We start from the raw sequence: 63,371 nt of genomic DNA, 5'->3' as shown, positions 1-63,371 counted from the left end.
CAGTAATCCCACGTCTTGGGCCACCTATATCATTTGGGCTGAATATGCCCACAACACCCTCCAGTCCTCAGCCACCGGATTGTCCCCCTTCGAATGCCAGTTCGGTTACAACCCTCCATTATTTCCAGAGGAAGAGGCGCAAGTTGGTGTTCCTTCGGCCCAGCGCTTTGTCCAACGCTGTAGGCGGACCTGGAAGAAGGCCAGGTGTACCCTCCTTCGGACCTCCCAGAGATACCAAAGTCAGGCTAATCGCCACCGCCGGACGGCCCCTAGTTTCCGAGCTGGTCAGAGAGTTTGGTTGGCCACTAAGAACTTGCCCCTCCGGGTCGAATCCAAGAAGCTTTCCCAGAGATACATCGGCCCTTTCCGCATTGCTAGAAAGGTTAACCCTGTTTCGTATCGTTTAGTTCTGCCTCGCTCCCTTAGAGTTAACCCCACTTTTCATGTTTCACTCCTTAAACCTGTCTTGTCTTCTCCTTTTGCCCCCCACACAGACCCCCGCCACCTCCCAGGATCATAGACGGCCAGCCAGCCTACACAGTCCGCCGGATACTGGACTCCCGGAGGGTCCAGAACTCTCTGCAGTATCTGGTGGACTGGGAGGGCTACGGGCCAGAGGAGCGCTCCTGGGTTCCAGCCAGGGACATCCTGGACCCAGGGTTGATCCGAGATTTTCGCACCCTGGGGCCAGGGTGTTCTGGAAGGAACGTCAGGAGTCGTTCCTAGAGGAGGGGGTCCTGTCAGCTTCCTGCTTCCCCTGTTTGTCTCCTGGCCTCTAGAGGTCAGCTGTGTTCCCCCTTTGCCTTAGTTCTTCCTCATGTGTCCTAATTAGCTTATCCAGGTCACCTGTGCCTTGTTTCCCCTTGTGTATTTTAGCTGTGTGTTTTCCCCTTGTTTGTCACTTGGTTATTGCGTCCTGACTGTGTGTCTCCTGCTTTGTCTCACCGTGTCTGTCCTAGTAAGTTTTTGAAGTTATCTTTAGTTTGTTTTTCTCCCCTCGTGGAGTTGTTTTGTTTTGCCTCCTGTTTTGTGAACATTAAATCTACTTGCCTGGAGTATTGCCTTGGGTGTTTCATTTGGGTCCTACAACATCTCCTCTGTGGCTAAGGGGTAGTACCCCCAGCTCTACACTTCTGAGACCGGAGTTCTAACCCGGATTGTGACAAACGGTTCAGGCGACGTGACAGGGGGTTCCCGATGGAACGAAGCCTGCATAATGTCCGAGGAAACAACTTGGGGTGCATCAAACTGGGGGTCAGAGAGAGATGGAGAACTGATAACAGACAATTTAGAGACTTGTGTAGTTAACTGAGTCACCTGGTTCAGCAGTTGATGATTATCTTCCAAAAGAGTCCGAATCAATTGGTCATGCTGTCCTAGCAACGTTCCTTGAGCCTGGATAGCTTGTTGGAAGCTGTCTTCGTTTGCCCGTGCTGTTTCTCTGTTGGGTCCATGGCCAGATCGTTCTGTTAAGCTATGGTTAAACCCAGCACTCAGAGAAACAAAACACGACTAAGGGAGTGGAAGAAACAAAAATTATTTTAATAAAAGTTCAATTTGTCTTAGTCCAAAAACAACTGAAGAAAAGGAACAGAGTGGGCTAGTCGGCTCCGGAGGAAGGAGAGGCTGAGGCAGGCAGGCAGGCAGGCAGGCTGGAAGGCAGGCAGGCAGGTTGGGAGGTATGTCTGAACTGAAGACAAAACAAACGACAGGTTAAGGAGAGTAAAGAGCCAGGCTGAAGACAGAGACAATTTACTCTACTGGTGAGCCAAGTTACCGCTCTAGTAAGAACAACGATCTGGCGCCGGTGGAGAGCCATGCCCAGGAATTAGTAGTGCAGGTTGATGAGAGAATAGGATGCAGCTGCGTAGGCAGGAATCACTGGAAACAACCCGCAGCTGCACAGGAGAGGCAGATCCTGAGCACGCCCCCCGATCCACTCCAGACACACCCACATAATGGGGACAAACACACATACAGATACAACAGACAAAGAGGGGACAAAACAAGGAGGAAGGGAAACAGAAAAGGGAGAGACAAGCTGCCCACATAACAGATGCCTGATATCAAAGTCTGATATGTGCTTGTAATAATCAAATGAATGAATTTATTTTACCAATAAAAAGACCAGGTTGCCTGATATGTTTTCTTACTGTTACTGTTACATAGGTACAAACTAGAAATTATATAACTTATACATACAGTGCCCTCTGTAATTATTGGGACAGTGAAGCATTTTTTAAAATCAGAAAATGACTACGAGGTTAAAGTGCAGACTGTCAGCTTTAATTTGAGGGTATTTTCATCTATAAAGTTACGGACGCAAAAATATCATAACACCCAAAAATGCTAACCTCCCCTGTTATTGTAATGGTGAGAGGTTAGCATATCTTGGGAGTATGATATTTGTGCGACTGCAACTTTCTCACTCATCATTATTCACAATTCATTCAGGATTATCCATAATCATGGTAGCATCCACATTAATATAGAAGTGTTTAGAAACATATTATATTCTTATTTACAATAAAAGTGACTCCAAAATGACACAATACATTAGTTACCATTAATTTCTATTGGGCACAAAATAATCTGAAACAAACAGAAAATGCATCCAACGAAATTGTAGAGTGAATATGGGACCAAGTACTTAACTTTTTACTACTTTAATACACATATAAGTGAATTTGTCCTAATACCTTTGGTTCCCTAAAATAGGGGGACTATGTACAAAAAGTGCTGTAATTTCTAAATGGTTCACCTGATATGGATGTAAATACCCTGATTTAACCTGTAAATACCCTGATTTCAAATCCAGACTTTTGGAGTATAGAGCCAAAATAAGAAAAAATGCTTATTTGTCCCAATAATTACAGAGGGCACTGTAGGTATAATAACACCAATTAAATTGGATCAAAAACATTCTGTAAGACATGCTCAAAAATAACACTGTATGTTATCAATGACCTGATTCAAAGAATGCTGTGCATGCAAATGTGTTATTCATTCTTACTGAGACTGGAGTTTCAGTGTGACTCTGGGTCTCAAAGAGTTGCTGTTGCAGTCGACCTCTGTCTTCACCTTGATGCTGAGCGTTGTGCTGTCAGTAGGAGTAGGGATGTTGTAGTGGAGCGCCATCTGGGAAAGAGGGAAGAAGAAGTCAGGGAAACAATGTGGTCTAAAAATATACATTTTAAAAGATAGAAAAAAAGAAACATTTCATAAACTAGATATCAAGCCAGACGAAGCTTCTTAAATGTTTGAACTTCACAGTAATGTATAAATCAGATCTTGCAACATAGGATTGTGAGAAGTGTCTTCACTGACCTGCACTGAGGCACAAGCTCTGCCCTTCACTTCCACACTGTACTTTCCTACTGTATCCTGCATCGCCCTCTCCTGGTAGAGAAACACCAACAGACCACAGAAAAATCTGTTCAAAATTAAAGAAAATACCCAATTTTACAGAAAGTGTATTTTTACATTGGTCAGCTCCAAGAGTGACTATTTCCCATTTCTATTCATTATGATTTCTTGCCTCCATTTCAGTGGAAGTTAGTTTTGCCAGGCTTGACATGACAAGAAACACATACATGCCTGTGGTGAAGTCAAGGTAATAATGCCTCATTACTAGTGCACAGCACAGGGTGCCATTTCGGACCAGAGGTGTTTTGGAAGTATACCTGTGTGGAGGAGAAGCCTCCGTAGGCGTTCTGCTGCCTCACCAGCCACCTGACGATGCGGGAGGCGTAGCCCAGGTCAGTGGTAGACAGAGGGGAGGCATTGAGGGAAGCCAGCAGAACGTAGGAGCTGATCTCCACTGCCAGGGACGCTGAGGTCTCTGAGGAGGTCTGAGTCCAGTGCAGGAGACCCCCTGAGGAATGAGGAACACACACATACACAGAGAGAGAGCAAGAGAGAGAGAGAGAGAGAGAGAGAGAGAGAGAGAGAGAGAGAGAGAGAGAGAGAGAGAGAGAGAGAGAGAGAGAGAGAGAGAGAGAGAGAGAGAGAGACAGAGAGAGAGAGAGAGAGAGAGAGAGAGAGAGAGAGAGAGAGAGAGAGAGAGAGAGAGAGAGAGAGAGAGAGAGGACTAGTTTATTCAACATTATACAGAATACAAAGTTCTTCTCTGATCTCCCTAATTAATTTTGACAGACACCGGAGTTCTTTGAATTACTAATTTAATTGAGACTATCTAGAGTGCCAGACGTGCGGAGGGTTTGCACTTTTGTGATTACTCCATTGGCGCCATTGCCCAGGTAGGGTCAATCAAGACAAGACAGCACAAACCTCTCTGGATTACAACCAAATTATGATAAGTGTACTATATTACGTATTGGATATCAAAGAAATACAACTTTTACATTATCGTGTAGTTTACCAATAACATAGTCTGACGGTGATGTGGACATACTCGGTATACATATCCCGAAAGAAATAAATTATCTCAATCCAATACATTTTAATAGAAAGGTAGCAAAAATAGATAAGATCTTGCTACCATGGAAAGGAAAATACCTGTCTATTTGTGGAAAAATCACCCTGATTAACTCTTTAGTCACATCCTAATTTACCTATTTGCTTATGGTCTTGCCTACACCTAGCGACCTGTTTTTTAAATTATATGAGCAAAAAACATTCCATTTTATTTGGAATTGCAAGCCAGACAAAATGAAAAACACCTAATTATATAATGATTATGAATTCAGAGGGTAGAAATTATTAAATATTAAAGCATTAGACCTCTCACTAAAGGCGTCAGTCATACAAAAGTTATACTTACAGTTGAAGTCGGAAGTTTAAATACACTTAGGTTGGAGTCATTAAAACTCGTTTTTCAACCACTCCACAAATTCCAACAATTGTTTACAGACATATTATTTAACTTATAATTCACTGTATCACAACTCCAGTGGGTCAGAAGTTTACATACACTAAGTTGACTGTGCCTTTAAACAGCTTGGAAAATTCCAGAACATGATGTCATGGCTTTAGAAGCTTCTGATATGCTAATTGGACCATTTGAGTCAATTGGAGGTGTACCTGTGGATTTATTTCAAGGCCTACCTTCAAACTCAGTGCCTCTTTGCTTGACATCATGGGAAAATCAAAAGAAATCAGCCAAGACCTCAGAAAACAAATTGTAGACCTCCACAAGTCTGGTTCATCCTTGGGAGCAATTTCCAAACGCCTGAAGGTACCACGTTCATCTGTACAAACAATAGTACGCAAGTATAAAAAGCATGGGACCACGCAGCCGTCATATCGCTCAGGAAGGAGATGCGTTCTGTCTCCTGGAGATGAACGTACTTTGGTGCGAAAAGTGCAAATCAATCCCAGAACAACAGCAAAGGACCTTGTGAAGATGCTGGAGGAAACAGGTACAAAAGTATCTATATCCACAGTAAAACGAGTCCTATATCGACATAACCTGAAAGACCGCTCAGCAAGGAAGAAGCCACTGCTCCAAAACCGCCATAAAAAAGCAAGTCTACGGTTTGCAACTGCACATGGGGACAAAGATTCTTTTTGTTGGAGAAATGTCCTCTGGTCTGATGAAACAAAAATATAACTGTTTGGCCATAATGACCATCGTTATGTTTGGAGGAAAAAGGGGGGGCTTGCAAGCTGAAGAACACCATCCCAACCGTGAAGCACGGGGGTGGCAGCATCATGCTGTGGGGGTGCTCTGCTGCAGGAGGGACTGGTGCACTTCACAAAATAGATGGCGTCATGAGGAAGGAAAATTATGTGGATATATTGAAGCAACATCTCAAGACATCAGTCAGGAAGTTAAAGCTTGGTCGCAAATGGGTCTTCCAAATGGACAATGACCCCAAGCATACTTCCAAAGTTGTGGCAAAATGGCTTAAGGACAACAAAGTCAAGGTATTGGAGTGGCCATCACAAAGCCCTGACCTCAATCCTATTGAAAATGTGTGGGCAGAACTGAAAAAGCGTGTGTGAGCAAGGAGGCCTACAAACCTGACTCAGTTACACCAGCTCTGTCAGGAGGAATGGGCCAAAATTCACCCAATTTATTGTTGGAAGCTTGTGGAAGGCTACCCAAAACGTTTGACCCAAGTTAAACAATTTAAAGGCAATGCTAACAAATACTAATTGAGTGTATGTAAACTTCTGACCCACTTGTGATGAAAGAAATTAGAGCTGAAATAAATAATTATCTCTACTATTATTCTGACATTTCACTTTCTTAAAATGAAGTGGTGATCCTAACTGACCTAAGACAGGGAATATTTACTAGGATTAAATGTCAGGAATTGTGAAAAACTGAGTTTAAATGTATTTGGCTAAGGTGTATGTAAACTTCCGACTTCAACTGTAAATCCGAACTGGTTCTCTAGCAAATTAGTAAGAATGTCTCACCCCATGTTCAAGAATGGCCTTTTTCCATTTATTCAGATTACAACCTCTCACTTTCAGTTATTTGAAAACGAAATCATCTCCAAAATATCGCTATTTTTAAAACAAGCCATACAAAGTTGGTTGCAATTTCAGTATAATCCACCAGAAAAGACAGAACAAATAATACAACAAATATTGTGGTTAAACTCAAATATAGTAATTGATTAAAAAAAACATGATTTAAAAAAAGGTATCATCTTTGTAAATTATATCATAAATAGGACTGGTGGAGTTATGTCACACATGCAGCTAACAAAAATATATGGAAATGTCTGCTCTACCCAAAATTACAACCAACAAATTGCAGCAATACCGCAAAAATGGAAGAGGCAAGGAACTTGTTTGTCGGCCCTGCATTAAAGACTAAAATTGGTTAAAGAAAATTGTGATGAATAGAAAAGTATACCAGTTTCATTTAAGGACCCAATAATTGACAGATGTGCCATATAGATTGCAAAATAGTTAATAACAACTAGGTAACTCCTGTAAAATATACTGCGTCCGTAAAATGTATATAGGTTCAGACCTTTTGTGGAACAGCACAGTTAGAAATATATGGCAAATAGAAATCAAACTGGATGGACATCAGAAAGACAGGACTAAAAACAAACAAAATATAACTTTTGTAAAAAAGATTGTGTCCGTAAAATGTATATAGTATGTATAATCTGGAAGTAGAAGCCTAAGTGTTGTTGTTCATTAGTTTACTCCAATTAGGGGAAGGGTGGTAGGGTTAGTGAAAAATAATATTTAAAAAATATATGTATATATACACTACCAGCCAAAAACTTGGACACACCTCCTCATTCAAGGGTTTGTCTTTACTTTTTACTATTTTTTACATTGTAGAATAATAGTGAAGACATCAAAACTATGAAATAACACATATGGAATCATGTAGAAACCAAACAAGTGTTAAACAAATCAAAATATATTTTATATTTGAGATTCTTCAAATAGCCACCCTTTGCCTTGATGACAGCTTTGCACATTATTGGCATTCTATTAACTAGTTTCAAGAGGTAGTCACCTGGAATGGATTTCAATTAACAGATGTGCCTTCTTAAAAATTAATTTGTGGAATTTCTTTCCTTCTTAATGCATTTGAGCCAATCAGTTGTGTTGTGACAAGGTGGGTGTGGGGATGGGTTAGTCCATCATTACGTTAAGACATGAAGGTCAGTCAATACGGAACATTTCAAAACTTTGAAAGTTTCTTCAAGTGCAGTCGCAAAAACCATCAAGCGCTATGATGAAACTGGCTCTCATGAGGACCACCACAAGAATGGAAGACCCAGATTTACCTCTGCTGCAGAGGATAAGTTCATTAGAGTTACCAGCCTCAGAAATTGCAGCCATATAAATGCTTCAAATAGTTCAAGTAACAGACACATCTCAACATCAACTGTTCAGAGGAGACTGTGTGAATCATGTCTTAATGATCAAATTGCAGCAAAGAAACCATTACTAAAGGACACCAATAAGAAGAAGAGACTTGCTTGGGCCAAGAAACACGAGCAATGGACATTAGAATGGTAGAAATGTGTCCTTTGGTCTGGAGTCCAAATTTGAGATTTTTGGTTCCAACCGCTGTCTCTTTGTGAGACGCGGTGTGGGTGAACGGATGATCTCCGCATGTGTATTTCCCACCATAAAGCATGGAGGAGGAGGTGTTATGGTGTGGGGTGCTTTGCTGGTGACACTGTCTGTGATTTATTTAGAATTCAAGGCACACTTAACCAGCATGGCTACCACAGCATTCTGCAGCGATACGCCATCCCACCTGGTTTGGGCTTAGTGGGACTATCATTTGTTTTTCAACAGGACAATGACCCAACACACCTCCATGCTGTGTAAGGGCTATTTTACCAAGAAGGAGAGTGATGGAGTGCTGCATCAGATGACCTGGCCTCCACAATCCCCCGACCCCAACCCAATTGAGATGGTTTTGGATGAGTCGGACGGCAGAGTGAAGGAAAAGCAGCCAACAAGTACTCCGCATATGTGGGAACTCCTTCAAGACTGTTGGAAAAACATTCCAGGTGAAGCTGGTTGAGAGTGCAATGCTTTCATCAAGGCAAAGGGTGGCTATTTGAAGAATCTCAAATATAAAATGTATTTTGATTTGTTTAACACATTTTTGTTTACTACATGATTCCATATGTGTTATTTCATAGTTTTGATGTCTTCACTATTATTCTACAATGTAATAAATATTTAAAAAGAAAGTAAAACCCTTGAATGAGTAGGTGTGTCCAAACTTTTGACTGGTAGTGTAAATCAAGTATGCCCAGTTTATCATTTATCGACTGTAACAGATTGGTTTCCACCCTTACCATTCCGGAGGGTGAAAAGGATCAATTTTCTGTGGCCGTCGAGGACTGTCGTTTTTGGAGGGGGATTGGTTCTCCATGTTTACTCTCCATCATGTTTTGGTGTTGATTGTTTTGGTGATATTGGTCAATAAATTTCTCTAGCCTTATAATTTGTTTTGTGTTGTTATCCATATTGAAGGTTATTACCCACGAGTATGTGGAGTTAAGCGCTAATATTTAGTCAAACGTACAGATATTGAATATTACGTGTTTATCTTGACGTGATCTGCACCGCTGTGTTCAGTCCGCCATCTTTGAGCCACACCTGATCTTGTCTTATCTTACCGTTGTCGCTGTTGACTGTATTTCAGTGCTGTCTTCAATGTTCACGTCGTTCTAGCTTCAGCAATGCAATACGTACAGTATATGGCAATATAAGAGCCCAGAAATGTGAGAATCACTGTTGTAATCTGGGCAGGGCACAAATGAAGAGAGCAGAAGGAAAAATAAGAGGAGTTGGGAGGGGGGAGGGGGTTTAAAGAGCTACTGTCCAATCAAGTGGGCTTGTGTTGCATCTTCTCTGAGCAAAAAACAGGATGTATTGTATTGACATCTAAAGTGGAGTGTGATTGAATACTCTTACTTGATATCAGATCAGCATGTACACTTGTTAACCCATAACAAGGACGTTTTTAATTTCCCATTGTTAAGTCATGAGGAGTCTTGCTACTCTTCAAAAGTACTGTGTTTCACAGCATACTCATATGTTCATAATTCTCATTATATGTTTTGATATATTTGTTAAAATATTTAGTGAGCTGTGTTGTCAACAACAGGGCTCTATAGTATCTGTTTGTGTTATCTCGATTGTTCTGTTACTCTTTCTCTAAATAGATTTGTGAGATGTTTTTGACTACATCTTTCCATGCCTTGTCCACACCATTAGCTCAATAAATTATTAGGAGATATTCATAATAGAGATTATAGCCACGACTCATTATGGGAATGATCAGGACAGGACGCATCCCATTGTAAGATATTTGTTGATGGGATTTAGAGTCAGTGGATTTCCTGGATCCCATTCCCTGATGAGAAATAAAAGAGAACCACACCTTGATTATTACTACAGGGGCCCATGATGATTACAGATGGAGGAAGAAAAAAGCTGAGAACCAAAAGCTTTGAGCAAAATTGAGACAGAACATTTACACACCTTCGTAAAGTTGGCAAAACCGATTAACAGCACATTGCAGCTCTCTGGAACTGGATTTTATGTTTACTGGACTCCCAATTACATATTGCTCATAAGTCTTCCCAAGTACCCCCTGTTGGATAGGCCATTTACATCCATGGGTACTAGTTTCCCAGGAAGAGACTTACTGTCTTACATAAAGCCTTTCAATATTCCCTTTGTCTCCTGAGCCTACACCTTGGAACTCATTTCTTGCCATAGTGTGACATCAAAACCTACACGCAAAAACGATCTGGAAAAAATGCTCAAGAATAGAGTTTTAATGAAAAACTTTCATTCCAGTAAGTTACATCCTTTACTTGAGATCTTGAAAGATGCCTCAAGGGTTGCATGTGTGACCTCTGTTAATGTCATTTTCTTCTTACATCTGCAGAGCAGCAAATACAATGAATAGGGCCATGTAAATAATTCTCTAATAACAAATTGGCCAGCATTTAGGTAAAATGAATAAAGGAATATTGACCCAGTTAACTAAATCATGTATATCACATATAGTATATGGGTCAGGCCAGCTATATAAAATTACCAATAATTCAACATCACCAATAATTCCAGATAGTTCACCAGCTTGTAACCCCTACTTGCAAGGGAAGACATATTCTGTCTCTGCCTGGTCACCTGAATAAAACCAAAAATACAGGTAAGTCTCAGTAAACGAGCACAGGTTAACCAAATGTTACTAAAAAGAAGAGGGAAAAATACATCTTGGGGAAGGTTAGATATAAACTTACTTGGCTGGTAGTAGTCGTAGATCTTGACCACCGCAGGCTTTAGATTATGTACTGGGAGCTCCTGTATGATGTCCAGGGTGTGGTTGAAAGGTTGGAATAGTGACGGTAACTGTTGGGAGAAAAAAAAAGCATTTTGGTTACAAGTATTTAAACCCTCCAAGCAGAAGTGTAATTTCAACTTTGCTGACTTTGAAGGACATTCCACACAAATTAATTCCATTACATTGAGGTTTATGTGCACTGTTTCAAACTGATGGATGGTTTGGTCTCACCTCTCTCAAGTACATTAACACATGGTCATCTTTAGTATCGACACGATCCACTAGAAGTGAACCTCTCAGCTGTGAAGACAAGCCATTCACTGATCATTCATATTGCATTGACAATGTTGTAACTTTAATGGGTAACAGAGTTAATGTTTACAGTTAATTCATTGAGCTGTATCTAAATATATTTTTATTTTACAGTTATTTACATATTGTATGTACAATAGTAATTGTATTAGAATTCACGTGATGGAGATTGAATGAACTACAGTATGTACATATTTCTGTTGTATTGGTTAGTATTGGATTACGCTATTGACTGCAAATATCAGAATGCCTTGCAACAGGAAGTAACAAAAATGGGAAGGCACCAGTTATGTACAAGTGACAAGTGATTATCCTAACAACTTTCTTTTACTGTTTTTTAGAATCTAACGTGGCAAAATGTAACGTGAACCAGTATTATTACAAAAAATAAGCTTTCATCTTACAACCGACGTCCCGAGTCATTACTTTGAAGATAGTTATTCTATAGACAAAAAAGGTCAGTATCAGAAAGGTTCACAGATGAGAGGCAAGAGCTACATGGAAAAAGGTCATAGGTAACACCATAAACGTATGTCATTTAAAAAACTCACCCTCCCCAAGGACTCTGGGTCTGGGGCAAAACCAGACAGCATTTTCAAATCCACTATAATCATATTGGTGGTCAGCTCCTTTCCATGATATCTGTGAAAGCAAAGAGATGCCTGTGATATCAAAGTTAACTAGTTTGATTATTTTAGCCATAAGAAGACCAGGTTGCCTGATATGTTTTCAAACTGTTACTGATCCAAGCCTAGGTACAAACCAGTGGAGGCTGCTGAGGGGAGGACGGCTCATAATAATGGCTGGAATGGTATTGCATCAAACAGCTAGAAACCATGTGTTTGATGCATTTGATACAATTCCACCAACCTCCTGTGGTAAAAACTAGAAGTTAAAAAACCAATAGGAAACCAAGTAATTTGGGCCAAGTCCATTCTGGAAGACATGCTCCATAATAACACTTTGGAGTGTCATTGATAAACGTATTCAAAGAATGCTTTTGTGAATGCAAATGGCCATTCATTCTTACTGAGATTGAAGTTTTAGCGTGACTCTGGGTCTCAAAGAGTTGCTGTTGCAGTCGACCTCTGGCTTCACCTTGATGCTGAGCGTTGTGCTGTCAGTAGGAGTAGGGATGTTGTAGTGGAGCGCCACCTGGGAAAGAAAAATAGAAAAAGTCAGGAGAGGCTTCTTCAATCAACAGTCTGGGCTCTGGATATCTGTATGATGGTTACTTCAATTCTTCAAATAAAATAAAATAAAATACAATTTTATTGGCCACATGCGCCGAATACAACAGGTGCAGACATTACAATGAAATGCTTACTTACAGCCCTTAACCAACAGTGCATTTATTTTTAATAAAAAAGTAAAATAAAACAACAACAAAAAAGTGTTGAGAAAAAAAGAGCAGAAGTAAAATAAAATAACAGTAGGGAGGCTATATATACAGGGGGGTTCCGGTGCAGAGTCAATGTGCGGGGGCACCGGCTAGTTGAGGTAGTTGAAGTAATATGTACATGTGGGTAGAGTTAAAGTGACTATGCATAAATAATTAACAGAGTAGCAGCAGCGTAAAAAGATGGGCTGGGGGGGCAGTGCAAATAGTCTGGGTAGCCATGATTAGCTGTTCAGGAGTCTTATGGCTTGGGGATAGAAGCTGTTGAGAAGTCTTTTGGACCTAGACTTGGCACTCCGGTACCGCTTTCTGTGCAGTAGCAGAGAGAACAGTCTATGACTATGGTGGCTGGAGTCTTTGACAATTTTGAGGCCCTTCCTCTTCAATTGTAACCATTGAGTCTTGAATAATATAACAATGGTTCTTGAGGAGTTACATTTCCCCAGCCCCATCCCTCAGGTCACAGGAGGTTGGTGGCACCTTAATTGGGGAGGACAGGCTCGTGGTAATGGCTGGAGCGGAATTAGTGGAATGGTAGCAAATACATCAAACACATGGTGTCCATGTGTTTGATGCTATTCCATTTGCTCTGTTCCACCCATTATTATGTGTCGTCCTCCCCTCAGCAGCCTCCACTGTCTCAGCTGTATACCAAATCAAGTGGCACAGGGCTGCTGTTTTGCAGAAAAAACATTCCCAGACTGTATCTTTAGAAATAGATTAAACCGTATTTTGGCAACATAGGATTGGGAGGAGAGATGTGTATTCACTGACCTGCACTGAGGCACAAGCACTGCCCTTCACTTCCACACTGTACTTCCCTTCTGTGTCCTGCATCGCCCTCTCCTGGTAGAGAAGCTTGTTGTTTTGGTTCACTTCGAAAAGGTGCTGTTCCCCACTGGGAGACTGTACTGTCACTGTGCTGGTGCCCTCTCTACTGAACACCCTGGTGGAGTAGAGAGCTAGGGCCTGGAGGGCCACCACTGTGTCCTAAACAGCAATAGAACACAGACAAATCTGTTCAAAATGAATGAAGCTATCCCATTTTACAGAAAGGGTAGAGTTTTACATTGGTCAGTTCCTAGAGTGACTATTTCCCATTTCCATCCATTATGATTTCTAGGCTAGGTGGAAGTTAGACTCATCAGGCTTGACATGACAAGAAGCACACACATGCCTGTGATCTGGTAAAAGTCAAGGTAATAATGCCTCATTACTAGTGCACAGCACAGGGTGCCATTTCGGACCAGAGGTGTTTTGGAAGTATACCTGTGTGGAGGAGAAGCCTCCGTAGGCATTCTGCTGCCTCACCAGCCACCTGACGATGCGGGAGGCGTAGCCCAGGTCAGTGGTAGACAGAGGGGAGGCACTGAGGGAAGCCAGCAGAACGTAGGAGCTGATCTCCACTGCCAGGGAGGCTGAGGTCTCTGAGGAGGTCTGAGTCCAGTGCAGGAGACCCCCTGAGGGACGAGGAGTGCGCGCGCACACACACACACACACACACACACACACACACACACACACACACACACACACACACACAAAACTCACACAAACACACACACACACACAAACACACACAGACACAAACACACACAAACACACAGAGAGAGAAAATAGGGGCTAGCTTATTCATCACTATACAGGATACACAGTTCTTCTCTGACCCCCACAATGAATTTTTGGACAAAAACTGAGTTCAAATTGTATTTGTGTTCTATAAAATGCTTTGGGTGTTTGATTGGGCCTATTTGGAGAGCCAGACGGGCGGAGGGTTTGCACTATTGGGATTACTCCATTGACTAACTCTATTAAGTCAAGATAGCACAAACAGATCTTGGACCAGGATATGTCTCACCCTCTTGTAATGCGATCGTGTCCAGGTGCTGCAGAAGCTGGGCCCGGGTCTCCATGTCCCCTGCCAGGGTAAAGGTGTAGGCCAGCAGAGCAGTAGTGTAGGTGTTGGACAAATCACTGGTGGAGTTCCTCAGGCAAGACAAGCTGCCATACACAACAGGATCCTGGAGCACAGAATAACAGAGCAACACGTTAAGAGACATGTTAGCCTGGTCCCAGATCTGTTTGTACTGGCATGACAATACAAACAGATCTGGGACTAGGCTACAGACATTCATGCTGAAGCACTTCTAGTTTTTCAGTTTACAGTAGTAACTAAGCCTACTCAGTTTTAACAGCACAATACCATTTAGATCTGCTTATGGTAACATATTCTTATACTTATTGCATAGGCTACTTTGAGAGAAAAACATTATTTAACTGTGAATTTTAAATACACAATACACAACTCATTACATTGTAGATGACAGTTGATGTAAGAGGTACACAACAGTCTTCATATAGGAGGCTAATTCAGTTGCCTGTAATGGACATTGTTGTAGTGAGAAACAATGGTTATGTGGAGATGCTACTTACCGACACTGACATGTTGAGCTCCAGCATTGAAGCAGTGATGTAGGCCGTCAGTGTGACTTCATCTGTCACCCCACCCTACAAAACAATGTCAAAATACTAAAATGTGTATAAACTGTATTTAGCCTGATACAATTCTGTTGAAATCATCATTCACAATTTTATGGCTGGTCTGACGAGACATACAACTACATCTTCTTACATCTTCTATCAGTTTATTATCAATATAAATACCTTTATTCTGTTATTAAAGAGATTCCCCAATTTGATGAAACAGCCATGTTTGCCTTGTCGACGTTCTAACCAAGTCTTGGATTGCTCAATTTTTGCCGGGTCAATATAGATGAAAGACTGTGCTTTGCCAAAGGATCTCAAGACAAAAGCAGTCAGCCTGAGGAAAGAGAACTTGATTTGAATGTCCCGTCATAATACCCACATAAGGTTGTCATAAACAATGACAGCTTATTTTAACTTATGTCACATCCATGGTCTCCCTGTCAGAGACAATACCATAATACTTAATTGAAACAGACACAGTTATAATGTGTTTACCAGTAGGTGAAAAACACAATACTCACCAAGTGTTCCCCGAGCCTTGTCCAAATGTGCTGTATGCACCATCAAAATGCTTGTAGTTCAACTGCCTTTGGTAACCTGTCGGTGTGTTTTTAGAGTGAAGAACAAAGAGACCATGTGTTTTTTATAGTCACTGAGCGTGTGCCCCAAATGGCACCCTATTCCCTATAAGGTGTACTAGTTTTGCCAGGAAAAAACATAATACACTGTGTAGGCAATATGGTGCCATTTGGAATCCAGCCTCAATGTTCTATGATCAAACGATTTTAGTGGGAAAACATCTGGAAGTTCCTACATGTGTTGGGTCAGTGATACTCTGTCATTTACGTGATAGCAGGGTCGTAGTCACTAGAGCATACCGTGGTGAAACATTTTTAAATGTTCTTCAATGGAAAATGAAAACAAAGGGCTCATTCTGGACAGATCCAGCCCTGTTTGACAGTTTTCTTCCATTTGGTGCCCAATGAATACGACCCATATTTTGAGGGACTCTCTTACCACTAGTGAGGAACTTGGTGGCCTTGTCTCGGATGGCTGGAGTGAGCTGCTCTGTGTTCCTCAGGTACTCCAGGATGTAGATATTGGGGGCGAGGAGAGCCATATTCTGCTCACCACACCCATACGGCATCTTCAACAGTCCATCCAGGTTCTTGAGGGCCCGACCCAGGATGTCCCCTACAGAGAAACATGGGATTTCTGTAAGACTGTCCTCTTTAGCAAGCAGCAACATTATCACTGGAGAAGGGTTGCTTTGTGGTAAATTGAGCCACGGGACAGGGTAAATTAAGCCATGTACACATTTTGGTACTGAATGAAATATTACCACTATCTTTTTAACCCTCCCGTTGTCCTAGGGTCAAAATGACCCGCCACTGTGTTGAACCAACTTTATTTAATTTTTATATTTTGGGGATCATTTGTGAGAAGGAGGCAGTGAGACTTTAAAGAAAGTATCACTGCCTCCTTCTCACAAATGATCCAAAAAATATAAAAATTAAATAAAGTTGGTTCAACATAGTGGCGGGTCATTTTGACCCTAGGACAACGGGAGGGTTAAAACCATTTCTTTAAAACATGGCTACATTTTCAGGTTACTGTTACTATTAAACGTCTTCATTTGTAATCATAGAAAGCGTGCATGTTCAACATAGCATGCAAAGGTCGTAGGTCTGTGGGAATCTTCACCATTGCTATAATAATCAGTGCAGAATCTGATCACTTGCACTATGTACTTTTAATGTAATCTCAACTGCAATCCAGGTCATTTGGTTTTGCTATTAGACTAAGCATAGTGATAACACATTAAGTTGTCATATAAATACAAAATATCTGACTTTGTATTCCCATTTGAACTATGTTGAGCACTCTGATAACACATTTAGATGACAACTAAACCAAAAATCAGACATCGTTTTTTCATTGGAATTTGGTTGTGCTTTTAGATGGTTGAAGGCATAGTGATAACGTTGGGAATTCAACAAACTTCTGGATGTGCTTTTTGAGTGGGTGGGAAATCTCATTGATCAATGTCAAATCAAATCAAAATCAAATTGTATTTGTCACATGCGCCAAATACAACAGGTGTAGACCTTACCATGAAATGCTTACTTACAAGCCCTTAACCAACAATGCAGTTAAGAAAACAATGAAAAAAGTAATACAATAAAATAACAATAATGAGTTTATATACAGGGGGTACCGGTACTGAGTCAATGTGTGGGGGTACAGGTTAGTCGTCACTATGCATAGATAATAAACAGTGAGTAGCAGAAGTGTAAAAACAAAAGGGGGGCAGTCTTATGGCCTCAACCAAATATTACTCTAATTTTCACTTTGAAATGACGTGGTGTGCCCAGTGGGTAGTTCAAATCCCAGAGCGACAACGTGAAAAATCTGTTGATGTGCCCCTGAGCAAGGCACTTAACCCTAATTGCTCCAGGGTTGCTGTTAATAATGGCAGACCCTGGCCATGACCCCACTCTCCGAGGGTGTCTCAGGGAGAGTGAGATATGCAAAAAACACATTTCCAATTCACACATGGGGGTTAATACTCACTTACACATGTGTGAAATAGGACAAATATAAGCACCCACATACACACTCTCTAAACATTACTATGGTTAACTTTACCCAGGACTGAGAGAGAAATTCGATCAGATCCATCCACCACATTCTTGGGGAGTTGCAGTTCCACCTCCTCTGTCAGAGTTTCTCCTGTGGACACAGATGATAGGATGAATAGAAATGATCAGTTCAATCAAAGTGAACATTCAACGTTCATGCATTACTGACCAGTTGGACACAGCAACCAGTTGTAGGTGTCGGTCTTCTCTGTTCCCTCAGCCTGAGAGAGAGAGAGAGAGGGGGAAGAGAGAGAGAGGGGACGAGAGAGAGAGAGAGAGAGAGAGAGAGAGAGAGAGAGAGAGGGAGAGAGAGAGAGAGAGAGAGAGAGAGAGAGAGAGAGAGAGAGAATGTTCAGTCAGAGGCAGTTACACTATTTCAGCCACACCTTTTGCTGACAGGCATATAAAATCGAACACAAAGCCATGCAATCTCCATAGACAAACATTGGCAGTAGAATGGCCTTACTGAACAGCTGAGTGACTTTCAACGTGGCACCGTCATAGGATGCCACCTTTCCAACAAGTCAGTTTGTCAAATTTCTGCCCTGCTAGAGCTGCCCCGGTTAACTGTAACTGCTGTTATTGTGAAGTGGAAATGTCTAGGAGCAACAACAGCTCAACCGCAAAGTGGTAGGCCACACAAGCTCACAGAATGGGACCGCTGAAGCAGGTAGCAAATAAAAATAACTACAGAGTTCTAAACTGCCTCTCTGGAAGCAACGTCAGCACAATAACTGTTTGTTGGGAGCTTCATGAAATGGGTTTCCATGGTCAAGCAGCCGCACACAAGCCTAAGATTACCATACACAATGCCAAGCGTCGGCTGGAATGGTGTAAAGCTCGCCGCCATTGGACTCTGGAGCAGTGGAAACGCGTTCTCTGGAGTGATGCATCAAGCTTTTCCATCTGGCAGTCCGACGGACAAATCTGGGTTTGGCGGATGCCAGGAGAACGCTACCTGGCAAAATGCATAGAGCCAACTGGAAAGTTTGGTGGAGGAGGAATAATGGTCCAGGGCGGTTTTTCATGGTTCGGGCAAGGCCCCTTAGTTCCAGTGAAGGGAACTAACGCTACAGCATTCTAGACGATTCTGTGCTTCCAACTTTGTGGCAACAGTTTGGGGAAGGCCCTTTCCCGTTTCAGCATGACAATGCCCCCGTGCACAAAGCGAGGACCATACTGAAATGGTTTGTTGAGATCGGTGTGGAAGAACTTGACTGGCCTGCACAGAGCCCTGACCTCAACCCCATCGAACACCTTTGGGATGAATTGGAACGCCGACTGCGAGCCAGGCCTAATCACCCAACATCAGTGCCCGACCTCACTAATGCTCTTGTGGCTTAATGGAAGCAAGTGTTCCAACATCTACGGGAAAGCCTTCCCGGAAGAGTCGAGGCTGTTACAGCAGCAAAGTGGGGGGACCAACTTCATATTAATGCCCATGAGATGTTCGACGAGCAGCTGTCCACATACACTACATGACCAAAAGTATCTGTACAACCTAACAGTACGTTCCATAACAGCAGTAAACTACATACCTTCACCAGCAGGCTCTGTGTGACTGTGTCGATGCGTCCTCTATCCGGTACGTTCACAATCTCATTGTTACAAGCAATGTGGGATTGGACAGCCTCTGCACTAACGGTCACATTCACAACCCCTACACACACATTGACAGACAGAGTGCGGCACAGGTTACACAACATCCAATACGGTGACTGAGAGAACACAACTCAGGTTGACATCCATTCTGCTGTTTGAACAGTTGAATGAAGACTGGCGACTTACCCAAGACAGAGGGTGCTATTGTCCAACTGAAGGTCTTTTGTCCATTGGCACACAAGCATGATGAGTACTGGACATTATTCAGGGATGTGAGAGTGTAGTCTAAAGAGTGAGCTGGAATTACAGAAACCTGCCAAATAGGAACAATTGTAAGAAAAAATGGAAAACCCAAGAATGATAGGCAAACTGCAACAAAACAAAACACAAGAAACTCATGAAACAACTCAAGAAACGATCATGATGCAGTGTCGTACCATGATGCACTTAGACAGGTAGTTGAACACAGAGGCCTTCAGCTCAAAGTGCTCTCCACGGAGGATGGAGTAGGGCAGGGTGAGCTCTAGGAAGAAGGGCTGGAAGACAGTGATCTCCACCGGAGGAGCTAGACCAAAGCCGCCAGGGGCCAGGCAGAAGGCCTCTGTCTCCCAGGTGGTGATGGTGTCTGGGACCGTGAGGAACACGTCTGCTGATCCAGACTCCCTGTAATACAGAGGTCAGAGTTCAAACAGAAAGCAACTAAGTGTCCCATAGAGAACAATGGAGTATGACTTTACAAATTCTTTGAACACTGTTTATTTTTCATAATTTTTTATGTATTTAAGGTTAATCTAAGTCCGAGTCCGATTGAGGTCAGAGGACCTCTTCCCTGAGAGAAATCGGGCATAGGGGAGAGTGGGGCAAGTTGAGCCAAATGGGGTAAGTTTAGCCACTACTGTTTCTTGGAAACCACACACAAAATTAATCATTTGACCAAATAGTTAGGAAGAGGTCATTATTTCATGGAGTCTTTGAAGGAAGAAACCACATGATGCTTGTATCTAAACCAAAGTAGATAATTTAAAGATTGTTCTATACATCAGTTGGGGTCTCTATAAGCTTCAACTTGAGGTCCTAAACCTAGCATGGCATTGCTTCCTTGTAGCTGTATGGGCTAATCTACTCAAAACATATGCCTTGGGGTAAGTTTAGCCAAGGGTTGAGCCAATGGCAAGTTAAGAAAATTGTAGTGTTTTCATTCCAGGTGTAAAGCAAGGCAATGGTAAAAGTGTTTACAAAAGTTTGTCAGGTGTTAAGCGTGTGTTAAAAGATGTTTAACAAAAAAGCCATTGTGATTGTGTTGAATTGTGTTTGGGTAATAAATATAGACATGGTTTTAAAAAGGTAGTGGTACTATTTCATTAACTTACCATGTCCCGGGCTCAACTTACCCCATACCCGGGGTAAGTTGTGCCAAGAGACCACTTATTTTTTGGACAAGCTATGTTTTCAAAACTGTATTGTTTACATGAATTCTGATTATTTCCAGGGATACACAACATCCAGAAATATATGTAAATGTTTGTTAGAAAGAATACTATAATTTCCTTGATGAAGTAATACTGAATGTAAAAAATGGCTCAACTTACCCCAATCTCCCCTACTCTGTAATACACCTTAATTATTAAAGAGGTACAGGTTCCTAATCTACACAACTACTGTATGTGTTGATATTAGGCAAGAGCTAAGAGGGCTTTCACCCGAAGTTAGCCTCACTGTGCAGTGCACTTACCCAACTTCCACAAGATCCCATATCCATGTCTCGGGGAAGAACGTACGGACCGTCTCTATGGGTGGCGGAGGTGGAGCGGCACCAAATCCGACACTGGGTGCTCCATGAAGTCCAGTTTGAGGAAATCCCAGACCCGCTGCACCCGGTCTAAGTCTGGACATTGTCATAGAGTAGGGAGTGTAGCCTACCAATAAAACAAAACATAGTCATTATTCTGGTGTTAGAATGAGCCTGGTCAAACCAAAAGCCATGCATTTCCCAAGATTCACTGAATACTTCTGGCAATGACGAGAGTAAGCAGTGGTAAGGAGGATATCTCACCATAGGGCTGGTAGTACTGTCGCCCCTTGTAACTGAGGCAGAAAGGTACTCTTAATACCAGATTAGTTGCCAACTTCAGTCCCAGTTTCTAGAAATGTTAGATAAAAAACAAGAGAGCTCAATATTAATTTATATCTCTGAGTTCTATGTTTCTATTCTGTATGTATTTTTTAGCCTCAAACAGGGTAGTTTAGCAATTCATAATTTAAGAAGACGTACGCATGGTAACAGTATGGTAACTGATTATTACGAGAGAGGAAAAGAGGTTTCAAGTTAAGAGAAAACAGAAGTTACCTGAAAAACTTCATGAGGATGATTTTTCTCCTCAGATGGTCCATTTGGGAATGGCATTACATATCTCCTTGGTCTTACACGTAAACATGCTACTGGATCTTCAAGCTCGTAGGGAATGTATGTTGTCTCCTTGACTGGTAACAAAGCAAATATCTGGAATGGGATAATGAGGAGACGTGACATGACCTTGTTCATTGGGCACCAAACAGAAGAAAACAGACTGAAACGGGGAGGGATCACTTGGACTTGCTAAACGTCTTTAACCCTCATACTACCGACTGGGGTAATTTTGACCCCAGAGGCATATTTTTTATCTTAGCCCAAATGTGGTTTATTCAATTCTTTAAATGTTTCATGATTTTGACAATCAACTTGTTCTTCATAAATCTAAATTATTGTTTAGTGTTTCTGTATCAATATAGACTTTTGGGTCATTTTGACCCCAGCCCAAAACACCTAATTCTGCCTATAGAAATGAGATCTATAGGACCTTTATTATAATATTTTTCTCTGTAGACATAATAATAAATTATCCATACCACCAGAGGGTGGAGGGAGACCTGTATCAATGATTTTGACAAGATATACAGATCATCTGCAGAGCTATAGTTCCAAATGTACTTGCCTAAGATTGTACTTTTTTACACCACATATTTTATGTATGTGTACAAAACCAAAATTACTTGACTTTTCTGCATATAAAAATCTGCCACTAGTATAAAAAGTCTGCCAATGGTCTAAATACTGGATAGAACTGCAATACTGAATTTAGGTACACTCTGAATCTACACAGAGAGCTGTATAGGTGTGTAATCTCAGAAAAGTTTCTCTGGAGATATAATATTAAGTTATACATATCCTCAGAGGGTGGAGGGGGGACCCGTAGCAGTGATTTTGACAAGATAGACAGAAATGAAGCACCTTATGTGCTCGGCTATGTTTATATCGTTTTTATCACATAAATATGACTAAATTAGTATTTACTTCAAAATTCTAAAATCGAAATAATGCTGTAATCAAATTATGGTAAATTGTCTTTTTAGTACTTATGTGGATTATACGTTGGAAAAAGCAGGAAAAATATATATTTTCGTTTGACAGAATATTACATTTATAAAAAATGTATACATAACATTATTGAAATGTCTAATGATGTTTTGATAGGAATTAAGTTGATATTTTGCTATGATTGTTGTTTTTCCCAATAGTTTCTTCTTGGGGTCAAAATGTCCCCAGTTGGTAATCCATGTAAGTAAAATACAGTGCTTTCGGAGAGTATTCAGACCCCTTGACTTTTTCCACATTTCTTTAGGTTACAGCCCTATTCAATCTACACACAATACCCCATAATGACAAAGCAAAAACAGGTTTTTAGAAATGTTTGCTAATATACACTACCGGTCAAAAGTTTTAGAACACCTATTCATTCAAGGGTTTTTCTTTCTTTTTACTATTTTCTACATTGTAGAATAATAGTGAAGACATCAAAACTATGAAATAACACATATGGAATCATGTAGTAACCAAAAAAGTGTTAAACAAATCAAAATATATTTGAGATTTGAGATTTTTCAAATAGCCACCCTTTGACTTGATGACAGCTTTGCACACTCTTGGCATTCTCTCAACCAGCTTCATGAGGTAGTCACCCCTTGAATGAGCAGGTGTTCCAAAACGTTTGACCGGTAGTGTATAAAATAAAATAAAAAAAGGAAATATTACATTTACATAATTATTCAGACCCTTTACTCAGTACTTTGTTGAAGCACCTTTGTCAGCGATTACAGCCTCGAGTCTTCTTGGGTATGACGCTACAAGCTTGGCACACCTGTATTTGGGGAGTTTCTCCCATTCTTCTCTGCAGATCCTCTCAAGCGCTCTCAGATTTTTTATTTTTATTTTTTTATTTCACCTTTATTTAACCAGGTAAGCCAGTTGAGAACAGGTTCTCATTTACAACTGCGACCTGGCCAAGACAAAGCAAAGTAGTGCAACAAAAACAACACAGAGTTACATATGGGGTAAAAAAAAAAAAAACATAAAGTCAGAAATACAACAGAAAAATATATATACAGTGTGTGCAAATGTAGCAAGTTATGGAGGTAAGGCAATAAATAGGCTATAGTGCAGAATAATTACAATAGTATTAACACTGGAATGCTAGATGTGCAAGAGATTATGTGCAAATAGAGATACTGGGGTGCAAAAGAGCAAATTAAATAACAATATAGGGATGAGGTAGTTGGGTGGGCTAATTTCAGATGGGCTGTGTACAGGTGCAGTGATCGGTAAGGTGCTCTGACAACTGATGCTTAAAGTTATTGAGGGAGATAAGAGTCTCCAGCTTCAGAGATTTTTGCAATTCGTTCCAGTCATTGGCAGCAGAGAACTGGAAGGAATGGCGGCCAAAGGAGGTGTTGGCTTTGGGAATGACCAGTGAGATATACCTGCTGGAGCGCAGACTACGGGTGGGTGCTGCTATGGTGACCAATGAGCTAAGATAAGGCGGGGATTTGCCTAGCAGTGATTTATAGATGGCCTGGAGCCAGTGGGTTTGACGACGAACATGTAGTGAGGACCAGCCAACAAGAGCGTACAGGTCACAGTGGTGGGTAGTGTATGGGGCTTTGGAGACAAAACGGATGGCACTGTGATAGACTACATCCAATTTGCTGAGTAGAGTGTTGGAGGCTATTTTATAAATGACATCGCCGAAGTCAAGGATCGGTAGGATAGTCAGTTTTACGAGGGCATGTTTGGCAGCATGAGTGAAGGAGGCTTTGTTGCGAAATAGGAAGCCGATTCTAGATTTAACTTTGGATTGGAGATTCTTTATGTGAGTCTGGAAGTTGAGTTTACAGTCTAACCAGACACCTAGATATTTGTAGTTGTCCACATACTCTAGGTCAGACCCGTCGAGAGTGGTGATTCTAGTCGGGTGGGCGGGTGCTAGCAGCGTTCGATTGAAAAGCATGCATTTAGTTTTACTAGTGTTTAAGAGCAGTTGAAGGCTACTGAAGGATTGTTGTATGGCATTGAAGCTCGTTTGGAGGTTTGTTAACACAGTGTCCAATGAAGGGCCAGATGTATACAAAATGGTGTCGTCTGCGTAGAGGTGGATCTGAGAGTCACCAGCAGCAAGAGCGACATCATTGATATACACGGAGAAAAGTGTCGGCCCAAGAATTGAACCCTGTGGCACCCCCATAGAGACTGCCATAGGTCCAGACAACAGGCCCTCCGATTTGACACACTGAACTCTATCTGAGAAGTAGTTGGTGAACCAGGCGAGGCAGTCATTTGAGAAACCAAGGCTATTTAGTCTGCCAATAAGAATGCGGTGGTTGACAGAGTCGAAAGCCTTGGCCAGGTCGATGAAGACGGCTGCACAGTACTGTCTATTATCAATCGCGGTTATAATATCGTTTAGGACCTTGAGCGTGGCTGAAGTGCACCCGTGACCAGCTCGGAAACCGGATTGCATAGCGGAGAAGGTACGGTGGTATTCGAAATGGTCGATGATCTGTTTATTAACTTGGCTTTCGAATACTTTCGAAAGGCAGGGCAGGATGGATATAGTTCTGTAGCAGTTTGGATCTAGAGTGTCACCCCCTTTGAAGAGGGGGATGACCGCGGCAGCTTTCCAATCTCTGGGGATCTCAGACGTTATGAAAGAGAGGTTGAACAGACTAGTAATAGGGGTTGCGACAATTTCGGCGGCTAGTTTTAGGAAGAAAGGGTCCAGATTGTCTAGCCCAGCTGATTTGTAGGGGTCCAGATTTTGCAGCGCTTTCAAAACATCAGCTGTCTGAATTTGTGTGAAGGAGAAGCGGGGGGGGCAAGGGCAAGTTGCAGCAGAGGGTGCAGAGTTGGTGGCCGGGTTGGTGGTAGCCAGATGGAAAGCATGGCCAGCTGTAGCAAAATGCTTGTTGAAATTCTCGATTATTGTAGATTTATCGGTGGTGATAGTGTTTCCTAGCCTCAGTGCAGTGGGCAGCTGGGAGGAAGTGCTCTTATTCTCCATGGACTTTACAGTGTCCCAAAACTTTTTGGAGTTAGTGCTACAGGATGCAAATTTCTGTTTGAAAAAGTTAGCCTTTGCTTTCCTGACTGCTTGTGTATATTGGTTCCTAACTTCCCTGAAAAGTTGCATATCGCGGGGGCTATTTGATGCTAATGCTGTACGCCACAGGATGTTTTTGTGCTGGTCAAGGGCAGTCAAGTCTGAGGAGAACCAGGGGCTATATCGGTTCTTAGTTCTGTATTTTTGAATGGGGCATGTTTATTTAAGATTGAGAGGAAATTACTTTTAAGGAACAACCAGGCATCCTCTACTGACGGAATGAGATCTATATCCATCCAGGATACCTGGGCCAGGTCAATTAGGAAGGCCTCCTCGCTAAAGTGTTTTAGGAAGCGTTTGACAGTGATGAGGGGTGGTTGTTTGACCGCGGACCCGTTACGGACGCAGGCAATAAGGCAGTGATCGCTGAGATCCTGGTTGAAGACAGCTGAGGTGTATTTAGAGGGTATGTTAGTCAGGATGATATCTATGAGGGTACCCATGTTTAAGGATTTAGGGTTGTACCTGGTAGGTTCGTTGATAATTTGCGTGAGGTTGAGGGCATCTAGCTTGGATTGTAGGATGGCTGGGGTATTAAGCATATCCCAATTTAGGTCACCAAGCAGTACAAACTCAGAGGATAAATGGGGGCAATCAATTCACATATGGTGTCCAGGGCACAGCTGGGGGCTGAGGGGGTCTGTAGCAAGCGGCAACAGTGAGAGACTTATTTCTGGAAAGGTGGATTTTTAGAAGTAGAAGCTCAAACTGTTTGGGTACAGACCTGGATAGTATGATAGAGCTCTGCAGGCTATCTCTACAGTAGATTGCAACTCCACCCCCTTTGGCAGTTCTATCTAGACGGAAAATGTTATAGTTGGGGATGGAAATTTCAGAATTTTTGGTGGCCTTCCTGAGCCAGGATTCAGACACTGCTAGAACATCAGGGTTGGCAGAGTGTGCTATCGCAGTGAATAACTCAAACTTAGGAAGTAGACTTCTGATATTTATGTGCAAGAAACCAAGACTTTTGCGATTACAGAAGTCAACAAATGATAGCTCCTGGGGAGTAGGAGTGATACTGGGGGCTACAGGGCCTGGGTTAGCCTCTACATCACCAGAGGAACAGAGGAGGACTAGAATAAGGATACGGCTAAAGGCTTTAAGAACTGGTCTTCTAGTGCGTTGGGTACATAGAATAAAGGGGGGCAGATTTCCGGGTGTTATAGAAAAGATTCAGGGCATTATGTACAGACAAGGATATGGAAGGATATGAGTAAAGTGGAGGTAAACCTAAGCGTTGGGTAACACTGAAAGAGATAGTATCTCTAGAGGCATCAATTGATTCGGTCTCTGAGTGTATGGGTGGAGGGACAAAGGAGCTAACTAAGGCAGGTTTAGCTAGGCTGGGGGTCTACAGTGATATAGTACAATTAGAAATAACCGAAACAACAATAAACTAACCATGTTTGGGCTGAGGCTAAACATAAACAGGATGTAGTACCGTAAAAAGGAACAGTCCAGCAGATATCAGCTGTATAGCTGGGTTATCATAAGGTCCGGTGGTGAAGTGCTAGTGAGTAAGAGGCCACGGCTAGCGTGTCCTACGTCCGTTTTGTTGTAGCCAGCTGGTAGCGAAGAATCCGGAGTTAAAGGTCCAGTGATTCCGGCGGAAAAACTGATATGTTCTGGGTCGATAACGCGCAGTGCTGACTGGCCGAATATCCGGTGATCAAAGTCCAGTGATTAAAATTAATCCCGCGGGAAAAAAAATCTAATGTTCTGGGTGAAACACTGCTAGCTGTGGCTAATAGCAAGTAGCTAGTCCAGTAGCTAGTTCAGTTTAGTGAGTAAGCGTGTGCTAACGGGCCAGGGCTAGCAGATGGATGGAATCTTCGTGGTTACGTCGTAACCACATCAGACGATTTCGTCGGCAGACCAGTCGTGTAGGATCGGCGGGGCTCCGTGTCAATACTATGTGGTCCCGTCCGGTTGATAGAGAGGTAGATAGCCGGGAGATGGGCCTAGCTCAGGTTGATTAGCCAGACCACAGCGTCCGTTTTGTTGTAGCCAGCTGGAAGCGATGAATCCGGGAGTTAAAGTTCCAGTGAATCAGTGATTCCGCGGAAAAACTGATATGTTCTGGGTCGATAACGCCTGTGCAGACTGGCCGAATATCCGGTGATCAATGTCCAGTGATTAAAATTAATCCCACGGAAAAAAATCCAATGTTCTGGGTGAAAACACCGCTAGCTGTGGCTAATAGCAAAAAAGCAAGTAGCTAGTTAGCTGGCTAGCTAGTTTCAACTGGAGATTCTAGATTCTAGATAAAGGTAAGTCAATAATAGAATCCGTTCCACATTGAGTGAGGCGGGTTGCAGGAAAGTATATCTTGTAGAAGGATGAAAAGTCTGATAGGGAAATATGTACGAAAAATGTACGAAAATAGGGTATTTACAGGCTATTTACAGACAGACGATAAAAACACAACTGCACTAATTCGCCATCTTGGAATCGTCAGTTTTGGTGGTTCCAAACTTCTTCCATTTAAGACTGATGGAGGTCACTGTGTTCTTGAGGACCTTCAATGCTGCAGACATTTTTGGGTACTCTTCCCCAGATCTGTGTCTCAACACAATCCTGTCTCTGAGCTCTACGGACAATTATTTCGACCTCATGGCTTGGTTTTTGCTTTGACATGCACTGTCAACTGTGGGACCTTATATAGACAGGTGTGTGCCTTTCCAAATCATGTCCAATTAAGTTGTAGAGACATCTCAAGGATGATCAATGGATGCACCTGAGTTCAATTTCAAGTCTCATAGCAAAGGGTCTGAATACTTATGTAAATAAGGCATTTCTGTTGTTTTTTTAATACATTTGAAAAAAATTCTAAAAACCTGTTTACGTTTTGTCATTATGGGGTATTGCGTGTAGATTGCTGAGGATTTGTATTTATTTAATCAGTTTTAGAGTAAGGCTGTAACGTAACAAAATGTGGAAAGAGTCAAGGGGTCTGAATACTTTCCGAAGGCACTGTATGTTAGTAGTTTGAGGGTTAAAATTGCACAAATAAACACAACCCAGACTATTAACTAATTAAGTTCCAATAGGGAGGTGCTTTCCAGTTACTGAGAGTCAATTAAAAGTGGATCTCAATGCAGAGAATGCGTGCCATTGCCTTTGATGAAAGCACACCAAATGGCCCACTGTGAACAGACCCACTCCAAGTCTGCTATTGTCACTTCTTATTCCTCTGAAGCTGGTTGTATTGTATTGTTTATATGGTGGTGACAACAGCGCCGGAGAAGATGGCTGCCGTTTTACAGCCCTCTAACCAATTGTACTATTATGTGTGTTTTTCCGCGTTATTTGTAATTTATTTTGTACATAATGTTTCTGCCATTGTCTCTTATAACCAAAAAGAGCTTCTGGATATCAGGACAGCGATTACTCACCTCGTATTGGACGAAGATTTTTTCTTCAACGAGGCGGCCGCGAAGGATATCATACAGACACCCGACAAGGCCCAAATCCCCGTCATTCGCGTGAGGAAGAGACGGAGATATCGTGGACGTAGATCGGGGTGCCTTGTAAGGATCCGACGGCGAGCGAGTAAACTGCCTCTTCCATCAATCCTATTAGCCAACATTCAATCATTTGAAAATGATTTAAGATTACGGTTATCCTACCAACGGGACATTAAAAACTGTAATATCTTATGTTTCACCGAGTCGTGGCTGAACGACGACATGGATAACATACAGCTAGCGGGCTATACGCTACATCGGCAGGATAGAACGGCTGACTCCGGTAAGACAAGGGGTGGCGGTCTGTGTATATTTGTAAACAACAGCTGGTGCACAAAATCAAATACTAAGGTTTTGCTCGCCTGAGGTAGAGTATCTTATGATAAGCTGTAGACCACACTATTTACCAAGAGAGTTTTCATCTATATTTTTCATAGCTGTCTATTTACCACCACAAACCAATGCTGGCATTAAGATTGCACTGAATGAGTTGTACAAGGCCATAAATCAACAGGAAAACGCTCATCCAGATGCAGCGCTCCTAGTGGCCGGGGACTTTAATGCAGGGAAACTTAAATCCGTTCTACCTAATTTCTACCAGCATGTTAAATGTGCAACCAGAGGAAAAAAAACTCTAGACCACCTTTACTCCACACACAGAGACGCATACAAAGCTCTCCCTCGCCCTCCATTTGGCAAATCTGACCATAACTCTATCCTCCTGATTCCTGCTTATAAGCAACAACTAAAGCAGGAAGCACCAGTGACTAGGTTAATAAAAAATTGGTCAGATGACGCAGATGCTAAGCTACAGGACTGTTTTGCTAGCACAGACTGGAACATGTTCCGGGATTCTTCAGACAGCATTGAGGAGTACACCACATCAGTCACTGGCTTCATCAATAAGTGCATCGATGATGTCGTCCCCACAGTGACCGTACGTACATACCCCAACCAGAAGCCATGGATTACAGGAAACATCCGCACTGAGCTAAAGGGTAGAGCTGCCGCTTTCAAGGAACGGGACTCTAACCCGGACGCTTATAAGAAATCCCGCTATGCCCTCCGACGAACCATCAAACAGGCAAAGAGTCAATACAGGACTAAGATTGAATCGTACTACACTGGCTCTGACGCTCTGTCGGATGTGGCAGGGCTTGAAAACTATTACAGACTACAAAGGGAAGCACAGCCGTGAGCTGCCCAGTGACACAAGCCTACCAGACGAGCTAAACCACTTCTATGCTCGCTTCGAGGCAAGCAACACTGAAGCATGCATGAGAGCACCAGCTGTTCCGGATGACTATGTGATCACGCTCTCCGTAGCCGATGTGAGTAAGACTTTTAAGCAGGTCAACATTCACAAGGCCGCAGGGCCAGACGGATTACCAGGACGTGTACTCCGAGCATGTGCTGACCAACTGGCAAGTGTCTTCACTGACATTTTCAACATGTCCCTGACTGAGTCTGTAATACCAACATGTTTCAAGCAGACCACCATAGTCCCCGTGCCCAAGGACTCTAAGATAACCTGCCTAAATGACTACCGACCCGTAGCACTGACGTCTGTAGCCATGAAGTGCTTTGAAAGGCTGGTCATGGCTCACATCAACAGCATTATCCCAGAAACCCTAGACCCACTCCAATTTGCATACCGCCCCAACAGATCCACAGATGATGCAATCTCTATTGCACTCCACACTGCCCTTTCCCACCTGGACAAGAGGAACACCTACGTGAGAATGCTATTCATTGACTACAGCTCAGCATTCAACACCATAGTGCCCTCTAAGCTCATCACTAAGCTAAGGATCCTGGGACTAAACACCTCCCTCTGCAACTGGATCCTGGACTTCCTGACGGTCCGCCCCCAGGTGGTAAGGGTAGGTAACAACACATCTGCCACACTGATCCTCAACACGGGGGCCCCTCAGGGGTGCGTGCTCAGTCCCCCTCCTGTACTCTCTGTTCACCCATGACTGCATGGCCAGGCACGACTCCAACACCATCATTAAGTTTGCCGACGACACAACAGTGGTAGGCCTGATCACCGACAACGATGAGACAGCCTATAGGGAGGAGGTCAGAGACCTGGCCGTGTGGTGCCAGGACAACAACCTCTCCCTCATCGTGACCAAGACAAAGGAGATGATTGTGGACTACAGGAAAAAAAGAGGACTGAGCACGCCCTCATTCTCATCGACGGGGCTGTAGTGGAACAGGTTGAGAGCTTCAAGTTCCTTGGTGTCCACATCACCAACAAACTATCATGGTCCAAACACACCAAGACAGTTGTGAAGAGGGCACGACAAAGCCTATTCCCCCTCAGGAGACTGAAAAGATTTGGCATCGGTCCTCAGATCCTCAAAAAATTCTACAGCTGCACCATCGAGAGCATCCTGACTGGTTACATCACCGCCTGGTATGGAAACTGCTTGGCCTCCGACCGCAAGGCACTACAGAGGGTGGTGCGTACGGCCCAGTACATCACTGGGGCCAAGCTTCCTGCCATCCAGGACCTCTATACCAGGCGGTGTCAGAGGAAGGCCCTCAAAATTGTCAAAGACTCCAGCCACCCTAGTCAAATCAAATCAAATCAAATTTTATTGGTCACATGCGCCGAATACAACAGGTGCAGACATTACAGTGAAATGCTTACTTACAGCCCTTAACCAACAGTGCATTTATTTTAAACAAAAAAAGTAAGAATAAAACAACAACAAAAAAGTGTTGAGAAAAAAAGAGCAGAAGTAAAATAAAATGACAGTAGGGAGGCTATATATACAGTAAAATAAAGTGACAGTAGGGAGGCTATATATACAGGGGGGTACCGTTGCATAGTCAATGTGCGGGGGCACCGGCTAGTTGAGGTAGTTGAGGTAATATGTACATGTGGGTAGAGTTAAAGTGACTATGCATAAATACTTAACAGAGTAGCAGCAGCGTAAAAAGGATGGGGTGGGGGGCAGTGCAAATAGTCCGGGTAGCCATGATTAGCTGTTCAGGAGTCTTATGGCTTGGGGGTAGAAGCTGTTGAGAAGTCTTTTGGACCTAGACTTGGCACTCCGGTACCGCTTGCCGTGCGGTAGCAGAGAGAACAGTATATGACTAGGGTGGCTGGAGTCTTTGACAATTTTGAGGGCCTTCCTCTGACACCGCCTGGTATAGAGGTCCTGGATGGCAGGGAGCTTTGCCCCAGTGATGTACTGGGCCGTACGCACTACCCTCTGTAGTGCCTTGCGGTCAGAGGCCAAGCAGTTGCCATACCAGGCGGTGATGCAACCAGTCAGGATGCTCTCGATGGTGCAGCTGTAGAATTTTTTGAGGATCTGAGGACCCATGCCAAATCTTTTTAGTCTCCTGAGGGGGAATAGGCTTTGTCGTGCCCTCTTCACGACTGTCTTGGTGTGTTTGGACCATGATAGTTCGTTGGTGATGTGGACACCAAGGAACTTGAAGCTCTCAACCTGTTCCACTACAGCCCCGTCGATGAGAATGGGGGCGTGCTCAGTCCTCTTTTTTTTCCTGTAGTCCACAATCATCTCCTTTGTCTTGGTCACGTTGAGGGAGAGGTTGTTGTCCTGGCACCACACGGCCAGATCTCTGACCTCCTCCCTATAGGCTGTCTCATCGTTGTCGGTGATCAGGCCTACCACTGTTGTGTCGTCGGCAAACTTAATGATGGTGTTGGAGTCGTGCCTGGCCATGCAGTCATGGGTGAACAGAGAGTACAGGAGGGGACTGAGCACGCACCCCTGAGGGGCCCCCGTGTTGAGGATCAGTGTGGCAGATGTGTTGTTACCTACCCTTACCACCTGGGGCCGGCCCGTCAGGAAGTCCAGGATCCAGTTGCAGAGGGAGGTGTTTAGTCCCAGGATCCTTAGCTTAGTGATGAGCTTAGAGGGCACTATGGTGTTGAATGCTGAGCTGTAGTCAATGAATAGCATTCTCACGTAGGTGTTCCTCTTGTCCAGGTGGGAAAGGGCAGTGTGGAGTGCGATAGAGATTGCATCATCTGTGGATCTGTTGGGGCGGTATGCAAATTGGAGTGGGTCTAGGGTTTCTGGGATTATGCTGTTGATGTGAGCCATGACCAGTCTTTCTTTCAAAGCACTTCATGGCTCCAGACATCAGTGCTACGGGTCGGTAGTCATTTAGGCAGGTTATCTTAGAGTTCTTGGGCACGGGGACTATGGTGGTCTGCTTGAAACATGTTGGTATTACAGACTCAGTCAGGGACATGTTGAAAATGTCAGTGAAGACACTTGCCAGTTGGTCAGCACATGCTCGGAGTACACGTCCTGGTAATCCGTCTGGCCCTGCGGCCTTGTGAATGTTGACCTGCTTAAAAGTCTTACTCACATCGGCTACGGAGAGCGTGATCACATAGTCGTCCGGAACAGCTGGTGCTCTCATGCATGCTTCAGTGTTGCTTGCCTCGGCGAGCATAGAAGTGGTTTAGCTCGTCTGGTAGGCTTGTGTCACTGGGCAGCTCGCGGCTGTGCTTCCCTTTGTAGTCTGTAATAGTTTTCAAGCCCTGCCACATCCGACGAGCGTCAGAGCCAGTGTAGTATGATTCAATCTTAGACCTGTATTGACTCTTTGCCTGTTTGATGGTTCGTCGGAGGTCATAGCGGGATTTCTTATAAGCGTCCGGGTTAGAGTCCCGTTCCTTGAAAGCGGCAGCTCTACCCTTTAGCTCAGTGCGGATGTTTCCTGTAATCCATGGCTTCTGGTTGGGGTATGTACGTACGGTCACTGTGGGGACGACATCATCGATGCACTTATTGATGAAGCCAGTGACTGATGTGGTGTACTCCTCAATGCTGTCTGAAGAATCCCGGAACATGTTCCAGTCTGTGCTAGCAAAACAGTCCTGTAGCTTAGCATCTGCGTCATCTGACCACTTTTTTATTAACCGAATCACTGGTGCTTCCTGCTTCAGTTTTTGCTTATAAGCAGGAATCAGGAGGATAGAGTTATGGTCAGATTTGCCAAATGGAGGGCGAGGGAGAGCTTTGTATGCGTCTCTGTGTGTGGAGTAAAGGTGGTCTAGAGTTTTTTCCCCCTCTGGTTGCACATTTAACATGCTGGTAGAAATTAGGTAGAACGGATTTAAGTTTCCCTGCATTAAAGTCCCCGGCTACTAGGAGCGCTGCATCTGGATGAGCGTTTTCCTGTTGATTAATGGCCTTGTACAACTCATTCAGTGCAATCTTAATGCCAGCATTGGTTTGTGGTGGTAAATAGACAGCTATGAAAAATATAGATGAAAACTCTCTTGGTAAATAGTGTGGTCTACAGCTTATCATAAGATACTCTACCTCAGGCGAGCAAAACCTCGAGACTTCCTTAGTATTTGATTTTGTGCACCAGCTGTTGTTTACAAATATACACAGACCGCCGCCCCTTGTCTTACCAGAGTCAGACGTTCTGTCCTGCCGATGTAGAGTATAGCCTGCTAGCTGAATGTTGTCATTGTTGTCGTTCAGCCACGACTCCGTGAAACATAAGATATTACAGTTTTTAATGTCCCGTTGGTAGGATAACCGTAATCTTAAATCGTCAATTTTATTCTCAAAAGATTGAACGTTGGCTAATAGGATTGATGGGAGAGGCAGTTTACTCGCCGTCGTCGGATCCTTACAAGGCACCCGGATCTGCGTCCCACGATATCTCCGTCTCTTCCTCACGCCGAATGACGGGGATCTGGGCCTTGTTGGGTGTCTGTAGAATATCCTTTGCGAACGCCTCGTTGAAGAAAAAGTCTTCGTCCAATGCGAGGTGAGTAATCGCTGTCCTGATATCCAGAAGCTCTCTTTGGTTATAAGAGACGATGGCAGAAACATTATGTACAAAATAAATTACAAATAACGCGGAAAAACACACATAATAGTACAATTAGTTAGAGGGCTGTAAAACGGCAGCCATCTTCTTCCGGCGCTGTTCCAACTCATAGACTGTTCTCTCTGCTACCGCACGGCAAGCAGTACCGGAGTGCCAAGTCTAGGTCCAAACGACTTCTCAACAGCTTCTACCCCCAAGCCATAAGACTCCTGAACAGCTAATCATGGCTACCCGGACTATTTGCACTGCCCCCCCACCCCATCCTTTTTTACGCTGCTGCTACTCTGTTAATTATTTATGCATAGTCACTTTAACTCTACCCACATGTACATATTACCCCAACTACCTCAACTAGCCGGTGCCCCCGCACATTGACTCTGCAACAGTACCCCCCTGTATATATAGCCTCCCTACTGTTATTTTATTTTACTTCTGCTCTTTTTTTTCTCAACACTTTTTTTGTTGTTGTTTTATTTTTACTTTTTTTGTAAAAAATTAATGCACTGTTGGTTAAGGGCTGTAAGTAAGCATTTCACTGTGATGTCTGCACCTGTTGTATTCGGCGCATGTGACCAATAAAATTTGATTTGATTTGATTTGATGACTGTTGATATTCACTACAGCAAGCTCTGTTACCTTGTCAACATCCAGCCTCTTCCCTGGCTCCATGATGTGAACACTCTTGTCTACAGCGCTGAGGCCACAGAGGGAGCCGGGCTGGGCCGAAAGCTGCAGGGTGTTCTCCTCCCCTGGGACCGCTTTTGAGGGTGAGAACTCCACCGACACCTGGCACACATTAAATACACAAGTGTACATTATACACCTTTACACAAGGTATGATATCTATGTGCATGGAAATACCTGACACTTTTTATACCTTCCATAAAATGATCACAATATGTTTGTGATGTGCAGTCACTGAGGATATGACTAACTCAGAGACGCATGCACACATACACACACACCTTGTGCCTGAAGCATTTCTCAGTGGGGAAGTTCATGCTGTGGGCGATGACAGTCTCACTGGGTAGCATACTGTACACCAGGACCTGTATCACTGGCGCCATCTCTGGAACCACTGCCAACTTCAAGTTGACTTCACCCTCAGTTACTGCAAAGCAAGAGCATGTCACACTATCATTGTCATCAAGCACCTTCCAGTACGTTCATAATTACTTCATGAAACTCCCTCACCAGGACTCCCCTGCTGCACGGTAACCTTCATATGTCCATGCTGAACTATTGCCCCTCTGGATAAGGCCTGCATGAGGGAAAAACAGTTATCCCATCAAGTCAGCAAGAAGGAGATGATGAGGAGTATTGGTGTTGTATAGGGACATCCTTCCTTTGAAGGTGAGAGGCTGGGACTAGGTCTGAAATAACCCAGGTCAAAAGTAGTGCACTAGGGAATAGGGTGCCATTTTGGATGCAGTGTGGGTTATCAGGATGTAACAACTTGTTCCTGGTTCTACTCACCAGGTAGATGACATCCACGGAGCCCTTTGGGACGGTCTCCCCTACGATTGCGTACTGGATGGTGATTGACACTTCCTCCCCACATGCCAGTGGTTTCTCCATCTTCTGAATAGCCAGAGAGCTGGACGTTTTACTGTGAGGGGCAGTGGGCTGGATCAGTGAGAGTATGTGTTGCCCTCTGTTGAAATAGGGGACTCCGTATCTAGTGTTCTCCATTTGTGGTGTGTTGCTTACCTGGGGGAAGAAAAAGTCTAACGAATCCCAAATCGACCTTTAGACCCTATGCCATATACACTTGTGGAGATCTGAGAGGATTAGTTTTTTTAATGTATTTTTGTAATATTTTATTTGACAGGTGTAAGCAATAGAGTATGTCAACATCTCCTCCTTGCTTTGAGAGGATTTGACAGGTGTAAGCAATATGCCAACATCTACACCTTGCCCTATGATAGGCTAGGTGGAAGTTTAACCAGATTGTTTGTTATACAAATGGAATTTGCCGCAGCTGGCTTGGACACATTTTATCAGAATCTCTTGCCAGGTTACCCCAACTTGACAGCCCTCGCTGCAAAACTGTTGTGCATGTTTGGAACCACATATCTTTGTGAGTAAGTTTTCTCTGTAATGAGCATAAATAAAACAAAGCTGCGCTCAAGGCTCACGCACAAGCACTTGAATCACATCCTGAAGTTGGCTGCCACTCAGGATGTGACGCCTGACATTGATGCGCTGATGAAAGCTAAAAGATGCCAGGTATCAGGAGTCAAATAAACTATGCAACCCCACTTAAAGTGCTGCATGAGACAACCTGATATAGTTCTGTGATCTGTGATATACTTCTGTGAATCACTGAGGCATTGTGTGTTTGTGTGTTCTTTGTCCTCAAAACTTTCAAATAACTTGAGGTGTTTTATGATTAATAGTGATGTTGTGCTTTTGGACACACTGTCCTCAGGCTGCAGCTTTATGTTTATATGTTTTTATGTTGATGTGCTATTGTTTTTAATTGATTTTCTTTTATTTGTATATTTATCCTATTCTTGACTCTGTGGTTCTTGCACTTGTTTGGGGAACAGGATTTCATTATTTTTATCTACATTTCTGCCTGAGAAATGACACCCTGATATAGTTCTGTGATCTGTAAACAGTTCTGTTAATCACTGAGGCATTGTGTGTTTGTGTGTTCTTTTTCTTTAGAATTTTCAAATAAACTTGAGGTGTTTTATGATTAATAGTGATGTTGTGCTTGTACTATTTTGGACACACTGTCCTCAGGCTCCAGCTTTATGTTTTATGTTGATCGTATTAAAACAAAGAAAACTATCTGAAGTTGTTGTTTTTAAGTTATATATACCATGATTTTACCGGTCTGGCCCACTTGGGAATAGATTTTCCTCCATGTGGCCCCTGAGCTAAAATGAGTTTGACACCCCTGCCCTAGGGTGTAGGGTCAATGGGGTGAGTTGGGATCTTCAGAGTCTCAGAGTCTGATAGATTCATTATTCATGACTAATTATTACACTCTGAAACTGTGTGAGATGTGTTAGAATCTACTACCTGGTAATGTGTGAGTGTAGGACCAGTAAAGATTATGACATTGTGCTACTATTTAGCAATGTGAGTAAGAGTTAGGCCAGACAACAAAGGTGAAGGAGAACTGTCTACAGGCAACTGAGAAACCAAGATAACTGAGGAATTTAGGGAGGAGAGAAACTGTTAGGCTTTTTAAGGAGTATGAAATATGGTGCAGGATATTGTGAGGCAGGCTATGTGTGTATGCATGTGTGGGTGTGTGTATGTATGCGTGTGTGTATGTGTATGTGTATGTGTGTGTGACCTAATGGTTAGGAGAGCAGTTTTAAAGTGGAAAACTACAGCCCGCCTCCAGAGAGGAGGGATTTTTGTATGACGTGTGAGTATAAAAGATGGACTCTGAAATTGTGATGGCAGAATTCTCAATGAATAAATCTCTGACTATGCAGACCGGGACTCTGTCCGTTTCTTGAACCTTTTGGGAGACGCACAGAGACACTGAAATAGTTTGTTAAATAATTCTCATAACAGAGTCTTTCAAAACCTAGAAGGAATCATACTTACTATGAGGTTAATATTCTCTTTGGGCATACTGGTTGTGTTGAGGGAGAAACTGGCAATACCATGACTGTCCGTGGTTAGGTTCTGGAGACGATGTGAGGACCAGCCTTTCTTCTCCAACAGGTAGACTAACATGTCAGAGAAAGGTGTGTTGTTGTAGTGAACAACGTTTATCTGATGAAAAAGGGGGGAAAGTTCTATGAAGTGATGCTACATGTGTCACTGTTACCTACCATTGGTAGTTAGGTAAACAGGAATGTCAAAGAGCAAATGGCATCCACAATTCAACAAAGTTCAAGAAACAATAACACTCGATTTGGACTTACCTTGCCTTCAATAATTGCTCCATGCTCATAGATTTTGGGTGTGTCGACAAATGTGAGTTTTCCAATCACATAGGAGAGCCCTATGTGTTTTTTCTTTGACTGAGTAATACCTGTCAAAGGAATAGAAATGAAAATAGCATGGTTTATTTCACAACCACACGTGCCACCATGATGCACAATGGCAGTTCACAATGCAGAAGCTGAATTCCAGTGCAGCTTACTCAAAATATTAAAAACATGATTACAAATAGAAGACATTCATAAAAACAGTATAATATCATATGATGATTTAGCACCGAAGGTCAAACAGACAGGTCTTTCCAATCTTCATGATCTAATTAAACATGCAATATTGACGTTATGTCTTTCACTCTCAAGACAAACAAAACAGTTTTCATTTCAGGCAAATGATGTCATCACTTTTCCCAACTCCAAATTCTTGAGATGAATGACTTGCCTGTCCCCTCCTCCTCTACTGTTGCGTTAAAACTAAGCTTGTCTATGAGCATTTTCTGGCCAGCATTCTTTGTGAAAATGGATATGTTGAAGACATGAGAAGCACAGCCAGTTTGATCCATCTGGGAAAAGCAAGCAAAAGCCCACACATTAAGAACTGATTTAAATGAATTTAACCACATCACATTAAAATGTAATGTGATGTGAAAACAATTATACTGATGATAGTTTCTTCAGGAAAGCATACAGACCTCTATTGACTCTTTGTGGCAGGGGGGTGTATAATCAGGAACTCCTTGTGGGTTTTTCTCATCATTTATTATTGGTATCAAGACATTGTTCCTTAAAGGTCGGCACAACTGTACCTCTGCTTTACCAGGTACAGGCTGTCCGTACGTGTATCTGATTTAAATTCATAATAACACACAAACATATCAAAACACATAAAGTATAATACATTTCCTACATAAAGAGACATACCATAGTATAAGCATCATATGAGACATTATAAAGGCTCATACATGCGTGCTTATAACACATTATAATGCTTTAAAGCTGCAGGCTTTTAAGTCAAGTGTTTTAAACATTGTCAATGGATCTAGACCAGTATTCATGAAGCTTATACATTTTACATTTACGTCATTTAGCAGACGCTCTTATCCAGAGAGACTTACTGTTAGTGAGTGCATACATTTTTCTTTTTTATACTGGAATCGAACCCACAACCCTGGCGTTGCAAATGCCATGCTCTACCAACTGAGCTACATCCCTGCCGGCCATTCCCTCCCATACCCTGGACGACGCTAATGACTGATCTAGGATCAGTTTTAACTTTTGGATCACATGTACAGGAGGGGCCTGATCCTAGGTCAGCAATCCTACTCTGAGATGCTTTATGAATACGGTCACAGCTGTTCATGTACATGCCACTGTCCCAAACCTTTGAAGTCTCAGGGACTCATAAGAGCAGTTTATTACATTGAGCAAGAGAAAAGTACATTTCTTAAAGAAAACATGCGTGTTTGCTAGCTTGTCTTGAGAATTTACAGTGCCTTGCAAAAGTATTCAACCCCCTTGGCGTTTTTTTTATTTTGTTGCATTACAACCTGTAATTTAAATGACATTTTATTTGGATTTCATGTAATGGACATACACAAAATAGTCCAAATTGGTCAAGTGAAATGATAAAAATAACTTGTTTAAAAAAAGTATACAAAATAAATAACGGAAATGTGATGCGTGCATGTGTATTCACCCCCTTTGCTATGAAGCCCTTAAATAAGATCTGGTGCAACCAATTACTTTCAGAAGTCACATAATTAGTTAAATAAAGTCCACCTGTGTGCAATCTAAGTGTCACATGATCTGTCACATGATCTCAGTATATATACACCTGTTCTGAAAGCCCCCAGAGTCTGCAACACCACTAAGCAAGAGGCACCACCAAGCAAGCGGCACCATGAAGACCAAGGAGCTCTCCAAACAGGTCAGGGACAAAGTTGTGGAGAAGTACAGATCAGGGTTGGGTTATAAAAAAATATCTGAAACTTTGAACATCCCACGGAGCACCATTAAATCCATAATTATCAAATGGAAAGAATATGGCACCACAACAAACCTGCCAAGAGAGGGCCGCCCACCAAAGCTCCACAGCTTGTCTGGCGCAAACCCAACACCTCTCATCACCCCGAGAACACCATGGTGGTGGCAGCATCATGCTGTCGGGATGGGGGGTGAATACTTTCGCAAGGCACTGTATGGTTGTGAAATAAGTTATAGTAGTGGTAGTGACTGCAGTAGTAAATGTAGGAGTCAAATTTGTGACTGTGGCAGTAGTAGTAGTAGTGATCGTAGTAGTAGAAGTAGTAGTAGAAGTGACAGCAGTATTAATGGTATTAGTAGTGACTGGTAAATGGTAGAATTAAGCTGTATTGAAGCAATATAAATCTGAAATCCAAAATGTACTATTCTAGTCTATGGAGCTCTGTGCAAGCTTTGAGCTTTGAGTAAACACACTAATTAGTCATTAGCTGTCATTACCTAGACCTGGGTTCAAATACTTATTTTCTGTGCATGAGTATTTTCAAATATTGTGGCCAAATCAACTACTTCTATTTGAAGTATTTGAAAGTATTTTCATATAATTTCCTTGTTTCCAAATACCTTATTTTAAATACCTCTAGGACCAAGCAGACCTGGGTTCAAATGCATGGGGTATTTAAATATTAGTATTTGAAAAACACTTGTCTGTGTATTTGAGTATTTTGTAACTACAGTGCATTGCAAAACGGCGATAGTGTCGACTCACGTTGCACACACTTTCACTTTATACTCCTCTTGGACAATGCTGATCTCATCGGTGAGGTTAATTTTGATCTCAAACTTCGGTAAAACTAGAAATAAACGAACAGAATTCAACTCATTAAGGTTCCAGGATTGTGATGCATTGATTCAACTGCCAGAGCCATAACATTACCTAGCATGAAAAGTAAAAGAACAAAGCACAACCTACCATACTTTTCTACCTTGAAGTGATGGGATATTTTGTTTTCACCAATCCAAACTACAATGGTATAAGATCCTACGCGTGCTTCAGAGTTGAGGGGGTGAGAAAGCTGCAGAATGTTGCCACTAGACGTAGTATTGACCCACTGTCCAATCCTGTTGTGATGAACATCCTGTGGGTTCATAGAACAAGAGGCACGTTGAGCAGGGCACAACATTGTGGAATGTTCAGATAGAAGTACACTCTTAGAAAAGAGGGTTCCAAAGGGGTTCTTCGGCTCTCCCCATAAGAGAACCCTTTTTGGTTCAAGGTAGAACCATTTTGGTTCCAGATAGAACCCTTTTGAGTTCCACATAGAACCCTTTTGGGTTTCATTTAGAATGCTCTGTGGAAAGGGTCCTACGTGGAACCCAGAAGTGTTCTATCTGGAACCAAAATGGTTCTACCTGGAACCAAAAAGGGTTATTCAAAAGGTTCTCCTATGAAGACAGCCGAATAACCATTTTAGGTTCCAGATAGCACTTCTTATTTTTTATTTTATTTTTTATTTTTTTGCACCTTTGTAGATGTAGGTTATGTAGGCCAAACATCCCTGTCTGACGTGTAGAATAAAGAGTCTCGTCAGTTCTATTCATGATATTTCTATCTGCAACGTTCCGAAGTTTGCTTAATGAAGGTGGCCCAGATGTGATCACATAAAGCTGATAGGAAATATTTAGCTAACTTCTATGTGGAAATTAATGATGACCTACCTAGCTGGTGGAGTCATCGTCTTATCATGTAGTATTTAGTGATAGTCATCATAAAGTAACAGACTAATAAGGGTCTTACCTCAAGTTCCACAACATTGTACTGCGAAGAGCAAAGACAAGATATTGGTTAATGTTTTATGAATAACTCTAATTTCCCCAAAAAATCTACAGAGGAGCATAGCAGATGTATACAAGTGTAGGAAGTAGGCAGGCAATTGGCTTTGTCTCTTCAAGTAGACATCACATGTAGCATTTGCATCTGACTGGGACTCTAACATCAATTTAGTAGATCAACTCAATCTCAGGAATGAAAATCCCATACATTCCAATCTGACCTATATGAAATTGAAAACCCCATGTCCTGTGGTAAATGCTTGAGGACCTTCAAATCAGCCCACGCAGGTTTGTTTAGAAAAACTCTGCAGACATGTACTTTTGCCCTAAGTGCTATGTGTCTCAACTGTTTGTGTAGTCTGATCAAACAGACAACACAGGCTAAAAATCAAACCTTCAGAGATTTTGATTTTGCCCAATAGTTTCCCATTCCCAAGTCTTATTGTTCATGGAGTACTGACGAGACATGTATGACATGTGGTGGCTAGTTGAGTGCTGAATTTAAATAGGCATTTACAGTATACTGTACATAATAATCCTTGTCTGAACCAGGATGGCCAATAGGGCAGGAGCCTATCTCCTGTTTCTGTAGCGTGAGGCAGCCTGGACAGAACGCTAGTCTATCACGGGGGCGATTTCTCACCTGAAAATGTTTTTGGTATCTCAGATTGTTCTGGCCATCCTCACATAGAAACTTAATTGGGAGGAAGGATGTTTAATATGCTTTTTACATTTGTATCGCAAACCATTTTTAAACAAAATCATGTCGAAAGTGGCCATTTTAGGCCTTTTTTAGACCTATACATGCTTCTTGTACGACTGTGATCCGTGAACCACACATGATAAAGACATCATCTTGGTATCATTATACTCCTTATAGTGTGCTTTAAAATATGGAGCATGCCTAGATTCTGAAATACAACTTTTCATGTTAATGTAATCTTCGTTAAAAATATTTATATGAATATCACATATACATTTAGCTTATTTTTAGACATATTGTTTGGAACAATATACTCTTCAAACACGTCAAAATTACAGTGGGTGCTCTGCTACTTTGAAGATATGACCCATTTTATACATAGAAATTGACATTATAGGTCATTAACTAATCACATTCAGCAAATCACCAGCAGAGGGAGTACCCTTTGAATCCATTTTCCTATTCACTGTGTTGGTGTTGCTCATCAAATGTATCATAGCTTCAAAAGTAGCAGAGCACCCACTCTGGAAATTTGATGTACAGTACTTGTAGAGTGTAGAGTATATCGTAAAAAAAAAAAAGTAAAACCATCATGGAGATGGGGATTGACTTCAGGAAGCGTCCCTCACCATCTCTCCCCCTTGAAATCAATGGCTCAGCTGTAAGCACGGCTGAGACATTCAAATTCTTGGGGACCATCATCTCCCACAACCTCAAGTAGGAGGACAACAACACAGCGATCACCAATAAGGCACACCAGCGGATGCAATTCTTAAGTCAGCTGAAGAAATTCAATCTCTCATGGACAATATTGATTCGGTTCTACACAACGATCATAAAGTCCATACTCAACCTCCTTGATCACTGTCTGGTTTGGGAATGCGTCTGCCCGGTCCAAGGGCAAATTGCAACAGATTGTCCGGTCTGCTGAGAGGGTCATCAGCTGCCACCTGCCCTCCATCAAGGTCCTGCACGTCTCCAGGGCAAGGACACATGCAGGTAAGATCATGGCCGACCCCTTCCACCCTTCCCTTCAAAGACTCCCCTGTGGCAAACGGTTCAGGTCAATCATGACCTCCCGCCACCTGTACAGCTTCTTCCCCCGGGCCATGGCCCTCACCAACCGGCCACCTGGTCCACAATGATCTTCTCATTCATGGACTATAAACTCTGCACTGCCCATCCACAGACTATACACCCTGCACTATCATCCTAGAACTGCACACTTCTCTTTGCACTTACTGCACTACCTCATATGTACTCTTTTCATATGCAGTGAGATCTGAAATCATTACCATACCTTGTGAGGATAACGGCACTGAACCTTTTTCTAAAATAATTTATGAGTAGGAGAACTTATTGGGAGGAATCTTAGACCATACCTCCATACAAACTCCTTCCAGATCCTTGATATCCTTCGTCTGCGCGTATGGACTGCCCTCTACAATTTAAACCACATGTTTTCAATGGGTTTCAAGTCCGGAGACTAAGATGGCCATGCAAAATGTTGATTTTGTGGTAAATTAACAATTTCTTTGTGGATTTTGATGTGTGCCTGGGGTTATTGGCTTGTTGGGAGATCCATTTGTGGCTACATTTCAGCCTCTTGGCAGAAGCAACCAGTTGTTTTGGCTAAAATGTCCTGGTACTGGGTAAAGTTCATTATGCCGTTGACCTTAACAAGGGCCCCAGGATCAGTGGAAGAAAAATAGCCCCATAACATCAAAGATCCACCAGCATATTTTACAGTAGGTATGGGGTTATTTTCTGCTTATGCATCCTTATTTTGACGCCAAACCCACCACTGGTGTGCATGGCCAAAGAGCTCTATTTTCATGTCAGTATATTATAAATACAATATAGTATTTGAATGATTTATATCATACAGTCATTTTTGCTCATCTTTATCAAGGGTGTAATTAATTTCGGGCCCCAATGTACATCTTTTCCCCACCTCAGATCATCCTGTAAAACAGTTTTTTATTTGTACATCTCTACACACATAATTTATAATGTTGGTCAGTTTTTATAGTGAAGCTTGTAGTTCTTAGCTTACGGTGTACATAGTGTACATACCACATGTGGATTTGTGTACCGCATGTGGATCTCTTCTAAGTATGTTGTCTGTAAAAAAACAATTAATAACATAAAAAAGTGTACTTTTGAGATTAATATTTTTAATGTTGAATAAATTAATGTGAGAATTTGTATTTCAGAATCTAGACATACTCCATAATTCAGAGCACACTATAAGGAGTATAATGACACCAATATGTGGTCTGTATCACGTACGGTTCATGGATCATAAAGTCTTTTTTGACTTTTTTCATTTTCTTATTTTATTTATTTTTCTTCAAATGTTTATTTTATATTTTTTTGGGGGGTAGATCAGCTTAATATTGCAGATAGATTGTAACTTCTATCAATGTAATTGTCTGCATCACTTCCAATCCCCCATGTTTTTTTTATATATACTCCCCTTTATTACTTTTCAACCCCGCCATCCTTTCCCTACTTGGAGTAAATTAGTGAACAACAATGCCCAGGCCTCTATTTCCAGCCTATACTTACTATCTACACCTTATCATAAAGTCTTACAGGAGGCATTAATATGTCTAAATAGGGCCTGAAATGGCCCCTTTGATCATGATTTTAAAAAAGGGGTTTGTGATACAAATGTATATCAAACATCCTTTCTTCCAATTAAGTTTATATGTGACAAGGGTTAGAATTGCCAGGACAATCTGAAATACAACAAATATTTTCTGGCCTCCCTGGTGTAATCATTGGGTTTAACCCTCATTCCATGTCCTTAATGGTGAGTGCTAAGCAGTGGGGCATCGGGTCTTATTTCATGAATTTTTGGTATGACTCGAACACCCTACCTTCCAATCTCACGGCAGACACTCTAACCACAAGGCAACTGGGTTGGTTGGACGATGCTGTACACACCTGATTGCTATGTCTATCACAGTACTGTGATGTTGGGATACTTCTGATTCTTTTGTATTTGTGTATTTTTTTTTTACAGTGGAGATACTGATGTAAAGGAAAACCAAATAGGTAATTGTTTTCAACATTCAATGTTTCACATTTTCAACACTCACCAGCTGATTGACAGGGCTAAAACTGGTATCCAAGGTGATGACCCTAAAATTCACTGTAAGGAGACAATGACAAGACAAAGACAAACACTCAATGAGGATTTCAGAAAACAAACTATTTATAGGTACTCTGGATAACATGTTCAACCGTTGGTACTAAGGCCCCAATTAAATCAATTGCAGATAAAGGAAAACTGCACTGCGAGTTCGCTGAAAATATTTACAAAATCAATATCCAGTGATAATGTCCAGGAGAGGAACATCTTATAACATATGGTATGACAGTTCAAACTTCGTTCCAGCGTACGTATTCTGAGTGAACCCACAGCAGATTTTTTATTTATCTGCACCTGATGGTCCTCTTTCAAGTGTCTCTGGGATGACAGAGCAAACCCTCATAGACACATACTACCACCTAATTGTCCTGTTTCTTAGCAAGCAGACTAATTGTGTACTGGCTCTGTGTAAAATTACCTGTTTGTCCCGGGTTGTAGATTGGTTTATCCGTTTGGACGAATGTCATCGGGCTGTACGGTTTGATCATGACCTTTCTCTCCTCTGTCGATAGAAAAGTTTCACCTCGAATCTCCACCTTAAATCTTTGCACTTCGTCACTCTTCACATGAGGGGCCTGTCAGGGATACAGAGGGCAACACACTGATTAACTAATGTACCAATAACATATAATACTACTGTGTGGCTCAGTTGGTAAGAGCGTGCTGCTAGCAACATCAAGATTGGGGGTTCAATTCCTGCAGGGATCACATAGGCTGTTGTGAGTTCCTTTTGATAAAAGTGTCTGCTAAGTGGCATATATTTTGTACAGTATATAAAAACATGCTTGCATCTGACCAAAACCAGGTAAACATGTCAAGGCCAACTCCTTGATATTTCTAATTAAATATTATGTCATTGCACTAAAATTAAGAGATACATCACAAAGCTAAGAAGTATAGTACACTCTTATTGGAATGGTTCTGGATGTCGCCCAGTGCTGGGCTGACCTGAAACTGGAAGCAGTGGTGAAACTCTTGGTCAGAACTCTCTTGGAGAAGAATTTTGCTCTGCTCATCGGCAATCAGAGATATGGTCATGACCAGGGTCTCGTTGGGCTGCAGAAGGCTGGCACAAAGCTTGGCCTCTGAGCCTGCCTGGATCACTGCAGGAATGGCTACCATGTAAACCCTACAGAGAACATACACACGCATGCACACACAAACAAACACACAGGAATATCATTACAAAATGAGAGGGTACATAGGTGAAGTCCACAAAAAATTATATCTGCAGAAAGGGTAAATTAAAAACAGCTCTTAATCTGCTCTCTGAGAGCGAGAATGTTATACCAGAAGGAGATGCCACGTCTGATTATTCAATTTTAACTCTGATGACTGTGCAGATTTACTTACGGTCTGGGAGTTTCTTGACAGATACAAAGCCACTGAAAGCAGGCAAATATTATCCATCTCCAAACCTGAAGCCCAGGAGAAACCATGATTAAGGAGAAAATAATGAGTATTCCTACTGGCAAGACCTCCCTACTGCCATGTGCAGAGGAACTGCTGTAGCCAGGTTAAATGATTGAGGTAAAAGCCTTGTGAATGATTGACCAATTTGTGTCAATAGCAGTGCTTTGCAGTGTTGTGATTGGCAGATTCTCTGACTTCGGGACTACACATGCACCATTGTTCCAAGATGGCGTAGCAGTGCGGTCGCTTTTATTTTTCGTCCTGTGTAAATATCCCGTTTCTTGTTTTTTTGTCTATATTTCTAATTTTTTTACTTTCATTCTTTAACTAAATATACTTTCCTGCAACCCGCCTCACCCAACGTGGAAAGGATTCTATTATTTCTTTATAACTTTCATCAAGAACCGTAAGCTGAAAATAGTGGCTACCTGTTATTAGTCACCGTTAGCGTCTTCACCATTGTCCGTGGCCTACACTATCCACCAGCCAGCTCTAGCTAGCCTGGACAATTCGTCGGCCAGTCTGCACAGCGTGCTATCGACCCAGCGTGCTATCGACCCAGAGCTTATTGGACTTTCTGCCGGAATCACTGGACCCTAGCGCCGGATCATCACAACCAGCTAGCTAGCTGCTACCTGTTGTTGGCTGATTACTATTACCATTGCCCTATAGCAAGCACCAGTTAGCCTTGAGCTAGCCTCAGGCCCATCTCCCGGCTATCTACCTCTCTGTCAACCGGACGGGACCTCCTAGTGTTGACACTGAGCCCCGCCGATCCAACACGACTGGTTTGCCGACGAAATAGTCTGATGTGGTTTCAACAGGCTTCCCGTTGCGACGACCACGAAGATCCATCTGCCACCCCCGGCCCGCTAGCACACGCAAACCACAACTCTGCTCCCTGCTAGCTATATTTGAACTGCTCTCGGACTCACATATTGCTGTTCACTGGACCTTATGATCACTCAGCTGCACAGCTGATGCCTGCTGGACTGTTCCTTTACACGGTACTCTGTCCTGTTTATTCTGTTTAGTCTTAGCCCAAACGTTATCGCTATTTCCAGTTGTGTCTTAGCTCTCTCTAATAACACATGTGACTGCTTTATGCCTCTCTCCCATGTCAATTATGCCTTGCCTATTGCTGTTTGGGTTAGTTCTTATTATACAATTTCAATGTAGAACCCCTAGTCCCTCTCAAACTGCCTCATATAGTTCCTTTGTTCCTCCCCCCATACACGCCGAGACCGGCTCAATCGATGCCTCCAATGATGCTATCTCTTTCCTTGTTACCCAACGCTTAGGGTTACCTGAACTGTACTCATATCCCTCCATATTCTTTTCTGTACATAATGCCCTGAATCTTTTCTACAACGCCCGGAGAACTGCCCCCTTTATTCTATGTACCCAACGCACTAGAAGACCAGTTCTTAAAGCCTTTAGTCGTATCCTTATTCTAGTCCTCCTCTGTTCCTCTGGTGATGTAGAGGCTAACCCAGGCCCTGCAGCCCCCAGTATCACTCCTACTCCCCAGGAGCTATCATTTGTTGACTTCTGTAACCGTAAAAGTCTTGGTTTTCTGCACATAAATATCAGAAGCCTCCTTCCTAAGTTTGAGTTATTCACTGCGTTAGCACACTCCGCCAACCCTGATGTTCTAGCAGTGTCTGAATCCTGGCTTAGGAAGGCCACCAAAAATTCTGAAATTTCCATCCCCAACTATAACATTTTCCATCTAGATAGAACTGCCAAAGGGGGTGGAGTTGCAATCTACTGTAGAGATAGCCTGCAGAGCTCCATCATACTATCCAGGTCTGTGCCCAAACAGTTTGAGCTTCTACTTCTAAAAATCCACCTTTCCAGAAATAAATCTCTCACTGTTGCCGCTTGCTACAGACCCCCCTCAGCCCCCAGCTGTGCCCTGGACACCATATGTGAATTGATTGCCCCCCATCTATCCTCAGAGTTCGTACTGCTTGGTGACCTAAATTGGGATATGCTTAACACCCCGGCCATCCTACAATCTAAACTAGATGCCCTCAATCTCACACAAATTATCAACGAACCTACCAGGTACAACCCTAAATCCGTAAACATGGGTACCCTCATAGATATCATCCTGACTAACTTACCCTCTAAATACACCTCCGCTGTCTTCAACCAGGATCTCAGCGATCACTGCCTTATTGCCTGCGTCCGTAACGGGTCCGCGGTCAAACGACCACCCCTCATCACTGTCAAACGCTCCCAAAAACACTTCAGCGAGCAGGCCTTCCTAATTGACCTGGCCCAGGTACCCTGGATGGATATAGATCTCATTCCGTCAGTAGAGGATGCCTGGTTGTTCTTTAAAAGTAATTTCCTCTCAATCTTAAATAGACATGCCCCATTCAAAAAATACAGAACTAAGAACAGATATAGCCCCTGGTTGTCCTCAGACTTGACTGCCCTTGACCAGCACAAAAACATCCTGTGGCGTACTGCATTAGCATCAAATAGCCCCCGTGATATGCAACTTTTCAGGGAAGTTAGGAACCAATATACACAAGCAGTTAGGAAAGCAAAGGCTAACTTTTTCAAACAGAAATTTGCATCCTGTAGCACTAACTCCAAAAAGTTTTGGGACACTGTAAAGTCCATGGAAAATAAGAGCACTTCCTCCCAGCTGCCCACTGCACTGAGGCTAGGAAACACTATCACCACCGATAAATCTACAATAATCGAGAATTTCAACAAGCATTTTGCTACGGCTGGCCATGCTTTCCACCTGGCTACCACTACCCCGGCCACCAGCTCTGCACCCTCCGCTGCAACTTGCCCATGCCCCCCGCTTCTCCTTCACACAAATCCAGACAGCTGATGTTCTAAAAGAGCTGCAAAATCTGGACCCCTACAAATCATCTGGGCTAGACAATCTGGACCCTTTCTTTCTAAAACTAGCCGCCGAAATTGTCGCAACCCCTATTACTAGCCTGTTCAACCTCTCTTTCGTAACGTCTGAGATCCCCAGAGATTGGAAAGCTGCCGCGGTCATCCCCCCTCTTCAAAGGGGGTGACACTCTAGATCCAAACTGTTACAGACCCATATCCATCCTGCCCTGCCTTTCAAAAAGTTTTTGAAAGCCAAGTCAACAAACAGATCACCGACCATTTCGAATCCCACCGTACCTTCTCCGCTATGCAATCCGGTTTCGAGCTGGTCATGGGTGCACTTCAGCCACGCTCAAGGTCCTAAATGATATTATAACCGCGATCGATAATAGACAGTACTGTGCAGCCGTTTTCATTGACCTGGCCAAGGCTTTCGACTCTGTCAACCACCGCATTCTTATTGGCAGACTAAATAGCCTTGGTTTCTCAAATGACTGCCTCGCCTGGTTCACCAACTACTTCTCAGATAGAGTTCAATGTGTCAAATCGGAGGGCCTGTTGTCTGGACCTATGGCAGTCTCTATGGGGGTGCCACAGGGTTCAATTCTTGGGCCAACTCTTTTCTCTGTGTATATCAATGACGTCGCTCTTGCTGCTGGTGACTCTCAGATCCACCTCTACGCAGACGACACCATTTTGTATACATCTGGCCCTTCATTGGACACTGTGTTAACAAACCTCCAAACGAGCTTCAATTCCATACAACCTCCAACTGCTCCTAAACACTAGTAAAACTAAATGCATGCTCTTCAACCGAACGCTGCTTGCACCCGCCCACCCGACTAGAATCACTACTCTAGACGGGTCTGACCTAGAGTATGTGGACAACTACAAATATCTAGGTGTCTGGTTAGACTGTAAACTCTCCTTCCAGACTCACATTAAGAATCTCCAATCCAAAGTTAAATCTAGAATCGGTTTCCTATTTCGCAACAAAGCCTCCTTCACTCATGCTGCCAAACATGCCCTCGTAAAACTGACTATCCTACCGATCCTTGACTTCGGCGATGTCATTTACAAAATAGCCTCCAACACTCTACTCAGCAAATTGGATGTTGTCTATCACAGTGCCATCCGTTTTGTCTCCAAAGCCCCATATAATACCCACCACTGTGACCTGTACGCTCTTGTTGGCTGGTCCTCACTACATATTCGTCGCCAAACCCACTGGCTCCAGGCCATCTATAAATCACTGCTAGGCAAATCCCCGCCTTATCTTAGCTCATTGGTCACCATAGCAACACCCACCCGTAGTCTGCGCTCCAGCGGGTATATCTCACTGGTCATCCCCAAAGCCAACACCTCCTTTGGCCGCAATTCCTTCCAGTTCTCTGCTGCCAATGACTGGAACAAATTGCAAAAATCTCTGAAGCTGGAGACACTTATCTCCCTCACTAACTTTAAGCATCAGTTGTCAGAGCACCTTACCGATCACTGCACCTGTACGCAGCCCATCTGAAATTAGCCCGCCCAACTACCTCATCCCTATATTGTTATTTATTTTGCTCATTTGTACCCAGTATCTCTATTTGCACATCATCTCTTGCACATCATTCCAGTGTTAATACTAAATTGTAATTATTTTGCACTATAGCCTATTTTATTGCCTTACCTCCATAACTTGCTAAATTTGCACACTGTATATTAATTGTATTTCTGTTGTATTTTTGACTTTGTTTTGTTTTACCCCATATGTAACTGTGTTGTTGTTTTTATCGCACTGCTTTGCTTTATCTTGGCCAGGTCGCAGTTGTAAATGAGAACTTGTTCTCAACTGGTTTACCTGGTTAAATAAAGGTGAAATAAAATAAAAAAATAAATAAAAAAATGTACATGTCCATACAGTACAGTGTATGACATTGACATGCACTATAGCCTGATTACATCTCAATCGATTTTCTGTAACGTCTGTATCTTAGGCCTACACCCCAATTTTATAGTCTCTTATAGTTTAGTACCACTTTATAAGTGGCCTTGAATCAATGCACATTCTGAAAATTGACAGAAAGACAACAAGGGAATTAATATGAGCAGGGCATGATGAGAAAGGTCCATTACACCTTTGTCATCATGTCCCAATACTCTCCATCGATTTGACCTACACATGAAAATTCATTCAAATGGACCTAGCCTCCGGGGTGAAGTTTCCCTAAGGTAGCCTATGGACAGATCCAGAGATAATTAAAGTAATACATCGAGGCCCTTTATCTACTTCCCCAGAGTCAGATGAACTCGTGGATAGTATTTGTTTGTCTCTGAGTGCAGTGTCTCTGAGTGCAGTTTGAAGGGAGTTGCTAACTAGCGTTAACATAATGACTGGAAGTCTATGGTATCTGCTAGCATGCTTTTCATAACAGCTTTTCTTATTAGATTATCATAGGGTAAGCACAGCCTACCCTGCCTACCCTGCCTACCCTGTCTACCCAGCCTACCCAGCCTACCCAGCCTACCCTGCCTACCCTGCCTACCCTGCCTACCCAGCCTACCCAGCCTACCCTGCCTACCCAGCCTACCCTGCCTACCCTGCATACCCAGCCTACCCAGCCTACCCAGCCTACCCTGCCTACCCTGCCTACCCTGCATACCCAGCCTACCCAGCCTACCCAGCCTACCCTGCCTACCCAGCCTACCCAGCCTACCCTGCCTACCCTGCCTACCCTGCCTACCCACCCTGCCTACCCAGCCTACCCTGCCTACCCAGCCTACCCTGCCTATCCTGCATACCCAGCCTACCCAGCCTACCATGCCTACACTGCCTACCCAGCCTACCCAGCCTACCCTGTCTACCCAGCCTACCCTGCCTACCCAGCCTACCCTGCCTACCCTGCCTACCCTGCCTACCCTGCATACCCTGCCTACCCAGCCTACCCTGCCTACCCTGCCTACCCTGCCTACCCTGCCTACCCTGCATACCCAGCCTACCCTGCCTACCCTGCCTACCCTGCCTACCCAGCCTACCCTGCCTACCCTGCCTACCCAGCCTACCCTGCCTACCCTGCCTACCCTGCCTACCCAGCCTACCCTGCCTACCCTGCCTACCCAGCCTACCCTGCCTACCCTGCCTACCCTGCCTACCCTGCCTACACTGCCTACCCTGCCCACCCTGCCTACCTTGACTGCACGTCACTCATAATTTGTTTATAAGCATGATAGCTGTAGGCCTACTTTTAGTTCATGGTTGAAGCAGCTTGTTGGCCAATAGCCAATTTGTGTTTGTCAACGAGTTCAAAGCATGTGAATGCATCCAACTGGCATTTACGACTTAATAACTTGTAATTACCACATCAATAGGCCTACCCACCACAGCAGATTGTTTGTGGACTGATTTGGAAAGTGTGCGCGTTGGTCACGTCCCCATAAATATCCTGCAGGTGGGCATGCTTAGTTCCAGATTTACTAAGTGTGCCCACCTGCTGTGGGGAGGTGAATGATTCTCCAAATCAGTCACTAACAATCTGCGGTGGTGAGTAGGCCTAGGCCACAGGTTGACGATACAATGTAACAAACAAACAAACTATAAGAAACAAACATAACAATATTATGCCTGACATTTCTACTCGGTGTGGTCTTTTATAGGCTACAACAAATGCAATCCAGGTTAGGAAATATTTTAGCAACAAGAGGATGCGTCTAGCATTAGCCAACTTAAACAAACATAGGGAATTGGCTGTTTAGTTGATCTGTTTAGCATATTATTACAAAATAGTCTAATTATGTCGGTGTTCGTCAACGTCTTGTAGGCTCCTAGGCTACATACTTTGGATCCAGTTTTATTCACCTGTCCTATCATTTTGCACCTGATTCCGCCTGACTCTAGTTACTGCTAGTAACCCCAATATGTGATGCTTCCATAGTCGGAGTTACTGCTTGGTTAATGGAAAACGCCTCCATAGATTTTTCATTTGTAAAATATTGTTCAACTAACCTGGTCTTGGCCATACTTCCTTTGTTCTTAATTTGGAAAAAGTGTATCTTATACATGTTAATGTCCAGTTGCAGGTGGTTCTACAAAAAACAGAGAAAATTTCATTGAGAACGAAGAAAGTATTGCCAAAACCAGGTTAGTTGAAAAATCTATGGCCATGCAATAACTCCTACTATGAAAGCATCGCATTTCAAGGTTAGTAGCAGTAGATAGCCTGACTCCTGCCCCCACCCTACCTTAATCAAAAGTTGTATCGCAGAAAAACGTAGCAGCGAAGAGTATGACTTTCGTTAATTCTCTGTCATATTTTCTTCAGGCAACATGAAAAACGTAGTGGCCCCCTCCACCCCACCTCTATGTAAATTGCTATATTTATTCCGAATTCATGCCATGTTGTGCACATAAATTGTTAAAATAGCCTACAATGTGAACAATTTCTACTTGTGCCTAGCAGCTGTTTCACGCTCTGCACTCTCCACGATGTTGAATATCATAGGTTGAATGTTTGTTGTGAGAGTAGTAGATACAGTGGGGGAAAAAAGTATTTAGTCAGCCACCAATTGTGCAAGTTCTCCCACTTAAAAAGATGAGAGAGGCCTGTAATTTTCATCATAGGTACACATCAACTATGACAGACAAAATGAGAATTTTTTTCTCCAGAAAATCACATTGTAGGATTTTTTATGAATTTATTTGCAAATTATGGTGGAAAATAAGTATTTGGTCAATAACAAAAGTTTCTCAATACTTTGTTATATACCCTTTGTTGGCAATGACACAGGTCAAACGTTTTCTGTAAGTCTTCACAAGGTTTTCACACACTGTTGCTGGTATTTTGGCCCATTCCTCCATGCAGATCTCCTCTAGAGCAGTGATGTTTTGGGGCTGTCGCTGGGCAACACGGACTTTCAACTCCCCTCCAAAGATTTTCTATGGGGTTGAGATCTGGAGACTGGCTAGGCCACTCCAGGACCTTGAAATGCTTCTTACGGCCACTCCTTCGTTGCCCGGGCGGTGTGTTTGGGATCATTGTCATGCTGAAAGACCCAGCCACGTTTCATCTTCAATGCCCTTGCTGATGGAAGGAGGTTTTCACTCAAAATCTCACGATACATGGCCCCATTCATTTTTTCCTTTACACGGATCAGTCGTCCTGGTCCTTTTGCAGAACAACAGCCCCAAAGCATGATGTTTCCACCCCCATGCTTCACAGTAGGTATGGTGTTCTTTGGATGCAACTCAGCATTCTTTGTCCTCCAAACACGACGAGTTGAGTTTTTACCAAAAAGTTCTATTTTGGTTTCATCTGACCATATGACATTCTCCCAATCCTCTTCTGGATCATCCAAATGCACTCTAGCAAACTTCAGACGGGCCTGGACATGTACTGGCTTAAGCAGGGGGACACGTCTGGCACTGCAAGATTTGAGTCCCTGGCGGCTTGTGTGTTACTGATGGTAGGCTTTGTTACTTTGGTCCCAGCTCTCTGCAGGTCATTCACTAGGTCCCCCCGTGTGGTTCTGGGATTTTTGCTCACCGTTCTTGTGATCATTTTGACCCCACGTGGTGAGATCTTGCGTGGAGCCCCAGATCGAGGGAGATTATCAGTGGTCTTGTATGTCTTCCATTTCCTAATAATTGCTCCCACAGTTGATTTCTTCAAACCAAGCTGCTTACCTATTGCAGATTCAGTCTTCCCAGCCTGGTGTAGGTCTACAATTTTGTTTCTGGTGTCCTTTGACAGCTCTTTGGTCTTGGCCATAGTGGAGTTTGGAGTGTGACTGTTTGAGGTTGTGGACAGGTGTCTTTTATACTGATAACAAGTTCAAACAGGTGCCATTAATACAGGTAACGAGTGGAGGACAGAGGAGCCTCTTAAAGAAGAAGTTACAGGTCTGTGAGAGCCAGAAATCTTGCTTGTTTGTAGGTGACCAAATACTTATTTTCCACCATAATTTGCAAATAAATTCATTAAAAATCCTACAATGTGATTTTCTGGAATTTTTTTCTCAATTTGTCTGTCATAGTTGACGTGTACCTATGATGAAAATTACAGGCCTCTCTCATCTTTTTAAGTGGGAGAACTTGCACAATTGGTTGCTGACTAAATACTTTTTTTCCCCACTGTAAGTGCCATCGAAACCTTGTGTTAGCCTACAATCTGAATACTATTTGACTTGGTTATGCGCTGGTAAATATATCCATATACAAATTATTACTTTATTTCCATACACCGTACTTAAAACACTCAAGTAGTGCAGTTGAGCAGTTATGGCATGCAATTATGAAATGGAATGCTTTAAAGTGGCTATAGACCTACAGTAGATTGTGTTCTTTAAAACTCTGATATGGTTGGTTTTTTAACAGATGCAACCAGCTACTTTTAAGTGATACGTTGTCTGCTGGATATTGAAACCATTGATCTAGGTTCATTACATGTGGCTATGACGTCACCCACGCAGTCCCAGTGTTTGAGGGCCACTGCCTCCCCCACGCTGTGCGTCAGCTGGGCCTGGGAAGGCAGGATGTCACAGCCCGCCTGGCTCTGCTGCTGAAGGAGTCCGGAGCTCAGTTCTCCAGCGCCACACAGGAACACGACACCATGAACAAAATCAAGTAGCAGATGTGTTACGTATCCACTGACCCCTCCTCAGAGACAGCCGCAACCATTATCGACAGCGTCGAGGTGGACTATAAGCTCCCAGGTGGACAGATGCTGAGGATCGGCAGCAAGATCCTCTTCTCTCCTCAGACCATCAACATGGTGACACCAGGCATCCCCAGCCTCCTGGTGAGCTCTGCTTTGGAGAGTGTTGCAGACCTGCGACCACTGCTCCTGGACAACGCCGTCCTGGAGGAGGCCTCGGCTCCCGCCAGGGTCTCACGTGGGGCCAGTCCCTGTGGTGGATACTGCCTGGCTGGGGGGCTCCCTTTTGGCCTCTCTCTCTATCTTCGGAGACATGTGCGTCAGTGCCTCAGAGCAACCGGAGATGGGGTCCAACGTGGTCCGTCACAAGTGCTTCTGAGTGATGCCCGATGCCTTTCCCTGGCCTCACCAGAGACAATATGTTCAGAGAAACACTGATTTTGATTAAATGTATTTTTCAAAACTTTTACCAAGGAGAATAAAGGTTCATTTGATAAGGCAAAAATTACTTGGATATAGCCTATAGGCTGCAAGGGGGCAGGAACATGTTTACTTTGGAGAGAAAAGGCCTATGGGAATAAGAGCTCTTGTTTGGTATTGAAATAAAATGTTGTAGGTTTCAATAATGGTTTGATTCAGTGCTAATAATAACAAATGGTTTTGGAACTTTTCTGTGACCATGGCACACACACCTGTCAGATCCCTTTATGCATGTTCTCCAGAAACCATTATGCAGCACAATGGAACCGCGGGAAACTGACGAGCATCCCACTCCGCTCTTATGGGAAATCCCAGATAAATATGACTGATCGAGTGTCGGATTGATTACTCGTCAGGTCTCTTCTTTGAAGAGACAATGAGAAGTGATGAGGACAGTTCTGTAACGTAAGTGTGTGTGTGACCTTATCGAGCTGCAGATAGGCCTACCTGGAATCGCTGTTAACCCAGTAAATTCTAAGGGCCCGGGATGCATTTCTACTAAGCTAACATATGGAATTGTTTTAAGATGGTCATACCAAGGATCATTTAGCTATTTGATTTGGAATTTTAGGACCCTTGTAGGTATAAAGAAAAAATACTTTCAAAAAAATATATGATGAAACATTGAATAACAGATTCATACATGGAAAAACAGATTCGCAGATTTCTGAGAGATTACCCGTATACCTTTAACATGGAAATGCCCTATTCATTTCCACAAGTTTTCTGGCCCGGTACCAGGTTATCTTCAGACAAGTCCCATGACACTTGTGGCGGTCGTAGAGCAAAATGGAGAACACCATAGTGTTCATGAGTGTCATCAATATGAGGGGTCATATTAGTTTCTAACCATTTGGATGTTTTTTTCAGAAGACCAATTTTCGGGATTTCTCCTGGTCTGACAAATCATACTGTAGCCATAGAGATCCTATTAAATTACTACCTCTGTATATTATGAATAATATATATATAAGACAATATCCAAAGTGTATTATTAATATCATTAATTTGGCATCCTATTTAAAGGGCTAATGGCAACTACTTCTAAACTTCCAAAGATCCACTCAACCATTGATGAATGATATTACTGTATATCTAGCTACACATTGAAATGATAGTGTCTTTTGTTGGGCAAATCAGATTTCAATGTAGCCTACATAAACCCAACCTCAATCTGAATTTACTTTACTGGTGTCCATGTGTTTGATACTATTCCATTTGCTCTGTTCCACCCATTATTATGTGCCGTCCTCCCCTCAGCAGCCTCCACTGCCTCAGCTGTATACCAAATCAAGTGGCACAGGGCTGCTGTTTTGCAGAAAAAACATGCCCAGACTGTAGCTTTAGTGATAGATTAAACCGTATTTTGGCAACATAGGATTGGGAGGAGAGATGTGTATTCACTGACCTGCACTGAGGCACAAGCACTGCCCTTCACTTCCACACTGTACTTCCCTTCTGTGTCCTGCATCGCCCTCTCCTGGTAGAGAAGCTTGTTGTTTTGGTTAACTTCGAAAAGGTGCTGTCCCCCACTGGGAGACTGTACTGTCACTGTGCTGGTGCCCTCTCTACTGAACACCCTGGTGGAGTAGAGAGCTAGGGCCTGGAGGGCCACCACTGTGTCCTAAACACCAATAGAACACAGACAAATCTGTTCAAAATGAATGAAGCTATCCCATTTTATAGAAAGGGTAGATTTTGACATTGGTCAGTTCCTAGAGTGACTATTTCCCATTTCCATCCATTATGATTTCTAGGCTCCATTTCAGTGGAAGTTAGACTCATCAGGCTTGACATGACAAGAAGCACACACATGCCTGTGATCTGGTAAAAGTCAAGGTAATAATGCCTCATTACTAGTGCACAGCACAGGGTGCCATTTCGGACCAGAGGTGTTTTGAAGTATACCTGTGTGGAGGAGAAGCCTCCGTAGGCGTTCTGCTGCCTCACCAGCCACCTGACGATCCGGGAGGCGTAGCCCAGGTCAGTGGTAGACAGAGGGGAGGCATTGAGGGAAGCCAGCAGAACGTAGGAGCTGATCTCCACTGCCAGGGAGGCTGAGGTCTCTGAGGAGGTCTGAGTCCAGTGCAGGAGACCCCCTGAGGGACGAGGAGTGCGCGCGCTCACACACACACACACACAAACACACACACAAACAAACACACACAAACACACAGAGAGAGAAAATTGGGGCTAGCTTATTCATCACTATACAGGATACACAGTTCTTCTCTGACCCCCACAATGAATTTTTGGACAAAAACTGAATTCAAATTTTATTAGTGTTCTATAAAATGCTTTGGGTGTTTGATTGGGCCTATTTGGAGAGCCAGACGGGCGGAGGGTTTGCACTATTGGGATTACTCCATTGACTAACTCTATTAAGTCAAGATAGCACAAACAGATCTTGGACCAGGATATGTCTCACCCTCTTGTAATGCGATCGTGTCCAGGTGCTGCAGAAGCTGGGCCCGGGTCTCCATGTCCCCTGCCAGGGTAAAGGTGTAGGCCAGCAGAGCAGTAGTGTAGGTGTTGGACAAATCACTGGTGGAGTTCCTCAGGCAAGACAAGCTGCCATACACAACAGGATCCTGGAGCACAGACTAACAGAGCAACACGTTAAGAGACATGTTAGCCTGGTCCCAGCTCTGTTTGTACTGGCATGACAATACAAACAGATCTGGGACTAGGCTACAGATATTCATGCTGAAGCACTTCTAGTTTTTCAGTTTACAGTAGTAACTAAGCCTACTCAGTTTTAACAGCACAATACCATTTAGATCTGCTTATGGTAACATATTCTTATACTTATTGCATAGGCTACTTTGAGGGAAAAACATTATTTAACTGTGAATTTTAAATACACAATACACAACTCATTACATTTAGATGACAGTTGATGTAAGAGGTACACAACAGTCTTCATATAGGAGGCTAATTCAGTTGCCTGTAATGGACATTGTTGTAGTGAGAAACAATGGTTATGTGGAGATGCTACTTACCGACACTGACATGTTGAGCTCCAGCATTGAAGCAGTGATGTAGGCCGTCAGTGTGACTTAATCTGTCACCCCACCCTACAAAACAATGTCAAAATACTAAAACGTGTAGAAACTGTATTTAGCCTGATACAATTCTGTTGAAATCATCATTCACAATTTTATGGCTGGTCTGACGAGACATACAACTACATCTTCTTACATCTTCTATCAGTTTATTATCAATATAAATACCTTTCCTGGTCCAAGATCTTCACATACAGCTTGTGTAAGAAAAGTTAGGAGTTAGTTTCAACTATTCAATGTTATTTAGGTCTACACAAATGAGTATAGAAGCTCATCAATGTCTAGATATGTTGACATGACAGCTCAGCTGAAATGAACACAGCTTGTTTATGAAGCTAAGCAGGGTACATAGAGTTAGTAGGAGTCACTGTTCAGGCAGAAATCAAAGGACTGATGCTTCACATTTTATTTCAACATACCAAATAAAATAAGTCAAATAAAATAACAAATTCCACATAATTTCAATCAACCCAATTGAATATAGGATGAAAAATATGTGTACAATTTCTATGTGGAATTTTCAACGCAGTTTCTGCCAAACCGTTCGGACGCTACAGACGTTTTTGTGAGAAGACCGATTTTCGGGATGTCGGATGGTCTGACAAACACCGCTCTAGATCTGCCACCTTTCACCGCAGATGCGGAAGGGCGATATCGGCGGATGCGGTGGATTGAGACGAAGCCCATGCAAAAAATCATATCTCTAGCTTAAACAGACAGATTTTTATGTGGATTTTGTATTATGTTAATTCGATTTTCCTGGGGCCGCGGAAATTGTAGGAGAAGGGTTAAATTATTTTGGGAATTTTAAATTAATGATAGCATATCATTGATTCTTGAAGAAGATCATTTATAAATGCCTCATCAGAAACCAAAATATAAGCTTGTTTTACTCCATTGTTAGTGAACAATGTAATTGTAAACAAACACTGTATAGCCTCAATACATTAAAACTATAATTTGTTTATATTATGGATGGTCAGTGCTTGTATCCATAGCTCTGTCAATTAATTTGAGTGTGGTTAAATTTCTCCAGCCCCTTCCCAGTTGCGGGTTGACCTCTTTGTTAGTGTTTGAACGGCAGATTGCCCCTTTAACGGGTCTAGAATTTGAGGTGCTCATAACCAAACGGTGGTAATATGAGCTAATATTAACCTCTTACGGATCGGTGTCCCATATACAGGAGGGTTGAGCTAACGTGCGCTAATGTGATTAGCATGACTGTTGTAAGTAACAGCAAACTTTCCAGGACATAGACTTGTCTTATATTGGCAGAAAGCTTAAATTATTGTTAATCTAACTGCACTGTCCAATTTACAGTAGCTATTATATTGAAAAAATACCATGCTATTGTTTGAAGAGAGTGCACAACAACAAAAAACTTATCTTGGCAACTGGTTTGATACATTCACCTCTGAAGGTAAAACATTTATTTACATTCAGTTAGGTCTCCCGAGTGGCGCAGTGGTCTAAGGCACTGCGATGCAGTCTTATATTGGCAGAAAGCTTAAATTATTGTTAATCTAACTGCACTGTCCAATTTACAGTAGCTATTATATTGAAAAAATACCATGCTATTGTTTGAAGAGAGTGCACAACAACAAAAAACTTATCTTGGCAACTGGTTTGATACATTCACCTCTGAAGGTAAAACATTTACTTACATTCAGTTAGGTCTCCCGAGTTTGCTGTTCCCGGAGTCAGTGTGTAAACTTACATTTTGTGTTACCATATCATTTTTGTACGTTCTCTATAGTTATTTACTTGAAAATGTATCAATTGACCAATTCGGCACATTTGGGCAGACTTGATACAAAATAGTCCAGTACTGCAATGCTTCACTGGATCAATCTGAAACTTTGCACACACTGCTGCTGCCATCTAGTGGCCAAAATCTAAATTGCGCCTAAACTGCAATATTATATTGTGGCCTTTCTCTTGCATTTCAAAGATGATGAAAAAATAAATAAATAGAAAACACATGTTTTTTTGTTTGTATTATCTTTTACCAGATCTAATGTGTTATATTCTCCTACATTAATTTCACATTTCCACAAACTTCAAAGTGTTTCCTTTCAAATGGTATCAAGAATATGCATATCCTTGCTTCAGGACCTGAGCTACAGGCAGTTAGATTTGGGTATGTCATTTTATGCAAAAATTGGAAAAAATTGTCAGATCCATAAGACGTTAACGTTGATCAAAACGTAGAAGGGTAGTCTATAGTGCATGCTTTTCAAAGGAGTGAAATTCAGGAGCGAACAGTTCCAGATTATTTCTGTGAATCTCGACTCAAATGAAAAGGTCAGATTAGGAGAATGAAGTTAAGGTT

At 42.7% G+C, this 63,371-nt stretch overlaps 2 protein-coding genes across 6 annotated transcripts; both read right to left on the bottom strand.

Annotated features, from left to right (window-relative positions):
* Positions 1-2,853: 2,853 nt before the first annotated feature.
* LOC121567565 (alpha-2-macroglobulin) lies at positions 2,854-48,086 on the bottom strand. Of its 5 annotated transcripts, none has more exons than XR_006001121.2 (39): positions 47,935-48,086; positions 47,530-47,710; positions 47,000-47,156; positions 46,529-46,581; positions 42,684-42,704; positions 41,859-42,024; positions 41,655-41,739; positions 39,598-39,748; positions 39,348-39,468; positions 38,891-39,000; positions 38,568-38,738; positions 36,471-36,704; positions 36,189-36,255; positions 35,960-36,105; positions 35,631-35,780; positions 21,555-21,707; positions 21,261-21,348; positions 20,940-21,123; positions 19,645-19,870; positions 19,394-19,520; positions 19,144-19,265; positions 17,775-17,826; positions 17,613-17,696; positions 15,981-16,157; positions 15,485-15,560; positions 15,141-15,297; positions 14,910-14,984; positions 14,335-14,497; positions 13,746-13,936; positions 13,251-13,466; positions 12,108-12,232; positions 11,629-11,719; positions 10,997-11,065; positions 10,725-10,833; positions 10,520-10,611; positions 9,087-9,211; positions 3,684-3,874; positions 3,328-3,433; positions 2,854-3,138 (listed from the first exon to the last, which is right to left on the bottom strand). XR_006001121.2 is itself a non-coding variant. In XM_041877732.2 (36 exons), exons 1-35 carry the CDS (start codon positions 48,018-48,020, stop codon positions 10,571-10,573), a joined length of 4,425 nt encoding a protein of 1,474 aa, XP_041733666.1. In that variant the 5' UTR covers positions 48,021-48,086; the 3' UTR covers positions 10,239-10,360; positions 10,537-10,570. The 5 variants fall into 5 exon arrangements, 1 of the variants encoding a protein (XP_041733666.1); XR_006001119.2 differs by having other exon boundaries at positions 3,328-3,399; XR_006001120.2 differs by lacking the exon at positions 9,087-9,211 and having other exon boundaries at positions 3,328-3,399.
* Positions 48,087-59,309: 11,223 nt separating this feature from the next.
* LOC121568284 (alpha-2-macroglobulin-like protein 1) lies at positions 59,310-61,056 on the bottom strand. The gene is made up of 4 exons (XM_041878844.2): positions 60,977-61,056; positions 60,403-60,565; positions 59,883-60,073; positions 59,310-59,598 (listed from the first exon to the last, which is right to left on the bottom strand). Exons 1-4 carry the CDS (start codon positions 61,001-61,003, stop codon positions 59,329-59,331), a joined length of 651 nt encoding a protein of 216 aa, XP_041734778.1. The 5' UTR covers positions 61,004-61,056; the 3' UTR covers positions 59,310-59,328.
* Positions 61,057-63,371: the final 2,315 nt, after the last annotated feature.

Source organism: Coregonus clupeaformis, chromosome 6 (assembly GCF_020615455.1).
Source record: "Coregonus clupeaformis isolate EN_2021a chromosome 6, ASM2061545v1, whole genome shotgun sequence".
Lineage (NCBI taxonomy): Eukaryota > Metazoa > Chordata > Actinopteri > Salmoniformes > Salmonidae > Coregonus > Coregonus clupeaformis.
The sequence above is the reverse complement of the archived record's forward strand: the minus strand, read 5'-3'. Positions and strand labels throughout refer to the sequence as shown.

Excerpts from the sequence above, each read along its gene's own strand:
- LOC121567565 (XM_041877732.2), bottom strand. The coding sequence starts at position 48,020 with ATGGTTTCTCCTGGGCTTCAGGTTTGGAGATGGATAATATTTGCCTGC. Across the intron at positions 42,025-42,683 it reads ACAATGTTGTGGAACTTGAG|GATGTTCATCACAACAGGAT; the intron begins GTAAGACCCTTA and ends ATGAACCCACAG. Across the intron at positions 39,749-41,654 it reads AAAGTGAAAGTGTGTGCAAC|ATACACGTACGGACAGCCTG; the intron begins GTGAGTCGACAC and ends AATTTAAATCAG.
- LOC121568284 (XM_041878844.2), bottom strand. The coding sequence starts at position 61,003 with ATGCTGGAGCTCAACATGTCAGTGTCG. Across the intron at positions 60,566-60,976 it reads AGCTCAACATGTCAGTGTCG|GATCCTGTTGTGTATGGCAG; the intron begins GTAAGTAGCATC and ends TCTGTGCTCCAG. Across the intron at positions 60,074-60,402 it reads CACGATCGCATTACAAGAGG|GGGGTCTCCTGCACTGGACT; the intron begins GTGAGACATATC and ends CTCGTCCCTCAG.